The 61901-nt window shown below is 44.9% G+C and overlaps 5 protein-coding genes and 1 pseudogene across 5 annotated transcripts; 1 reads left to right on the forward strand and 5 right to left on the reverse strand.

Moving 5' to 3' along the window:
• The first annotated feature begins 14866 nt into the window (after positions 1-14866).
• Positions 14867-15801, forward strand: LOC101549853 (olfactory receptor 7G2-like). The gene is given in 2 exon segments (XM_004619542.2): positions 14867-14891; positions 14894-15801. Coding segments are annotated over 2 exon segments (933 nt in total).
• A 4095-nt stretch (positions 15802-19896) lies between these two features.
• Positions 19897-27326, reverse strand: LOC101549590 (olfactory receptor 7G2-like). Its single transcript, XM_012935207.2, has 2 exons — positions 27286-27326; positions 19897-20848 (listed from the first exon to the last, which is right to left on the reverse strand). The coding sequence occupies exons 1-2, from the start codon at positions 27324-27326 to the stop codon at positions 19897-19899; spliced, it is 993 nt and encodes a 330-aa protein (XP_012790661.2).
• Positions 27327-27382: 56 nt separating this feature from the next.
• On the reverse strand, positions 27383-28029 carry LOC129401782 (olfactory receptor 7G1-like; annotated as a pseudogene).
• Positions 28030-31603: 3574 nt separating this feature from the next.
• Positions 31604-37273, reverse strand: LOC101549057 (olfactory receptor 7G2-like). The gene is made up of 2 exons (XM_004619540.3): positions 37257-37273; positions 31604-32555 (listed from the first exon to the last, which is right to left on the reverse strand). The coding sequence occupies exons 1-2, from the start codon at positions 37271-37273 to the stop codon at positions 31604-31606; spliced, it is 969 nt and encodes a 322-aa protein (XP_004619597.3).
• Positions 37274-40832: 3559 nt separating this feature from the next.
• On the reverse strand, positions 40833-41879 carry LOC101548796 (olfactory receptor 7G2-like). Its single transcript, XM_004619539.3, has one exon. It carries the CDS (start codon positions 41877-41879, stop codon positions 40833-40835), a length of 1047 nt encoding a protein of 348 aa, XP_004619596.3.
• Positions 41880-51122: 9243 nt separating this feature from the next.
• On the reverse strand, positions 51123-58756 carry LOC101548534 (olfactory receptor 7G1-like). Its single transcript, XM_055124638.1, has 3 exons — positions 58740-58756; positions 56119-56121; positions 51123-52074 (listed from the first exon to the last, which is right to left on the reverse strand). Exons 1-3 carry the CDS (start codon positions 58754-58756, stop codon positions 51123-51125), a joined length of 972 nt encoding a protein of 323 aa, XP_054980613.1.
• Positions 58757-61901: the final 3145 nt, after the last annotated feature.

The following is a 61901-nucleotide window of genomic DNA, read 5'->3' on the forward strand; positions in this document are numbered from 1 at the left end:
GAGATGGACTTAGCCAACTTTGGGAGAATAATGTTGGATCTTAAAGGGAACAATGAGGGCAGTTGGCTCCAAAGGGCTTAGGCACATGTGGGAGACCCAGATCTGACCCCCAGCACTACTGACAGTGGTCCTTGGACACTAAGGGGGTGCTGCCCCCCCCAAAATAAACCCCAAACAAAAACATCAAGCAAACTGCAAATCTGCCCAAATCCAAAGCCCAGAGTGTGGGTGCCGGCTCCTGCTGCCTCGCCCACATTCCCTGCCCTTCCTGGACTCTCTGAGTCTGCATCCCCCCAACCCCAACCAAATCTCACCGCTACAGACCCCCAACCACCAAGGCACTTCTTTCCTGCACATTTCCACACCAGTGGAGAAGGCGGAGCACCTTTCACTTTATGCCATCATGTGTGGAGGAAAGATGAAGTTTTGTTCTGTTTTGTTTTCAGTTCAACTCCTGACCCTCTTGTCCATCCCAGGCATCCCTGAATCTGTGATTCATCTCTCGAACCCCACATCCCTCCACTACTACCTGTCTCACTCCTGGTTCTTGTGGGAAAAGAGATGCGTGGGGAACAGGCACATCCGGGTGTTCCCTTAACCAACTCGGGGGTGAGACTTTCCCCCAGGATCTCCCGGGAAGCCCCAGGGATGGGGGCGCGCAGGGTGCAAACATCTTGCACGGGCTTACAGAGGCTTACAAGGCCTGGTGGTGACAGACGTCTTCTGGCAGAGACTACGTTGGGTCAGACCAGTTGGCTGATTTGCTCCAGATCACTCGAGTGGTTCACGCTGACAATAGCTGGCTTTGCAAAGGATGCAGGAGCATCCCAGAGGCTCGGCGAGGTTGAGCCAGAGGGCTGAGAAGTCCGCTGAATTGGGGTCTGGGAACAAGAATGAGAGATAGAGCGGGAGAGATGTTCCTAGGGGCTCGAGAAGACAGAGAATAGAGGTTGTTTGTTCTCTGCGTCTGCCTGTACGTTTTCGCCTGCTTGACCTCTCTCTCTCTCTCTCTCTCTCTCTCTCTCTCTCTCTCTCTCCCTCCATGTTTCTCTGTCTCTCCTTATCTTTCCTTTTTTTGTGTGGGGTGGCTGTTTTACTTTTGAAGCACACCCAGCAGCATTCAGATGTTACTCCCGTCTCTGCACTCAGAAATTACTCCTGGGGGTGCTCGGGCGACCATGTGGGATGTCAGGAATCAAATTCAGGTTGGCCGCATGCAAGGCAAACATGCTCCCTCGCTATATGATCACTCCAGCCCATCTCCGAATGCTCTTTCTGCCAGTTTCTCCCTGTCTCATCCTCTACCCTTCCCCTCTCTCCCCCTCACTCTTTCCCTCTCTCCCACTCCTTCTGTGTCCCTCCCTCTCCCCCTCTACCTTCCCCTCTTTCCTTTCCTCCTTCTCCTCCTCCTTCTCCTCCTCCTTCTCATTCTTCTTCTTCTTCTTCTTCTTCTTCTTCTTCTTCTTCTTCTTCTTCTTCTTCTTCTTCTTCTTCTTCTTCTTCTTCTTCTTCTTCTTCTTCTTCTTCTTCTTCTTCTTCTTCTTCTTCTTCTCCTTTTCCTTCTCCTTTTCCTTCTCCTTTTCCTTCTCCTTCTTCATCTCCTTCTTCTTCTCCTTCTAATCTCTCCATATCCCCTTCTCCCTTCCTCTCTCCCTTTCTCTCTCCCACTTTCCATCTCCCCCTCCTTCCCTGCTAGTCCACTTACTGGGCTGTCTTTCCTCTTCCCAAAGTCATCTCTGAAGCCTGGGCTCAGCTTGGCTCACGCTGATCCCCGACTAAACAGCCACTTCCTCCAGGAAAGGGAGAAGAGGGAGCTTAGCGCTTAGGACATGGGAAGTATCGCAGACACACAGTGGGCATCGGGACCTAAGGAAGAAATGCAGAGCTGGGAGATAAACGGGAAGGGGGAAGGACCAAGGGAATATTTACTAGCTCTGGGCCAATCAGAAGCCAATCCCCAAAGCTCCTTGTTAAACAAATGGGGCCCAAGTCACTTCTATTCCCTGAATGATTCCGTTGCCTCTGAGGGCTGGGACAGGGCGGTGGGGGTATGGAACATCAGGGTGGATAATTACACATCTTTATTCAGAAGGAAACTTGGGACATTTTGTTTTTATTTCCCAACTTGCTTGGTGCCTGTGTCTCTGGGTCCCCTGGCAAGATGCTTTGCCTCTTTTCTCAGCTCCTTTTGAGAACAAGCTGCCCCACCCTTCCCGACAAGTCTTGATCAGATGGGCTAGTGGGTCAGTGCTGGAATCCAATGGTGATCAGATCCAGAGGTGACTGAGACACTACCTGTGAGGCCCCAAATCGGGCTCCTCAGAAGCCAGGACAGGCTGCAGTTAACATGAACTCTCCCCTAGGCCTCAGTTTCTGTTTCCCTGGAGCAGGACTTGCAGTTTCTGGCAAACTCCCAGTTGAGTAATTCACCTAGATAAGACACTGGGCAGTTGGATCTGGCCAACATGAGGGATCCCCGCACCCTTCTTGGAGAGAACCCCAAACCGTTACTGGTACCTGCTGTCTAATTGCTTACCACTGTTGTAATAGGGCAATGCTAAAAATAGATCATATATAAACCTCCTCTTGACTGAACCCTATATAAACTGCCTGTGATTCGGAGTCGGGGTCCTTGTCAAGACTCCACTGTGTTGGATGAGACTCGTACCCGAGCTCGAGCTAGCACTGGCTCGGGCTAGTAATAAAGTTCCTCAGGGCTGGAGCAATAATACAGCAGGTAGGGCATTTACCTTGCACACAGCTGACCCGGGTTCAATTTCCAGCATCCCACATGGTCCTCTGAGCACTGCTAGGGGTGATTCCTGAGTGCAGAGCCAGGAGTAACCCCTGTGCATTGACGGGTGTGACCCAAAAAGAAAAGAAAAGGGAACGAAACACTTGAGAAGCCATCATCAGTAATATTATCAATCAAAAGAAAAGTTTAAAAATAATTTTTTTGGTGGCACAGGGAGGAAAGCGTTTGCCTTGCACGTGGCGAGTGGTGAGCTTAGGTCCCATCCCTGGCATTCCATACGACCCCCTGAAGCACTGCCAGGAGTAACCCTTGAGCACAGAGCCAGGAGTCAGTCTTGAGTACCATTAGGTATGGACCAATGCCCTCCAAATTTTGTTATTTGCAGTAATGTGGGAAGGGGTCCCCAGGGGGAACAGCCAGGAGGGAATGTATCGCTTCTACCAGCATCCACCAGTCTAAAGCCCCCTAACCAAAACTGCGCCCCTTTTTGCTTTTCCTATAATAACTTCTGGTTGTCAGTGCTGGCCCTGAGGACATGCATCCACCATCTTCCTCTCTGCAGGTCCGTCTCCCTAAAAGCTTTTCCTTGTCCCGTCCCTGTGTCTCTCCCTCGATTGGCAGGAGTGGACATGGACTCTCGTGGGGTCCAGTTGATTGTCTCTGAGACACACAACAGTTTGCTCTCAGGGAAAAGAAGAAGTCATTCCATTCTTGTCGAGGGAAGCTTCCCCCCATTCTCATCATCATCATCATTTTGGTTTTGGGGCCGCACATGGCAGAGCTCAGGGGTTACTCCTAGCCCCGCCCTGCACTCAGGAGTTGCTCCTTTTCTTTTCCTTTTTTTCCCTCTTCTTTTGCTTTTTGGGTCACACCCAGCTATGCACAGGGGTTATTCCTGGCTTATGCACTCAGGAATTACTCCTGGCGGTGCTTGGGGCACCATATGGGATGCTGGGAATTGAACCCAGGTTGGCCGTGTGCAAGGCAAACGCCCTACCCACTGTGCTATCGCTCCAGCCCTAGTCCTTGCCCCTTTTCCCCTGCTTGATGCTCTAGGTCCCGCGGCATGGAATGTACATTCCTAGCTCAGTTCATTTAAATAAATCATTTGAAACCCCATATAATATTTATTTGCTGTGGGGGCTGACACCCCAGCAGTGCTCAGGGATGGCTCTTGGCTCTGTGTCTCAGGAATCACTCCTGGTGGGGCTTGGGGAACCCTGGGAGCTTCTGGGGATTGAACCTAGGTTGGCTGCAAGCAGGGTAAGTGCCCTTCCCGCTCTCCTCTCACTCTGTCTCCCAAGCCTTGTGATTTATAATATGGTTCATTATGGGCATCCAGGGGTGCAATGTCCCAAGACCAGCACCCCCCACCAGGATGGCCCCTGCCCTCAGCCATGTCCCAGGGGCCCCTCCACCCTCGTTCTCACACTTCATCTTGCCCTTGGTAAGTTCATTTCTGTAGACCCGTTCTCCATTCCTGTTGCCTTTGGCCATCTGTTATTCTCTTACTATATTTCTTTTTTTTTTCTTTTTGGGTCACACTCGGTCATGCACAGAGGATACTCCTGGCTCTGTACTCAGGAATTACTCCTGGTGGTGCTCGGGGGACCGTGTGGGATGCTGGGAATGGAACTATGGTCGGTTGTATGCAAGGCAAATGCCCTACCCACTGTGCTATTGCTCCAGCCCCTCCTTACTATGTTTCTTTATGACCCACAGATGAGCGATCCCCCTCTGTCTGTTCCCCTCCTGATGTCACTCAGCCTGACACTCTTCGAGTCCACATCGGGGTGACTGGCACCATCTCATTTCTCAGAGCTGAGTCAGATTCCACGACGAATATAGACCATGATTTCTTCTTGCACCCCTCTGTTCTCGGACACCCGGCTTGCTTCCAGGTTTGGGTACTGTGAGGTGTTCCCATGAACACAGGAGCACAAAATTCATCTGGAGGTCATGTTTAGGGGCCCTCGTTCAGAATATAAACCATCCTCGTTTGCACGCTGTAGATGACCAACTTCATCCTTCTTTTGCTGGCCCATAGGTCACAGACTTGATTATTACACCAGTGAGTTGCTTGCCCCTGTGCCCAGGCTCCTTCCGACCTACCCCTTCTGTCTTGGATTCAGTCATACAATGAAAGATTGAATTTATTGTCTGACTAATTCAGTCATTCAGGACGCTTGGTCCTGGCTGTGTTTAAAGAATTTCCTGTTTACGTGAGGAACAAGAGCCAGGAGGATTGGTCCATGGTTGGAAGCTGCCTCGGGTGCTGGGGGAGAGGGCAGCTGGGATAGAGAAGGGACCACTATGACAATGTATGTAGTTGGAAATGATCACTCTGGATGAGAACTGTGTGCTGAAAGTAGGTAAAGGAACAAACATGATAACCTACCATAATGCCCAAAAGAGTGTGTGTGGGGGAGAATAAAAGTGAAAAGTGTCTGCCATAGAGGCAGGTGGGTGGGGAGGGTGGTGACAGGAGGGAAACTGGGAACTTCGGTACATTGATGTACATTGATGTACATTGATGTAGGGACATGTGTTGGAACATTGTACGACTAAAGCCTGATCATGAACAGCTTTGTAACTGTGTTCATGGCCATTCAATATATAAAAGAAAGGAGAGAAAGAAAGAAAGGAAGGAAGAAAGAAAAATGGGAAGGAAGGAAGGAAGGAAGGAAAAAAGAAAGAAAAAAAGAAAGAAGAAAAAAGAGAGAAAGAAAGAGAGAGAGAAAGAAAGAAAGAAAGAAAGAAAGAAAGAAAGAAAGAAAGAAAGAAAGAAGGAAAGAAAGAAGGAAGAAAGAAAGAAAGAAAGAAAGAAAGAAAGAAAGAAAGAAAGAAAGAAAGAAAGAAAGAAAGAAAGAAAGAAAGAAAGAAAGGAAGGAAGGAAGGAAGGAAGGAAGGAAGGGAGAAAGAAAGAAAGAAAGAAAGAAGGAAGGAAGGAAGGAAGGAAGGAAAGAAGGAAAGAAAGAAAGAAAGAAAGGAAGGAAGGAAGGAAGAAAGAAAGAAAGAGAGAGAAAGAAAGAAAGAAAGAAAGAAAGAAAGAAAGAAAGAAAGAAAGAGAGAAAGAAAGACAGAAAGAAGAGAGAAAGAAAGAAAAGAAAGAAAAAGGAAGAAAAGGAAGGAAGAAAGAGAGAGAAAGAAAGAAAGAAAGAAAGAAAGAAGGAAAGAAAGAAAGAAAGAAAGAAGGAAAGAAAGAAAGAAAGAACTTCCTGTTTTGCCTTGGAAGATCCCAGTGCAGGAAACTCCTACCAGACCAATTAAGCTAAATCTCCAGTGACTTGATCAGGTAGAAGCATTTTTTTTCTAAATTCCCCGAGGATCCTATCTCAACCAACATCCAACATGGAGAATCATTGCTATCACAGCTTCTGGAATTAAATACACACACACACACACACACACATATATATATACTCAATGGCTGTGATTCCCAATGTAACAAGTTTCCACAGGAGACAGACCTTCCATGGTGCCAAGTTTCAGCTGCAGGTGGGTTTTAATTGATATATCTCAAAACAGCTGCTTCCAGCCCTCCAGATTCTCTTTCTATCAAAGAGAAGACAGAACACAAAGGAAAAAGTGGGCCCTGGGCTGGAGCAATTGCACAATGGGGAAGGCACTTGTCTTGTATGCTATTGATCCGGGTTTGATCCCAGGCATCCATTGGGTTCCTCGAGCACCCCCAAGAGTAATTCCTGAGTACAGAACCAGGAGGAAGCCCTGAGCATTGCCAGGTGTTGCCCCAAACAAAACATAGCAGAGGGGCGGGAGGGATGATATAGTGGGTAGGGCATTTGCCTGCACACAGTCAACCTGGGTTCAATTCCCAGCATTCCATAGGGTCCCCTGAGCACTGCTGGGAGTAATTCCTGAGTGCAGAGCCAGAAGTAATCCCCGAGTCCCAACCCCACCTTTCCCTAAATCACACAAGTGTGTATAGTACTTGAAGTTCACCACATAAGGTGCAGTTTAAAAAACTGTAAGTGGGGCTGGAACCATAGCACAGAAAGGAGGGCGTTTTCCTTGCATGTGGCCAACCTGGGTTTGATCCCTGGCATGCCATAGCATCCCCTGAGCACCGCTATGAGTAATTTCTTAGTGTAGAGCCAGGAGTAACCTCTGAGCACCAGCAGGTGTGACCGAAAAAGAAAAAAAATGTAGCTTTTTATAACCCCAGTAAGAAGCATATTGAGAATTGAATGAAGCCCTTGAAAACTGGGTGTAGATTCCAAACACAGGCCCATAGAATATGAGACCAACAAGAGATGAGAAAGAATCAAAAATAGAGAAATGCAGTTTCTGCCAGGTGAGGTGACGTTCAGGATGGAGAGCGTTTGGACATCAGAGAAAATGCCCTCAAAGGGCAGAGGAACCCCAGACCCTGAACACGTCACTTTCCCTGCCAGCCCGCTAGGCTTCTCCTGGCCTGACCCCAGGACGGTATCAATGAATCAGTTCAAGCATCCCGGGAGCTCAGCAAGGCCACTGAGGGGGAATTTTCAGGGACCTGCAGGATGTCAGAACAGAGAAGGGCCTCCAAACGCTAACTGCCGTGAAAGCTAGAAGTGGCAGGCCACAGAGCTTGGGGTCCACGATGACCCTGGACGTAAGGGGACTGCAGGGAGCCTCGTACTGGTCATAAGACACAGCTCCGATAAGAGCATTTGACAAGCCTGGGGGAAAAAAACAAAAAACAAAAAACGTGCCAGTGATGCAGAGCTGGTGAGGCAGCCTTTGAAGTGGATGGATTGGCTTCTCATTAGGATGTTCACAGCTGGAAGACGATCTAAAACGAGGCCATTGTAGACAGAGAGGAAAAGGGACAGGGGTCCCCATGGGAGTAAGTGTCAGAGCTGATAGCACCGTGGGGAGGACGTTTGCCTTGCACACAGCTGACCCAGGTTCAACCTCTAGCACCCCATAAGGTCCACCGGGTACTGCCAGGAGTAATTCCTGAGTACAGAGCCAGGAGTCACCCCTTAGCATTGCCAAGTGTGATCTTCTCCCCAGAAAAAAAAAAGAACAGAGCAGGGAAACCCAGGTACAATTCCTGGAACCATAAAGCACCCTGAGAACTCATGGAGGTTGCCCCCAAATTTATATATTTATTTTTAATTTATTAATTTTTTTGCTGTTTGGGTCACACCCAGCAATGCTCAGGGGTTATTCCTGGCTCGGCATTCAGGAATTACTCCTGGCGGTGCTTGGGGGAACCCTATGGGATGCCGGGGATCAAACCTAGGTTGGCCGCATGCAAGGCAAATGCCCTACCCACTGTACTATCACTCCGGCCTGCACACTTATTTTTTATTAAAAAATTCATTGAGGTGAAAAAATTGCACATGTTACTACTACTCTGAGTGTTTTTCTTTAAACACCCAATTAAAGAAAGAACTTGGGTTTCCACACTGAAAATTGGCTTCAGGCTCCATTTATCAATAATTCGAAGGTGATGGCTTTGAGGTTACTGGGTATCACTGGGACAGACATGGGGGTCGGGGTGGGGGTATGAGAGCAGGATGATGATGGGTGGAGGAGCATGGACGGGTGCAGAGAAATGGGGGTCACCCTGCTTAGTTGGGGTGTCATGAAGCGTCTCTCCCAGAGCATTTTGGTCCTTAAGGATTTGGAGCACTTGGGGCTTTTCGTCACTTAGAAGTTTTGTCTGTTGGGGATCTCTGAGTGTTGACCCAGTGGGAAACGGAAACGGGGCAATCAGCTTCTGATTGATCTGGTGGGAAATGGAGGCAGAAGCGCCAGCTGATGAGAGCCTCGCCAGCAGAACTTGGTCTCACCAGCCTAACGCTGCCTTATTCCTTCCAGAGATGCTCCCGCCCCAGCAGGGACCCTGGGCCACCTTGGCTCTGCCAGGCCTTTCTCTCTTCCATACTCAGGCGCCATGCCAAGCTTCTGTCCACAGTGATGTCCGCCAGGTAACGCCAGCCACTGGTTAGCGTTTGGGAAAGGAGGAAAGATGCGGGGTGGGGGGGTGAGGCGCAGAGATGAGACGGCGAGGAGGGGAGCATGTCCTGCATCTGAATCCTGTGGCTGCGGCCCTTGTTCATGTATGCAAGGGCAAAACTCATCTGGTTTTGGAGCAGAATTCCAAATTCTCAAACACAAGGCTCTGTCTGATATCTTGGAGAGGGGGTCATTGAAAGGGGGTCTGGACACTATTCTTGTTTTGGGTGGAGGGGATTGGACCACACCTGGAGGTGCTCAGGGCTTACTCCTGGCTCTGAGCTCAGGGATCATCCTGGCCATGCTCAGGGAGGACCCTAGGGGATGCCAGAGATGGAACCTGGGTTGGCTTCATGCAAAGTAGAAGCCTCACCCTCTGTACTGTCACTCCAGCCCGCAGGACACTTCATCTTTAATTTCCCTCAAGTTTGCTATGTACACTGCAGTATAGACGCGAATTTCTTTTCTTTTCTTTTCGTGGGGGTGGGTGGGTGGTTTGGTTCATACCTGGGGATGCCTAGAGATTGTTCCTGGTTCTGCACTCAGAAATTACTCCTGTCCGTGCCTAGGGGACCAGATGGAATATGGGGGATAAAACCCATTCTGGCCGTATTGAGGCAAGCACCCTCCACATTGTGCTATCACTCTGGGCCCTAGAAGTGATTTTCTATTATCTGTTTCTCTGGGCATTAGGACCCTGGGGAGGTGGTGGAGAGAGGGCAGCGGTTGCTTTTCTAGTAAGCCCATTGCTCTTCATAAAGTAACTGTAGCACTGTAGCATTGCCTCAGCACTGTCGTCCAGCTGTTCATTGATTTGCTCAAGTGGGCACCAGTAATGTCTCCATTGTGAGACTTCTTGTTACTGTTTTTGGCATATCGAATACGCCACGGGTAGCTTGCCAGGCTCTGCCATGTGGGTGAGATACTCTCAGTAGCTCGCCGGGCTCTCCGAGAGGGACAGAGGAATAGAACCCGGGTCGGCTGCTTGCAAGGCAAACACCCTACCCGTTATTCCCATAAAATAACTAGGGTTTGTTTGTGTGTGTGTGTGTGTGTGTGTATTGTTTTTACTTTTTGGGTCACACCCAGCAATGCTCAGGGGTTTTCCTAGCTCTGCACTCAGGAATTACTTCTGGAGGTGCTTGGGAGACCATTTGGGGTGCCCAGGATTGAACCCTACTTGGCCGTGTGCAAGGCAAACACCCTCCCCACTGTACTATTGCTCTGGCCCAAATGGTCAATTTTTTAAAAGTTTTTTTATTACTGAATCACTGTGGGGTACAGTTACAGATTTACATATTTTTGTGCTTGTGTTTCAGTCATATAATGCTCGAGTACCCACCTTCCAGGACTCCACACCAGGCTGTTTTCACTCGAGGCGCCCCAAAGGGGGGCGGGTGAGAACCCTCCCCCCACCCAAGGGACCCAGCACCGGCAGCTTACCTCCACTACCCACACTCCAGGCCGCTTTCTGGACACATTATAAGACACTTCCTACCCATTTTCCATAATTACCGCACCATATTTGATGGAGTTCAGACAGTAGGCAACAAATCATAGAGAGTAATATATAGCCTGGCAAGCTCACCATGGCGTATTCGATATGCCAAAAACAGTAACAATGGGTCTCATTCCCCTGATCCTGAAAGAGCCTCCAATCGCTGGGAAAGATGAGTAAGGAGAGGCTGCTAAAATCTCAGGGCTGGGAGGAATAGAGACATTACTGGTGCCCACTCGAGCAAATCGATGAACAATGGGATGACAGTGACAGTGATACAGTGATACCCACCCCTCCACCAGTGCCCATTCTCCACCACCGATGATCCCAGTATCCCTCCCACCCCCCCACCACACCCTGCCTCTGTGACAGGGTTTTCCCTTTTGTTCTCTCTCTCCTTTTGGGTGTTGTGGTTTGTGATAGAAGTATTGAGTGGCCATCGTGTTCAGTCTATGGTCTACTTTCAGCACACATCTCCCATCTCGAGCAGGTCCTCCAACCACACTTTACTTGGTGTTCCCTTCTCTGTCTGAGTTGCCTTTTCCACCAGCATGTGCCTTTTCCACCAGGCTTCCAAGCTGTGGAGCAAACCTCTTGGTACTTATCTCTACTATTCTTGGTGTTAGTCTCCCATTCTGTTACTTTATATTCTACAGATGAGTGCAATCTTTCTATGTCTGTCTCTCTCTTTCTGACTCATTTCACTTAGCATGATACTTTCCATGTTGATCCACTTATATGCCAAGTTCATGACTTCATCTTTTCTAACAGCTGCATAGTACTCCATTGTGTAGATATACAATTTTTTTTAAACCAGTCACCTGTTCTTAGGCACTTGGATTTTTTCCAGATTCTGGCTATTGTAAACAGTGCTGCAATGAACATACAAGTGCAGATGTTATTTCTACTATACTTTTTTGCTTCTTGAGGATATATTCCCAAAAGTGGTATTGCTGGGTCAAATGGGAGTTCAATTTCTAATTTTTTGAGAAGCATCCATATTGTATTCCAAAAGGGCTGAACCAGTCTGCATTCCCACAAGCAGTGTAGGAGGGTTCCTTTCTCCCCACATCCATGCCAAGAGTGGTTGCTTTTGTTCTTTTGGATGTGTGCCAAATGGCCAGGTTGATAACAGACATGAAGAAAAAAATAAGGAAAAGACTCAAGCTCTCCCTTTCACCCATTCCAGAATTAGGAAATACTGACATTCATTCCTCTGGATCTGTTTTAAGTTTCCTTGGTAACCCAACAGGATGAAATGCCTCTAAAGAATCCTCTTTTAAAAAAATATATATTTTTTGGCTTTTTATTTTTTTAATTTATTTTTTTTATTTTATTGAATCACCATGTGGAGGGTTACATAGTTCTCAGGATTATGTCAATTATACAATACTCAAACACCCTTCCCTTCACCAGTGCCCCTATTCCATCACCAACCACCCCAGTATATCTCCCGCCCCTTCCCGCCCCCCCGTCCCCGCCCTTATAATTGATAAGTTTCACTTCATTTACGCTTTATCTTGGTTACATTCTATGTTTCAACATATAACTCGCTATTGTTGCTGGGATTTCCCGCCAAAAGGAAAAAGACAGTCCTATTGTCAAGGAATCACTTAATAGTTCTCCATTGCTGAGAATGTAAAGATATTAAGTCCCGTTGTTTGTTACATAACTTTTCTATTTTTTTCCCCCCTCGTCCCGCGCCACCGAGTTCACGCCTGTTTAGTATTCACCACGCTGCCTGACAAAGGAAAAAAAAAAGGAAAAGATGGTTATTTCCCGTCATCAGCCGGCGTGGGGCTCTGGCTTAGTTGATAGTCTGGTAGAAAGTCTGCAGTTTCTGGAACCAAAAGTAGTGTGCTGGTATCGGCCCCGACTTGAGATTCCACCAGCGTCCCGCTGTTCCATGTACATAATACTTTATTCCCTTGTATCCCATTCCCATGCCACCAGGTCCGTGTCAACTTAATGGACATCATACTATGGTTAACGCCACGCCGCGTTTCTTCCCGAGAAAGAAGGATGTTTCTTCTCAGCTGGCGTGGGGATATGGCTTAGTTCAATCTAGAGAGATGGCTACCATTTTGGTTGCCTTCAATATTTCAACAAAAAACTTACTATTCTTGTTAGGGTTTCCCACCAAAGTCCGACCCGTTAAAAAGGAACCATTTCATATTGCTGATGATTAGATGACATTAGGTTGTGCGGCCTCGGCCGCGGCCACGCGGTTTTGGGTTTCTGTATAAAGTCCAGGGAAAATTCTGCCTGAAATTCTATCGCTACAATCTTTTACCCTTTTATGGTGCTCATAAGATGGGAAAACCTAGAGAAATACCGGGCCCCCGCACGGGCGGCCTGGCGGAAATGCTCAATTCACATACTGCAGGTTGTTCAGTGGGCTGCTGGTGTCCAAAGCAGCTCCCTTGTCCTCCTCGGTCATACTGGAGCGGCGGGCGCGGTGAAGTGGGCTATTTTTTGGCTTTTTAGGTTCACCTGTCGATGCTTGGGAGTTACTCCTGACTTTGCATTCAAGAATTACTCCTGGAAGTGCTTGGGGGGCCCTATGGGATGCTGGGGATCAAACTCAAGTCGGCTGCATGCAAGGCAAACATTATACCTGCTGTGCTATCCCTCTGGCCCCTGTGTCTTTATTTCTTAAACTTTTTTTTTTACTTTGCCTTCCTCCTGAATCTCACTTAAACAGTATGTACCCATATAAGGCTCCAGGATGATCAGGGAGGCAGAGAGAGGCACCATCTGCTCCTTGACTGAACATTGAGCTTCGAGTAGTAAAATATCCTCTACCTAGTCCCACAGGGTTTGGGGAGCATCCAGGTTGGGGGCCAAGAAATGCAAACCAACCAGCCAACCCTGTTATTTCCATTTCTGTCCTTCCCATCCTCTTTGTACCTCTTCTGTCTCTGTTTATAGCTTGAATGACCAATGCTTTAAAGAAACCTTCCTGTTTGCAATCCTGATGGCCAATGCCATATAAATTCAAGCTGTCTCTTCCCCCTCTCCATGGAAAAGCAATGCCTTTACCTTAGAAACTGCAAAGAAGAAAAGAATTCAAGTGACTCACACTCCTCTAATGTTTCAGAGATTTGCTGAGAGCTTTTTTCTCTCTTCTAAACATTGATTTCTCATTGGTTTCCAATGCTATAGAATTTCAGGGGTTGACCTTGTCACCTCCCATCCCAATCCCACGCACAAAAAAATTTCCAGTGCCAACCAACCCTGAACTTGCACTGTCTTCGGAATCACTGTCACATAAGGAACAACTAGAACCACATTTCACTCTGTCATCTAAAAACCTGTGGGATTTCTTATTTTTCTTACTTTAGTGCTGGAAAAAATTCAGTAGCATGCCAAGTCTCTTCAGTAACATGCTGAATCTCTCTCTCTCTCTCTCTCTCTCTCTCTCTCTCTCTCTGGAGGTAGAAATCCACTTAGGCTGATGATGATGAGGCAGAGAATTTTATCCTTGTAGTTGCTTTGTTTCGCTTAACCTTAGTCGTTAATGAAAAGACTTCCCCTGGGGAGCCTCTGAAGTTTCAACTCCCAGACGACATCCTCTGCATTTTGCCCAGAACTGCATCTACTTGGTACTATGGCCCGCAGCACCTTCATGGGTAAAGGTGGACCTAATGGTCAGGGAAGGAAAATGGTCTCAGGCATTGCTCAAGATAAAGAGGGAAATTCTGAACCAATGTGATGGGATCTGGGCGATGCTTTGGGAATGTTAATTATGTTCTTGTGTGTGGGTGGTCCAAGGAGGCAGCTCAGCCATCATCTGAGATGAGACTTACCCTGGTCTGCAGGGAGGTTTTGCACCCAAGCATGCTCTCGCCTTCCTTTAAGTATTTCCAGGGGTAAACAGAGCGATGGTATAATCTCACCCTTTGGAAAATGGCTGAGTTGTTCAGATGAGTCGGAGGCATGCAAGCAGTTGGGAATCATACTTCATCCTGGTGATTTCAGAAGGAAATGAACCTCTTCTTTTTTGTTCTCATCTCAGTACTTGGCATGAGATGCCAAAGTGAGGGAGCAATAAAAATGTGTGTCCGAGGGGCAGAGCAATAGCACAGGGGGAAGGGTGTTTGCCTTGTACATGGCTGACCCAGGTTTGATCCCTGGCATCCCATAGGGTTCCCTGAGCCCCACAGGAGTAATTCCTGAGTGCAGAGCCAGGAGCAAGCCCTGAGCATCACTGGGCATGCCCCTCCCCACCATGGAGTTTGAACTTTGCTTTCTGGCAGACCCAAATCCAATTACTGGCACCATGTGGTCCTGTCTCCTGAACCCCACTAGATGTAATTTACCCCACCCCCACCCCTACAATCAAGAGACAGTTAGGTACATAGATAAAAGGTCTGGAGATTCCTTTACTTTCACAGTACATGTGAAGAAGATAAACTTTCTCTTTCTTCTCGAAGCTCTGGCTTTCTGGTTGCGGCACTGGTCAGATTTCCCAGGAAAGTGTTTACTAAATCAAGGACCATCACTTTTCATTCTCAGCGTTCATATGCTGGGCTGTCTAACCACGACCGAGTTCTTATTCCTAGGATGCTGTTATTGTACCCCCAGGGGGCGCTTATTTTGATTCTTTTCACCCTGTCTTTCCCAGCAGGCATGTTGGCAACATGGAAGCCAGGAATCAAACAGACGTTTGGGGTTCATTCTACTGGGCTTGTCAGATGACCCAGACCTTCAGCCCGTCCTCTTCTGCCTCTTCCTATCTATGTACCTGGTCACCATCATGGGGAACCTGCTCATCCTCCTGGCAGTGGTCTTGGACCCTCACCTGCACACCCCCATGTACTTCTTCCTCTCCCACCTCTCTTTCACCGACATCTGCATCAGCACATGCACCATCCCCAAGATGCTGGCGAACATCCGCGCCCAGACGCAGAGCATTTCGTATCTGAGCTGTCTCACCCAGATTGGCTCAGTATTCACTTTAGGTGCATTTGAGAACTTTCTCCTAGCCGCCATGGCCTATGACCGCTATGTGGCCATCTGCCACCCACTGAGGTACTCGGCCATCATGAACCCCCGATTCTGCGGCCTGCTGGTTGGGGTCTCTCTGCTCCTGAGCATCGGGGATGCCTTGCTCCACACCCTGCTGGTGTTGCCCCTCTCCTTCTGCTCAGATCTGGAGATCCCCCACTTCTTCTGCGAATTCTCTCAGGTCATCAAGCTGGCGTGTTCCGACACCCTCACCAACAACGTCCTGTTCTATTTCATGACTTGCCTATTCGGTGGGGTCCCTGTGTCTGGCATAATTTTCTCCTACACTCAGATCATCTCCTCTGTGTGGAAGATCCCATCGGTGGGGGGCAAGTTTAAGGTGTTTTCCACGTGTGGGCCTCACCTCGCAGTGGTCTCCCTGTTCTATGGGACGGCGTTTGGGGTGTACATCACCTCCGCTGTCCTGGAGTCTTCTACAAAGACAGCTGTGGCTTCGGTGATGTACATTATAGTCCCACAAATGATGAACCCCTTTATTTACAGCCTGAGAAACAAGGACATGAAGGGAGCCTTGAGGAAGCTCACCAGAAGGAGGACTTTCTCGTGAGATCTTTGAGGATTTGAGTTTCAGAATCAGGGAAAGCAAAGCATTAAAAACAGGGGTGGAACCAAGGAGTTTCATTTATTTATCACCCATTCTCCTTCTTCCTCTCCTCCTCCTCCTTCCTCTCCTCCTCATCCTCTTTCTTCTTCCTCTCCTCCTCCTCCTCCTTCTTCTTCCTCTCATCTTCCTCCTCCTCCTTCTCCTCCCATTCCTCTTCCTGCTTCTTCTAAAATGACTAAATACTTTGAACACAATGACAAGTTACTTTTTTGTTTGTTTGTTTTTGGGTCACACCCAGCGATGCTCAGGGATTACTCTTGGATCTGCACTCAGGAAGTACTCCTGGCAGTGCTTGGAGGACATATGGGATGCTAGGGATTGAAGTCAGGTCAGCCGAATGCAAGGCAGATGCCCTACCCGCTATACTATTGTTCCAGCCCCTACAAGTCACTTTTAACATGAAATTGGAACCATGAATTTACTTTTGTTGAATTATATGATCTTGGATGTATGAATTCAAAGGTCAAATGCAGATTCCCTAGCTCAGGAGCCATAGAAGTAGCACCTAAATCAGGGATTATTCTTTTAGTGATTTTATTTTGTTAATACGCTCAGAAGATAAGACAGAGGCTTGTTGACATAAACTCTTGTTAGACATTTCTAGAGTCTACTTCCAGCTACCATGGGAAAGGCAATACCAATGGTTCTCTGAAGATTGATATGTAGTGTTATAAGACAGCTCATTTTTTATACTTCTAATAATTAGATCATTCAGCAGTGAGCTAAATCCTTCTAAGGAATATTGACATCCACCATAACCAGTTTATTACATGTAAACTTTGTATGCTTCGATGATTTCACAGGACAGCCAAAGATAGAAAACCAACTCTCTCTGATTCATATGCTCTTTGATGATATCTCTGTGTGGGTTGACTGTATCAGCTCTGAAAATCACATGACCTATCAATGAATAAATTAATCACATCCTATTTCTCCTTATGTACTCATATTCCATGACCAAAAAGGGTGGGTGTTAATTATTTGAAATTAGGATCTTTGTGGGGAATGAACCTATCTAAAATTACTGGCGGGGGGGAGGGCAGAAGCAATATGTTGGGGATTGTACCTGACTTAGGTTCAGTCCCCAGTGTCCCGTATGATCCCCTGAGCACTGCCAGGAGTATTCCTGAGTGCAGAGCCAGAAGTGATGCCTGACCATCACTAGGTGTGACCAAAAAGCTAAAAAAACTACTTGGAGGAGGGGTCTGAATACAATCACTTGGGTCCTTCTGAGATACAAGATACATTGATCTCTACAGGGTCAACAGCAGCCAGAAAAGAAGGCAGAGCTTAACTAGGACACCTGGAGTTGCATTTATATAGATCTCAAGATTTTGTGGCAGTATTTTATTATTCTTTTAAATCTGTTGAAGTATATATGTCTGCATATGACTTTGAGGTTAGAACATACTCGTTAAATCCTCTTAAATGGCACAAATGTTTACCATGCTGGGATCGCCAACACCATATTGCCACTTAATTATAATTGGCTATTGTGCTGAAAGCATTTAAGATAGGTTTACTTCTCAATAGCTAATATAGAAAATATCTTTTATAATCATGCCATTCATTAGCTCCACTAAACTTGACCACTGCATATGTCAAAGTTGTATCTTTTGGCAACAGCCTCCAGTGATTTTCCTGGAAACCACCATTCTGTTTTCTGTCCCTCTGAGTTGGCTGTTTCACACATTACCTATATAAATCACACACCATGGAATTTGTCTTTTTCTAAATCATTTCACGTTATATAATACCTTTAAGTTTCATCAGGATTGTCAAAATAACAGGATTTTAGACCTTTTGTGTCTGAATCATAGCCCACAACATACCATAGTTTAGTTTGGTTGGTGCCACACCTGGCAGTGCTCAGGGCTTACTCATGCCTCTGTGCTTAGGGATCACACCTGGCTGGGTCTAGAGAATCCTTTGGGGTCCAGGGATTGAAACTGGGTTGGCTGCATGTAAGGCAAGTCCTATTTCTCCATCCCACGGATTTTCATTTGAATGGAAATAGATTGATAGGAATTGGTTTTATAGTTGTTGCTTCTCTTCAGTAACTCAATAATATGGTTGCTAGCATAAAATCAGAACTACTATATGATCCAGAAATCCCAATGCTCTCAGTGGTGTCTTTCAAGAACACAGAGACACTACATGAAAAATGGCCATGCCTGTGCTTATAGTGGTGTGTGAAGAAAAGTGTGATCTCCATGTACAATGGAATGTAAATTCTGTAAGAAGTAATGAAAAATGCATTTTTCTGGGTAAACCTTTCTTTTTTCTTTTCTTTTTTCTCTCCTTTCTTTCTTTCTTTCTTTCTTTCTTTCTTTCTTTCTTTCTTTCTTTCTTTCTTTCTTTCTTTCTTTCTTTCTTTCTTTCTTTCTTTCTTTCTTTCTTTCTCTCTCTCTTTCTTCTTTCTTTCTTTCTTTCTTTCTTTCTTTCTTTCTTTCTTTCTTTCTTTCTTTCTTTCTTTCTTTCTTTCTTTCTTTCTTTCTTTCTTTCTTCTTTATTCTTCTTATTATTTGAGTGTGTGTTTGTGTGTGTATGTATGTTGGAAGGGGATGCTCAGGGCTTCCTCCTGGATCTGCACTCAGGAAGCACTCCTGATGGTGCCCAGGGGTCCCTGTGGGATGCTGGAGATTGAAGCCAGGTTGGCCACATGCAAGGCAAACGCATACCCGCTGAACTATCACTTTAGCCTTCTTAAAGTTTCCCCACTCATCACTATTTCTCCCCCAAGAAACTTTTTATGAACCAGGGTAATTAAATATTTAAAATGGCAAACAAGGCAAACATATGCTAATAAATCACAAAGAGATTTATTTTTTGGGGGGGCCACACCCGACATGCTCAGGGATTACTCCTGGCTCTGTGCTCAGGGATCACTCCTGGTGGAGCTCTGAGGACCATCTGGGTACTGCAGATCAAACTCAGGTCAGCCTTACAAGGCAAGAGCCTTACCCATTAAACTATTTCTCCAGCCCCATGGCCCCCAATAAGGTTAAAAACATCCCTCCAGAGTCTCAAACTGTTAAGACAATTGAATCACACCTACTTGAGGAATTATGAAGCTGGGATAGTTGCTAAAGTTTCTCAGGATGGTATAGATCATGAGTGACACATTAGCTCATGAATTAAGAGGCCAGAAAAAGGCCAGAACCCTCACTGCACATCAGAATTAATGCAGCTTTGCAACTGATGGTTCTACCAGGGAATCAAGATGTTTGTCTCGAGCTGTGACACAGCCTTTCTCTGGACATGCCCTCTGCCAGCAAACTCAGTAGCTGCCTTCTTGAGGGCTGATGCACAACATAAAATCACTAACACTAGACGCTGCCTGAGAGGTTGTGTTGCTGGACACTGAGCTAAGGAAGTAGACAGCTGAAGGGGCTGGGGCAGTAGCGCCATGGGCAGAGGCGGGGGCTTTGCCATGCATGTAGTAGACATGGGTTTGAGCCCCAGCATCCCACATGGTTCCACAAGCCCACCAGGAATGATCCTTGACCACAGAGCCAGGAGTAACCCCTGAGCTCTGTGCTGGGTGTGAGGGACAAGAAAGGAAGGAAGGAAGGAAGGAAGGAAGGAAGGAAGGAAGGAAGGAAGGAAGGAAGGAAGGAAGGAAGGAAGGAAGGAAGGAAGGAAGGAAGGAAGAACAAAGAAAGAGAGGGAGGAACTGAGGGAGGGAGGAAAGGAGGAAGGGAGGGAGGGGAGAGAGAGGAAGGGAGAGAGAGAGGAAGGGAGGGAGAAAGGAAGAGGAAAGGGAAGGAAGACGGAAAGGGAAAGGATCAGAGCAGGAGAGGGGGAAGTAAGAGAAAGAGAAAGAAAGAAAAAGAGAAAGAAAGAGAGAAAGGAAAAAGAGATCAATTGAAATCATGTTAAACATCTCAGAGACAAGGTAAAAACAGTTGATATTTCACCCTGTCAGTAACTACTTGGCCACTCTGTTGAGAAATTTTTCTAGAAACTTGGTGATACAGAACAATTCTTACTGCTTTACCTCATCGTGGGAACTCAAGCCCAGGGCAGGCGTCACCATCAGAGCACAGAGCGTTTCCCGCTCAGGAGCCCCCTCACAGCCCCCTTCATGTCCTTGTTCCTCAGGCTGTAGATAAAGGGGTTCATCAGCGGTGGCACCACAATGTACAGCACTGAAGTGATGGCAGATGTTCTGGAAGATTCCGAGGCTGCAGAGCTAATGTACACCCAAAATGTCGTCCCATAGAACACAGCAACCACAGAGACATGAGAGCCGCAGGTGGAAAAAGCTTTCTGCTTCCCCTTGGCCGAGGGCATCCTCAGAACCGAGGAGACAATTCGAGTGTAGGAGAAAATGATTCCCGAGACGGGGATGCCCCCGAATATGGCAGCCACCAGGTAGATCAGCAGGTTGTTGATTGAGGTGTCAGAGCACGAGAGCTTGAGCAGCTGGGCGAGTTCACAGAAGAAGGTGGGGACGAGCACTTGGGAAGTGAAGGAGAGTCGCAGCGCCATCAGCGTGTGGATCAGAGCGTTGGTAACGGCAATAGACAACGAGAAGACGATGAGCAGCGTGCAGAGCAGCTGGTTCATGATGACCGTGTACCTCAGCGGGTGGCAGATGGCCACGTAGCGGTCATAGGCCATGGCAGCCAGGAGACAGTTTTCTAAACTCGTAAAAACTATAACAAAGAAGGTCTGGGCCATGCAGCCGACATAAGTGATGCTCTGTGTCTGGGTGCGGATGTTCTCCAGCATCTTGGGGATGGTGCAGGTGCTGATGCAGATGTCAGTGAAGGAGAGGTGGGAGAGGAAGAAGTACATGGGGGTGTGCAGGTGGGGGTCTGAGACCACGGCCAGGACAATGAGCAGGTTCCCCAGGAGGGTGACCAGGTACATGGACAGGAAGAGGCAGAAGAGGACAGGCTGAAGGTCCCGGTCATCAGTTAATCCTAACAGGAGGAATACAGGCGCTCCCGTCTGGTTGCTGGTGGCCCCACTCCTGATGACTCTGATGAAAAATCAGGAGAAAGGGGAGAAACCAGTGAGCTCCAGGGGAGCTTCCAATTGAACCTTGTTAGAAGGCACCACCTAAGGGGGGGCGGAGCGATGGGACAGCTGGGAGGGCACTTGCCCTGCACACAGATGACCCGGGTTTGACCCTGACATTGAACAGGGAATCCCTAGCGCTGCCAGGAGCAATTTCTAAGTGCAGAGCCAGGAGGAACCCCGGAGCATCTCTGGGTGTGACCTGAGAAGCCAAAAGGAAAAAAAAAAAAGCAAAATCTCAGTATTCCCCTCAGTCAGCAAGATCAAATCAAGGCACTTCTCTGTTCTCCTTGTATGTGGTTTTGCTTCTTTAATGTGTTTTGGGGCATTGGTTTATGTGCGGGATATACCCAGCAGTGCTGAGAGGTGACTCTTGGCTATGTGCTCATGAGCACTCCTGGCAGTGGTCTGTGGACCCCATGGGGTGATGGGGATTGAACATAGTTGGTTGTGTGCAAGATAAATGCCCTACCACTGTATGATCTTTCTGGCCTCATTGTAGGTATTTTCAATGCACCAAATAATTCCTTATCTGTGGACTCCCCCTCTCATATTCTTACATCATCTCAGTTCTTTCATTCACAGAATAAAACACCTTTATTTTATTTTATTTTATTTTTTTATAGTCCCTCAATTTATTTTCACACAGTATGAACAGAACTAGATTTATTACTTTGTTCTTGTTTGTATATTTAATAAATATCTTTTTTTCCTCAGTGATGCTATCAGGAACCCAAATGATTCAACAGCAAGAAATATTTCATAGCTAAGAATAAGAACAAGCCATAAAGAATTGAGCTTAATTGTCTTCACAAATCTAATCTGACTGTTCTCATAATGCTTTCTTTTTTTTTTAATTTATTTATTTTTAATTAGAGAATCACCGTGAGGGTACAGTTACAGATTTATACACTTTTGTGCTTATACTTCCCTCATACAAAGTTTGGGAACCCATCCCTTCACCAGTGCCCATTCTCCACCACCCGTAAACCCAGTGTCCCTCCCACCCTCCCCAATCCCATCTCCCCCCCACCCCACCCTGCCACTGTGGCAAGGCATTCCCTTCTGTTTTCTCTCTCTAATTAGCTGTTGTGGTTTGCAATAAAGGAAAACACCTTTATTTTAACTTGGAAAATTGCTTTGGATCTCTGCCAGCACCATGATTGCTTTGTCAGCAAGTTCATCATTTTGCACTTCTCTAAACGGAACTATAATTACAAGTCCTATACCATTAGAATTCTTTTTTGTTACTTAAAAAAATGAATCTAGACAGAGCACTTGTCTTGCATGCAGCTGACCTGGACTTGATCCCCAGAATCCCACACGGGCCCCCAAACACTGCCAGAAATAATTCCTGAATTCAGAGCCAGGAGTAACCCCTGATTATCTGAGCATCACTGGGTGTGATGAGAGAGAGAGAGAGAGAGAGAGAGAGAGAGAGAGTCTTGATAGATTTCTTTGCAACTTATTAGTTTACCTTAACAAAGAATTAGCACTATATCATCACACCAAATTCCCTTATATATATTAGAAGGAGAGCTTTTTGTCTTTAAGTATTTATGCATGCATACTCAACATAAAATCATAAAGAGACCAGAATCAAAATCAAGGTGATCTTCACCCCGGGATGACCAGAAAAGGAAGGGAATAAAATCCGGTACCTTTGACAGGCATAATATCTTGTTAGTTTCATTGGTGGAGGGATGGGTGTTTGATCATTGTGCGACTGTAACCCAAACATGAAAGCTTATAACTATCTCATGGTGATTCAATAAAATTTTAAAAAATATATTTTGTTAGTTTATAAAAAAGAAAGTAAGGCTTGAAGTTGATCCAGAAATTGTCAACCTGTTTTTATTTTGGAATATATTAAAATGCAAACATGAGGAGCTGGAGTGACAGGACAGTGAAGAGGGTGTTCGTCCTGCATGTAGCTCTGGGTTCAATCCCCGCCACCTCATGTGGCCCACTGGGCCATGCCAGGGCTGGAACCTGAGCACAGAACCAGGAGGAAGCCCTGAGCACCATCAGGTGTGGTCCAGAAACAAAAAAATAACAACATCAATTTGTTGTTGTGTAGTGTGTGTGTATACATACATGTATATATATATACATATATATGCATGTGCATATATGTCGGCCAATCGGTTTTTTCTTTCTAATTTTTTCTTTTTCTTTCTCAATTCAATTTTTATTTAATCACCTGAGATATAAAATTACAGAGTTGTTCATGATTGGTTTCAGTCACACAATGTTGCAACACTCTTCACCATGTATATTTGCCAACACCAATGCCCCCAGTTTCCCTCATGCACCCTCCCTTGCCTCCTCTATGGCAGGTACTTTTCTCCCCCCTCACACACACATACATTCTCTCTCTCCTTTTAAGCATTATGGTTTCAATACAGATACTGAAAGGTTATCATGTTTATTGCTTTACCTACTTTCAACACTCAGCTCTTGTCCAGAGTGAACACTTCCAATTGTTATTGTCATATCTCTGTCATTCTAATAGGGAATACTTAAAATTCAAATCAGAGGGCTGGGGCTTTGAACCAGAGTTTGAATAGGGGACAGCTAGTTCCACATCTTCACCTCTTCTTCACTGGGCCCAGGGCCCTCAGCATCCCCTCCAAAGAGGAAGCCAGGATCACATCTGTTCAAGGCTCTATCAAAAAGCAGGAATGTGAAGGAAGGAGTAAATGAGACAAGCCACCACAAGAATTCAAGTAACAGGGGACTGAAGAAATAGTACAGCCAATAGGATGTTTGCCTCGCATGCAGCCAACCCCAGTTTGATCCTTGGCATATGGTCTCCTGAGCACCACACCAGGAGTGATTCCTGAGTGCAGATCCAGGAGTAACCTCTGAACATCACTGGGTGTGACCCAAAAATCCAAAAAAATAAAAAGGCATTCAAGTCACTGTCAACATGACTTACAGCATCATCATAATTTGAGATGATGTGGGCAAATCTGTGAAAAGAAATGAACAGATTCTGCCACATGCCAAGCCTTGGGGCCCAGGCTGAGAACCAGCTGAGCATTTATAGGATGGTGCTTGGGAACTTGTGAACAAGAGAATGGAGCTGGCATCCCTGCCACCCTTTCCTGCCTCTCATCTCCTCCTGGCTTTCCCTGCGTGGACTGGGAGTGAGACACCTGTCCTGTCACCAGGGAATTGAAGTTACCTGGCTGGCATCCTTTTGGAAGGACGGTGTTTGATGCCACACCTGGATTTGAGGGAGAGAATCTCTATTTTCAGCAAGGCAGAGACCCAGTGAGGCCAAGGGATGCTGGTCAGGAAGTGTGTCTCTGCATGGAGCCTGAGGTGTATTTCGTCTCAGTAAGCAGGAACTGGTAAATAAACTTACTGAAGGGAAAGGCTTGGCAGCCTCTAGCTTCCTAGGGACTCAATATCCCCAGGACCTCATTAGATAGGGATGCTAATGAGAGTCTGTTCCCTGAGATACGCAAATCCTCAAAGACCCAAATGGTCCCCTTGAGTAATGATAGTGGGTCTCTGCCTGTGTTGGACCAGGTGGACGTCCATCACTCTCCTCACCTGCGCACACTCCATTTCCTCTTGAATTCAGCTACGCATTCACCCTTTCTCACTAATTCCAGATTTTTACAATGTTCTCAGCAAAGGTATCTTGTTTTTTTTTCACTCATCATCTTAGGAACATCAGTTAAAATAGCAAGTGTGTGGAGCTGGAGCATTAAGGCAGGGAGGGCGTTTGCCTTGCAATGTAGCAGATCTGGGTTTGATCCCCGGCATCCTATAGGGTCTGCCAAGCACCACTAGGAGTCATTCCTGAGTTTGAAATCAGGAGGAATCCCTGAGAATCGCTGGGTATGACCAAAAAAGCCAAAAAAAAAAAAAGAATAGAATAAGACAGCAAGTGTTCGAAGCAATGTTTGTAGTGGAATAATAGGAGACATTTATATGGATGCATCTCCTTGTTCGACAAGACAGATGTCATGGACTTGACAGATGCAGTGCAGTGATTTGAAACTGGGGAGAATTAGATCTATTGAAAACCCACACATTTCTTCATTTATTGGAAAGAGAAATATCAGAGTGGTTTGTCACTATGTGGCATGGAAGGAGAAGGGTGTGGCATGAACCAAGCAGGCTGGAAATATTGTTCATCCTCTGGAAAAAAGTTAAATTAAGCATCACAGTTTCAGAGAGACTATAGTATACCGAGAGCCACAACAAGTGATCACACGTTTACAAAAAGAAGATAGAAAATTATCTTTTGGCCATTGCAGACTTAAGGTTTTACGTGGGAGATACAACCATTTTCTTTTTTTAAAAAATTATTCTTTTATTGAATCACCAAGTGGAAAGTTACAAAGCTTTCAGGTTTAAGTCTCAGTTATACAATGCTCAAACACCCATCCCTTCACCAGTGCACATATTCCACCACCAAGAATCACAGTATACCTCCCCCCCACCCACCACCTGCCCAGCCTCCCACCCCCCGCCTGTGTGACTATAAATTTCACTTTACTTTCACTTTACTTTGATTACATTCAATATTTCAACATAAAACTCACTATTATTGTTTGGAGTTTCTCCCCCCCTAAGGTCAGACCTGCTGAAAAGGAAGCATTTGATAATTTGTTTTCCATTGTTGAGAATGAAGAGATATGAGGTCCAGTGGCCACACTAGTGGCTGCACGGTTTTGGATTTCTGTATTTTAGTATTTTAATAACTAAGTCCAGAGAAATATCTGCCAGAAATTGCATCATTGCAAGCTTGTACCCCTCAGCTACTTTATATTCCACATATGAGTGTAATCTGTCTGTGTCTGTCTCTTTCTTTCTGACTTGTTTCACTCAACATGATACTTTCCATGTTGATCCACTTATATGCAAATTTCATGACTTCGTGTTTTCTGACAGCTACATAGCATTTCACTGTGTAGATGTACCAGAGTTTCTTTAACCAGTCATCTGTTTTTGGGCACTCTGGTTTTTTCCATATTGTGGCTATGGTAAACAGTGCTGCAATGAACACAGAAATGCAGATGTCATCTCTACTATACCTTTTTGCCTCTCCAGGATATATTCCCAGGAGTGGTATTGCTGGGTCAAATGGAAGCTCAATTTCTAATTTTTTGAGAATCGTCCATATTGTTTTCCAAAAGGGCTGAACCAGTCGGCATTCTCACCAGCAGTGAAGGAGAGTCCCTTTCTCCCCACATCCACACCAACACTGGTTGCTTTTGTTTTTGGGATGTGGGCCAGTCTCTGTGGTGTGAGATGATATCTCATGGTTGTTTTGATCTGCATCTCCCTGATGATTAGTAATGTTGAATATTTTCTCATGTGCCTCTCAGCCATTCGGATTTCTTCTTTGGAAAAGTTTCTGTTCATTTCATCACCCCATTTTTTGATCGGGTTGGCAGTTTTCTTCTTGTGGAGTTCAACCAGTGCATTGTATATCCTTGATATCAACTCTTTATCGGATAGGTACTGTGTAAATATCCCTTCCCATTCTGTAGATTGTCTTTGTATTTTGGTCACTGTTTCTTTTGAGGTGCAGAAGCTTCTTAGGATACAACCATTTTCATCCAAACCAAAATTAAAAAAAAAGAATTTGGATAAAGGAAACAGCTTCAAGACTTAGCCAGAAAACAAGAGACTCACCATGAAATCCATCTATCATTATTAAATAATAAAAAAGCAGGAAAAGTGATTTCCCAAAATCTATTTCCCCATAAGATTGGTGTGCCCATGTGTATTAATATGACATTAATGTATCACTTATTTTTCCAGGAAAGATGCCAATCCTACACATGGATACTCTACTGCCTTCCTATGTCATGACCAGTCTACACAGACGCCACCCCAGCACCTCATAGGGTAACCCAAGCCTAGCCAGGAGTGGTGCCTGCGTATAGAACCAGGAGTCAACCCAGGTGTGACCCAAAATTACACGCACTCCAAAAGTAATAAATTAGAGAATTTAAAATTATCTTAAACACCAAAAACACGGGGTGTTTGCTTTAGGTGTCTGCTTTAGGCCCATGTCAAAATAAGCTTTAACCATTGTCTTTTTTCTTTTTTTACTTTTTGGGTCACATCCAGTGATGCTCAGGGGTTACTCCTGGTTACTCTGCACTCAGGAATTAATCCTGGTGGTGCTCAGGGACCCTATTGGATGCCAGGGATTGAATCCAGGTCAGTTGCATGCAAGGCAAATGCCCTCCCTGCTGTCCTATCGCTCTGGCCCCAACCATTGCCTTATCTATCCATTTTCTAAACAATTGTGCTGCATATTGGCTCTCCAGTTCTTCTGTTTCATTGTGGGACCTCGAATCCAGATGAGGGGAGTCACAGTGACAGAGAAAAATATCTCCCCTGACAAGCATGCCCAAGGCTCACTTCATGTCCATGTTTCTCATATTGTCAATAAAGGGGTTCATCGTTTGACAAATCACAATATAGATCACTGAAGCCACCTCACACTTTCCAGAAGATTCTAAAGCTGCAGTATACACACCCCAAACACCATTCCATAGAACAAGGTGACCACAGAGATGTGAGAGCCACAGGTGGAAAAAGCTTTCCACTTCCCTTGGGCCGAGGGCATCCTCGGAACCGAGCAGACAATCCAGGTATAGGAAAACATAATGCCAGAAATGATGCCGCAAGCCGACAAAGAGGCTACAGAAGGCAGATGAGCAAATTATTGATGAAGGTGTCAGAGCACGAGAGTTTGAGCAGCTGGGTGAGTTTGCAGAAGAAATGGGGGTGAACACACAAGAAGAGAAGCAGAGTCCAGAGCCATCAGCGCTCGGATCAGAGAATCTACGAAGCTAAAGAACAGCAAGAGGGCATGAGCAGTGCACAGAGAGACTAGTTCACCATGACTGTGAACCTCAGCAGGTGGCAGATGGCCACATATCGGTCATAAGCTATGGTGGCCAGGAGACAGTTTTCCAAGCCAGTGAAAGTCATGACAAAGAAGGTCTGGGCCAGGGAGCCCACATAGGCTGTGCTCTGCATCTGGGCGTGCATGTTCACCAACATCTTGGGCACGATGCAGGTGCTGATGCAGATGTCAGTGAAGGAGAGGTGTGAGAGGAAAAAGTACATGGGGGTGTGCAGGTGACAGTCAGAGAGCATGGCCAGGATGATGAGCAGATTCCTCAGGAGGGTGACCAAGTTACCTGGTCAGGAAGAGGCAGAAGAGGACAGGCAGCAGCTCTGGGTCATCTGTTGGTGCTAGCAGGAGGAAGATGGGAGCTCCTGCGAGGTTTCTTGCTGTGTGTTATTGATGAATCTGTTGGAAAAGGCACATTTGGGGGGATGAGAGAAATGAATGGTCCTGTGACAAGCATCTACTGGCATCTTGGTATACATATGCATAACCTTGAAATCCTCCACACTTATTTTTACAAACTGATTCAAGAGAGACCATCAATCTCTCATCCACCCTCAAGGAGAGGTAGATATATTTGGAGCTTTGAGGACCAGTGCTTAGACTAAAAAGAAAATAATTCAGGAGCCCGAGTAAGGCCAACAATAGGGAGGGCATTTTCCTTGCATGCAGATAACCTAGGTTTGATCCCCAGCATCCCCGATGGTCTCTCCAGAAGCGTTAGGAGTAATTCCTGAGTGCAGAGCCAGGAGGAACCCCGGTGCATCACCAAGTGTGACCCAAAAAGAAAAAAAATAAATTTATATGCCTTTTGTGGATTCATTTGTTTTCATTAACAAGGTATTATTACATCATTGTTTATTCCTCTATTTCCTGGTGTATATTATTAGAGTGACAGCTTTTTAATCTTCTAAGTCTTTACAGATCTACATTCAAAATAAAGCTCTGGATGATAAATTCCATCTTGCTCACAAAGGTGTCTTGTCTTCAGAAAAGGAAAACCAGGAGAAATTGGAATAAAATTCAGTGGTTTATACAGATTATTTTGCTTCTTGAAGGAAGGGAAAAAACCTTTATATATGAATATGCCAAGTTTGGAATGTATTGAATGATAGGTCTGAGTATTTGAATTATTTCCTTTTTAGGTGATACTGACTACTTTATATGTTATCTTTATCTATATTTTATATATATTTAAATTGAGATTTGGTGGTCTAATACTACTAATAATGGTGTCTCATGCACATAATTTCAACACCACACCCATTACCAGTGTATCCATCCTTCCTCAAGTCCCCACCCCCAAACCAACCCCCCCCAAGTTCAATTGAGTGGACCAGTTCTTTTTGGAGGGCACACCCTACATTGCTCAGGGGTTACTCCCAAATCTGCACTCAGGAATCACTCCTGGCAGTGCTCAGGGACCATATAGGATGCTGGGGATTGAACTCAGATTGGCTGCGTTCACTCCAGCCAAAGGACAGGCTAGTTCTTTTTTTTTTTTTTGCTTTTTTGGGTCACACCCAGCGATGCTCAGGGGTTACTCCTGGCTTTGCACTCAGGAATTACTCCTGGCAGTGCTTGGAGGACCATATGGGTGCCCAGGATTGAACCCGGGTCTGCCGCGTGCAAGGCAAATGCCCTATCCGCTGTGCTATCGCTCCGGCCCCAGATAGGCTAGTTCTTAATACTGTTTTCTCTCTTCCTTTCCACTAGAAAATATTTTGATTTGAATGTGAGCCCTGGGAAAACAGCCAGCTCTTCTTTCTCACTCTCTCTTCAATCTAACTATGAGGACGGAATCCATTTGACTCAATGGTCCTTCCAGGATCAGGTTTGGCAATAAAAGCAGGTGGGGGTAAAGCCAACCTTTGCCCCTTACCGCCACTCAGGAATTCCAAAGAAAATCTCTTGTGTTGGTCGTTCTATTTGAGGAAGGTCAGATAATTGCAGAAGGAAATGGGTTCTGCCATTTCACCAGACAAATTGAGACACCAGATTGAGGACCAGATTGAGACCAGATTGAGAACCTCCTGAGGATTTCTAAAGGGGTGCATGAGACCTCGTCAAGGAAAAAGTTGGGCTGGAGTCTCTGCAGCCCTTCCCCGACCATCATCCTCTCCTCGCTTCTGTTGGATGGAAGGAAAGCAAGACTCCCTCATGACTTCGTGTTAGCTAGGGGAACAAATTCACCTAACTGATATCCCTGCGCTGTGAGACATGTTCAGACATCTGGATATGGGAGATGGAAGATCGATCCTTGGGAAAGAGAAAGATGTGGTGAGGCCAAGACACACTGTCCAGAAAGAGCATCTCTGCATGGAGCCTGAGGTGTATTTCATCTCAGTAAGCAGGAACTGGTAAATAAACTTACTGCACGGAAAGTCTTGGCAGCCTCTAGCTTCCTAGGGACTCAATATCCCTAGGACCTCATTAGATGGGGATGCTAATGATTGTCTGTTTCTGAGATAAGCAAATCCTCAAAGACCCAAATGTTCCCTTGAGTAAAGGTGGTGAGTCCCTGCCCGGTTTGGACCAGGTGGGCATCCATCACTCTCCTCGCCTGCACACACTCCATTTCCTCTCCTTGAATTCAGATACACAGACACCATTTCTCAAAAATTCCAGATTTTTATTACATCATTAACCAAAAAATTTTTTCCCTTGGTTTTGGGGCCACACCTGTAGGTTCTCAGGGGTCCTGGCCCTGCACTCAGGATTTACTCCTGGTGGGGCTCAGAAGACCTGATGGGTTGACAGGGATGGAACCTAGGTTGACTGTGTGCAAGGCACATACTCTCCACATATTCCTATCACTCTGGCCCCCATTCACAAAATATTGTTTCCCAAAAACAGGTGAGTGGATAAAGAACCTGGGAACCATAAGCACCACAGAATACTATTCAGCTATAAGAAAAGATGCAAGATGGATGAAAGGGGGTGGTATCATGTGGAATGCAGTGAGTAAGAGGAAGAGGGACAAACTCAGAGTGATCCCAGATCAGGAAACTGAGTAAGAGAATAACAAGTGACCAATGACATCAGACCCTGGTGGCTGATGCTCAGAGCTGAGATGACTAAGACGGTGTGGTGAAGAGGAGGTCGAAGGGGACCTTCAGACATGGATGGAAGGATGTCGACACGCTGGGGCTGGGGTGCTGTTGGAACACTGCATGCCTGAAACTTTCTTATTAACAGTCTTGCAAATCACAGTGCCAAGAACGTGGAAGACCAAAGAATTGGACGAAAGGTGGAACAAGAGTGTTTGGAATCTGTCACCCAAGTAACAGGCATCAGCAAGCAGAGGAAGCGACTCTGGCTTAATAACACTTGTTCATGAAGTAAATGAACCCTTATCAGAGAAAGCATAGAATTATTAGTGAGACCTCATTGATTCTGGGATAACGAAGGGATCCTCTCTCACTGCGGGCATATTAGCTGCGTGTGCATCTGTAGTAGAATGAGGGGACAGAAAGAAGAAAACAGAAAGGACAATTGGGGACCCACCTAGTTAATCTGCGATAAACATCCACCTCAAAGCCCTGATTCTTAGCAAAACAAACCATCCTGCCTTCAGAGAATATCCAAGAATTCAGGTGAATTCAGTGAGGTGAATGCCAGATGCGATCCTCAGCACCCTATATGGTCCCCCAAGAACCGCTGTTGAATAATTTCTGAGCACAGAGCCAGGAGTAATCCTTAGCCTCACCAGGTGCAGCCCAAAACCTAAATAAATAAATAATAAGATGTGGTGGTGTATTAGGGTCTCTTACTGTTTTCCCTCAGTGCAGGAACTCAAGCCCAGAGCAGGCATCACCATCAGAGAATAGACCGTTTCCCGCTCAAGAGCCCCCTCACGGCCCCCTTCATGTCCTTGTTCCTCAGGCTGTAGATAAAGGGGTTCATCAGCTGTGGCACCACAATGTACATCACTGAAGTAACAGCAAATTTTCTGGAAGATTCTACAACAGCAGAACTAATGTACACCCCAAACGCCGTCCCATAGAACAAGAAAATCACAGACAAGTGAGAGCCACAGGTGGAAAAAGCTTTCTGCTTCCCCTGCGCTGAGGATATCCTCAGAACTGAGGAGACGATCTGAGTGTAGGAGAAAATGATACCTGAGACAGGGATGCCTCCAAATACGGCAGCCACCAGATAGATCAACAGGTCATTAATGAAGGCATTGGAGCATGAGAGTTTGAGCAGCTGGGCGAGTTCACAGAAGAAGTGGGGGACCAGCACTTTCGAAGGGAAGCAGAGTCGCAGCACCATCAGCGTGTGTAGCCCAGAGACTGCAACACTTGTCAACAGCGAGAGAGCAATGAGCAGCGTGCAGAGTGACTGGTTCATGATGACTGTGTACCTCAGTGGGTGGCAGATGGCCACGTAGCGATCATAAGCCATGGAAGCCAGGATATAGTTTTCCAAAGCAGTTAAGACAATGACGAAGAAGGTCTGGGCCATGCAGCCGACATAAGTGATGCTCTGTGTCTGGGTGCGAATGTTCTCCAGCATCTTGGGGATGGTGCAGGTGCTGATGCAGATGTCAGTGAAGGAGAGGTGGGAGAGGAAGAAGTACATGGGGGTGTGCAGGTGGGGCTCCAAGACCACGGCCAGGATGATGAGCAGATTGCCCACGATAGTGACCAGGTACATGGTCAGAAAGAGCCAGAAAAGAACGGGCTGTAGCTCTGGGTCATCTGTCAGTCCTAGTAGGAGGAAGATGGGAGCTTCTGTGAGGTTTCCGGGTGTAAGACTGCTGGTGAATCTGAGTCAGGGAAAGGGAGGGGGGAAGTGAGCATCTCTTTAGCATTAGAGCCCATGGTACCTGGTTAGAAATGTGTGCACCAGGCATTCTGCAGAGTTCCAACCATGCACTCTGACTTAAATACAGTATATTATAAAATTCTATCCCTCTGGTGAGAATTTTATAGAAGTTGATGGACTCTGCCTGAGATCCAGAGTCTCAATGAAAAGGATCTGACTGTGTCATTCGTGACTTTATATGAAGGTGCAAGTCTGTTCTGATCTTTGTTTTTTGAGTGGGAGGTCACACCCAGTGACGCCCTGGGTTTACTCCTGGCTCTGCACTAGGGTATCACTCCTGGTGATGCTCAGGGAGACCCTGTGGGATGCTGGAGAATGAAACTGGGTCAACTGCATGCAAGACAAGAGCCCTCTCGACAGGACTATCACTCCAGCCTCTGATCTTTCAATTCTATTCTAATATCATATGATTACTTGTCCTCAATTTTTTCTATTAGCTCAGATACTTATCACCTCTTTGGTTCTAGGCCTGGTGCCATGTGCTAAGACTGTAGGAATCAGAAATGTTAGTTTACTGGGATATATTTCCTATCTCAAATCAAAGAAAATGAAGCATTTTGCTTAATCCCTTTTGTAAACATGGTTCCCAAATTTGCCATGAACTCCAAACTATTTGAAGACCTTGTCCAAATTTCACAGATGTTATACCACTGTGGTACTTCTGTCACTCTGGTAACTGAAAGTGAATGCTTTCTCATGAGCTGTCTAGTTCTTCAAAGCAAATTCTAATTTAGGGATTTTTATTATTTGCTACTCAAGTGACATCAAAGTACAGGATGACAATAAAGAGATTAATCACTCCCGAGATGATGTTTAAAAATCCAGACATTTTGCTTTACTCATCATATCATTATGGCAAATAATCTGGTATTTATAAATCTCTTCTCTCTGATGTGTACACAGTCAAAGTTATTTACTTCCCAAGAGAATCAATGTGCTAAATAAAAATCTATGGCTGAAATCCCTCAATATCATAACTCTGCTCCATCAAAAAAGTAAAATTTTTGCATGTTGAAAGCTAATACAAACCAACCCATATGCAAAGCCTTTTACAGCTGGAATGATTTTGTTTCTGTGATTTAAGAATTAATGTTTGTATACTTGGTCCTGATTCATTCTTCTTTACAGAGTTGTGCATGATATCATTGCATAGCAGTTTCCCTCTCCATTCCATGATATATATTAAAAGTAGAAGATTGTCATCTTCTAAATCTTTATGGCTACACATTCTATTCAAAGCAAGTTTGCTTCAAGAATATGGAGGTAGGGGGAACAAATCAAAAAATAATAAAGGAAGCTTGCAAGATAACAGTAGGTTTAAGAGAGTTTGTCTGTGCAAGGGACAGACAAACAGAAAATCAAGGGAATAAAATCCAGTTCACCTGAGTTTTGCTTTGTTGTTGGTTTTTTTTGAGACAAAAAGGTTGGAGTTTATATAGAACCATGTCAACCTTTGTTGATGTTGGGATATATCAAAAGGAAGCATGAATTTTATTTATTTTTAGGCATGAACTTTAAAATATATTTTTCTATCTCTTATTCTACTAGGAAAAATCTGGAATTGAATAAGAATACTGGGAACTCAGCTAGCTTTCACTCTATCCCTCTCGCTTTTTCCTTCTCTTCCTGCCCTCCCCCTCGACACCCCCGACTCTCAGGAATCCAGCAAGGAACACACACTGGTATATAAAGAACCAGGAACAACATAAAAGGGGAAAATGAAAACAAGGCCTTCCTCCCAACCACCACAAGAAGACAAAATTAAAACATTAGCTTGTAGACACCCTGTGAAGAAAGAAAAGCCAAAAGGAAGTAAGTTCTGCCCTTTCCTAAGACATTTGTGGCCAGCCAACTGAGAACAATTCATAGATCATCCTTGTCAACAAGATGACATTTGACCCAAAATCCCTGCAACCCTTTTATGTCTATCATCTTCTGGCTTTCCTGGAATGGAAAAGAAGTAAGATACCTGAGTAAGAGAAAAATGTGGACTGCATGAAATGGGAGCAAGATACTGGAGTAATGGAGTAAGATACTCTAGTAAGGGAGTAAGATGGCATGGAAAGAATGGGTGCAATATACCCAAGTCAAAGACTAAGAGGGAATGGATGGAATGGGAGTAAAATACTCAAGGAAGGGAGTAAGAAACCTGGGTCAGGAAGTAAGATGAAATAATAGGATGGGAGTAAGATACCCAAGTCAGGGAGTAAGATGGCATGGCTGGAACAGGAGTATGACATCACTAAAGTGTTAGGGATTTATTAACTTGGAGATTTCATTTACCTGGTTGACATCACTGGGGAGGGATGCTGGATCAGACACCAGGATACGCAGGACAGGTGCGTCCTCAGCAAAGGCAGAGAAACAGCAGGGCCAAGGGATCCCGGCCAGGTGGCTCACCATTGAGTGAACTGTGAGCTGTGCTTCTTCTCGGGAGGCAGGAGCTATGAAGGAAGCCTCTGGCCAGCGAACGCTCTCCATCCTCCAAGTTCCTAGGGAATCAATGTCCACAGGACCTCATTAGAATGGTATGTTAATGAGGTCTGATCCCTGGGTTAGGCAACCCCGAAAGACCAAAACTTCAGATTCACAGAAGTAATGATGGTGAATCTCTGGCCCACATTAGACCAGGTGCACGCCCTCCACTCCCCTCACCTGCGAACATTCCTCTCCATTTCCCATGCCTTGCATTCATATACACATCTCTTACACCTCCTCACTAATTTTAGATAAAACAAATAATGATGGCAATAAATTTTTTTCCTAAGAATAGATGAGTGTATAAAGAACCTACTGTCTATATATACAGCAGAATACTGCTCAGATTTCAGAAAAGATAAAATCATGGGGACAGAGAGTGATAGGACAGCAGAGAGGACACTTTCCTTGCATGTGGCCTATCTGGTTTCGATCCCCAGCATCCCATAGGGTCCCTCGAGAACCACTAGGAGTAATTCCTGGGGGTATGTTGCCACCAGCAGGTCAACCTGTACCAGCAGGGTGAGTGCATCAGCAGCCTGATGGTGCCTTCAGACTTCCAGGTACCCCCAAATTGCCTGTTTGTTTGGTCAGACCCCAACCACCTGGGGCCAAGTTTACCAAGAAGTTAAATGACCAAAAGTTAGGTATGTGGGAGCCACACCCACAAACCACCTCCAGCTCAGCTATTCAAGTTTACTTATTGGCCTTTTTTCAGACACTCATAAATCTGGAAAGAGCTCAAAAGCCACAGTTAGGGCCGGTGCAATTGGGCAAAGGGGTGCACCCTGCAGGGCATGTGCCAAAAGTTTATATCTCTGGAAAAGATGGAGACAAGGGCCATGATCCAGAGACATACAAAGAATCTCTGAACTGAGCAGTTTGCTGCAGAGATGCCTCTGGATATTTAGCCAGGCCAACTTCACCTGGGTACCTCAGACAGGGGCAGGCATCTTCCCTCCGCCCGTCCTGTAAAACCCCAGCAGCCGCCAATTTCCACTACCCAATGAGAAGTGCAGGTACACGGGTTCATTGACAACGAATTCCAGGTCTCAAGGGGTAGGGGAGGGGCCAGTGCCTCTCATTCCCCCATCCCTATGGGACCCTGGAGGTCACGCCCACAAACTGCCTCCAGCTGCTACTTAAGTTCCATAATGGCCATGATCCAGAGACAGACAAAGGAATGTCCAAACTGAGCAGCTCGCAGCAGAGATTTCTCCAGACCCTCTCTGTCACTGTCACTGTCATGCCGTTGCTCATCGATTTGCTCGAGCGGGCACCAGTAATGTCTCCAGTTTTAGACTTAAAAATAATAATAATAATAAAAAAATTAACATTCTGAATAAAAAATAGTAACGTGGAATTCACGCCCAATTCAATCAGCTTAATCAGTGGCTGAAGAAATAGCAGTACTCCTACATTAAAAATAATAATAAGAGTAATTCCTGAGTGCAGAGAAAGGAGTCAGCCATGAGCATCACCAGGTGTGGGCCAAAAACTTTTTTAAAAAGAAAAATGGAAATATGAAATATATCTTTGCTGCAGTAGAGCTGGTTTCTATGTTTGTTGTATTGAGCTGAGTGAAATCAGTCAGAGAACACTAGCATCATCCCATGACGCCAAGGACCCCCCAAGTGCCCAGAGACTTCTTGGGGGACACCAGGGCTGGGGGGCCTGGAGTGATAGCACAGCGGGTAGGGTGTTTGCTGGGTTCGATTCCCAGCATCTCATATGGTCCCCCGAACACCGCCAGGAGTAATTCCTGAGTGCATGAGCCAGGAGTAACCCCTCTGCATCACCGGGTGTGACCCAAAAAGCAAAAAAACAAAAACAAAAAAACAGGGCTGGGAACATTGCCTGGTATCCTCTCCCGTTATGAAATCCTCAGTCCAGTTGCCTTTTTTTGGGTCGAGGGAGTGTTTGGGTCACACCTGGTCATACTCAGAAGTTACTCCTGGCTCTGCACTCAAAAATTATTCCTGGCGGCAGTGCTCAGGAGATAAAGGGGTTGCAGGGAATCTAATGCAGGTTGGGCAAAGCAAGGCAGATGCCCTGCAAACTCTCTACTCACTGTACTATACCTCTGGTTACCCACTGCTTTTTAAGAAATTCTACCTGAATATTACTGCAAGTATGTGTCTTTGGGATTTGGGAGACGTCTCACCTGTTGGCAGTAGGCATGATCTAGCAGAAAACACGCAAACCAGACCCAAACTCAGGGCCCTGAGCTGATGTTTCAAATCTTGAGGTAGAATGGGTATTCATTCCATGAGACATTGATTACTGTCAATGGCTCCGACATGAGAATACCATTTTTATTAGGTTACGAGTCATTTTCTGAACATGAGGAAGGGTATGAGAGATAAAATACATGTCACCCAAACAGAAGAGTAAAGCAACCACATGCTGGAGAATTCTAATCTGACTGATTGGGGTTTGGTGTTGATCTATCTCCAACTGTGCTTAGACTAAACCTTCTGGTGTTTTCTACCATTACAGGACCCCTTCTAAAAATAACCAACGGAAAACATCAGATTATCAAGGCCTATTTTTCACAGTAAACCTGGGACAGTACAAGGAGGCCCCAAGGAAAGAGAGAACTCGAAATCTTGAGGTTCTGCTTCTCTCTGGCTGGGGCGTTGAACTAGAGTGAGTATTCTTTACTGGTGAATCAAAAAACATGAAAGGGCATAACAAGTGCTTCAAAAGGTAATACAAAGTTCTCCCATGTTTTTACTTAAACCAACAGTTCTGGAAATTAGGGCTCATAGGGTAGGGGGGCGGATATGAAGATTGGTTTCGAACCTTGCCACTAGGCTACCGATGTATTTAAGATTTTTATTTGACCATCTCAACGTATGTCTCTAGGCAGCAAGTTCTGAGTAACATGAGTTTTTTTATATTATTATTTTTTCTTTTATTGAATCACCATGTGGAAAGTTACAAAGGTTTCAGGTTTAAGTCTCAGTTATAAAATGCTCGAACACCCATCCCTTCACCAGTGCACATAGTCCACCACCAAGAATTACAGTATAGCTCCACCCCACCCCCACACATCCCCAGCCCCCCACTCCGCTTGTAACATGAGTTTTGTATTATATCATGCTAAGATCAAGGGAGATAGAATGTGGACACATGGCTTTGCAGTCTGCTCTGAATCCCAGGACAGACACAGGCTCCAGTTGGCTCCATGAGGAATTCTATTGTCACTGATTGCAGGAAAGGCATCAGCCCATTGTCTCTGGGCTTGGTTTTTTACGCTGGCACCTCCCTCTGAGGAACCCCCTGACAACCTGCTCGGTGGACACGGAGCGGGGCAGGAGCAACTCCATCATGCCTGGTTCCTGCTTCACATCTTCTTTTACTTAAACCTTTTTGTTTTTATTAAAACCCAGCTCCCCCTGCCCCGCCCCTTTAGCCATCTATGAGGGAAAGACATCTGGGCTGAAAACTCAGCCTTGGCAAATAGTTTCATAACTGCATCCGCTATCTATAGAAGTCACCCAGACACAAGCAGGGTGAGCAGAATGTTTTGAAAACATGTCTAGATCACCTATCTGTAACTGCTTGTTTGTACTTGTATCACTTGTCATCCGTTTGATCCTCCATTTGCTCGAGGGGGCTCCATTTGTCCTGTCCAGTGCTAGTATAGACCAATGATATCTGCTCGCTCCAGGAACAGGAAGAACCTTAAGTCATTCATTCAGGGTTTTGATGAAGAAGTCTGATCATCTCATTGGCGGGCGACCACGTGGTCTTTTGATGTCCCATGGAATCCAGTAGGTAACAGCTCTAGTCCAGTGGTCATCTCTGAATCACATTTCGTGTCTGGCCCATCTGATTTTCGATGTCTTGGCGTCCCTGATTCTTGATCATTGATGGAGGTCGGAACTCCGGATTCCTTCTCTCACTTGAGTGAAACGTGATACTCCTAGCATAGGTCTTTCGATTCCTCTTTGGGAGACCCGAATAGCGTTCTTATCCTGTTTTCATACAGCCCAGGTTTCTGAGGTGTATATTAGTGCAGGAAGAACAGTGGAGTCGAAAAGCTGCGCCCAGAGCCAGAGGTTCTTCATCTCCTTAACCATTTCTTCGACACTCTTGAAGGCATTCCACGCTGCTCTCTTCCTCCTGCGCAGTTTGTACTACTTGAAATTATGTTTTCTTCTGAATCATGAAACTTGCATTTTCATTTATGTTTTTGTTAAAATTCATAAGTGCAGACTATGATGTAAGCAGATGTGAGCATTGACTCTAAAACTTGGGGCTTCTCCCTTGTTCGGGGTCTTGCTTGGGCCTGTGTGCCTAGAAGCTTGACCCTAGCTAGCTGGCTTAATAAACTCTGCTTGTGTGTTACATTACTGGCTGAACTCTTTGTGCAGGTTTGGAGAGGGGGAAATTATCATCACCGGACCCTAACACCTCCCTCCAACAGAATTAGTGATGGCAGATCAGCTCAGGCAGTCTGAAAGAGTTCCTGTTACCCTGTTACTAGGATGAACCCACTTCTGAAGCCCTTGGAACACACAGTAGCTCATCACTGGAGCCTATGAAACTCTCGATGATGCTCATTGATGAGACTCAATAGCTCACCATCTTCTTAAACCATGGTGATCGTTTCTGCACATCTCTTAAGCCCTAAGTGAAAGGTCCAGGGGGGTGGACGGCTCTTCACACATGACAGACCAAGAGCACAATCCAGGCAATTACTCACTGGGGACATCAAACCAGCCCCTTTATCCATTCTAGGCAAACTCTAGTGTGTCATTGGCACAGGACAGGAGAGACAGTAAAGTACAGTTGGGGGCACAGGGGGAAATCAGACACACAGATTTCAACTCATTGATGTTTTACCAATTGAATGTGAATGTTAAATATCGATTGACATATTGACTAGCCATTTTATAAAACGCTATTGTGGAAAAGCAAGGGAATGGGTAGTACTGAATGATAACAAACCTTGAACTATGGTTACAATATTGAGGTTATCAATGAGACCATCGAGAAAGCACAGTGGGAGGGCTCTTGCCTTGCACATCACACAGATTTGACCCTGTACATCCCATATGGTCCCCAAGTCTGACAGGAGCAAGCCCTAAAAACTGCCAACTGTGGCCCCAAGAACAAAAATACAAAATGAAATATTTGAAGATTACTGGGGTGAAAATGAGCACAGGTAAGAGAAAGCATAGAATTGTTAGTGTGTTCTCATCTGAATTATAGGACGATGAGGGCACAGGCTCTCACTGGAGCACACTGTTGGCATATCTGTGGTAGAATGGGGGGCCTGGAAAGAGGAAATCAGAGAGGACAATTGGGGACCCACCCAGATCATCTGCAAAAAAACATCCACCTCAAAGGACTGATTCTTTGCAAAATAATTTATCTTCCTTCAGAGAATATCCAAGAGTTCAGGTGAATTAGGAGGTGGATGCATGCCAATGAGAGTCATTATACCAGATATTCAATGGAAAATTTGCCTCAGCTGTCTAGACTAGAAGCCAATGGGGCCGGAGCTATAGTAGAGCTGTAGGGAACTTCTCTTGCACCCGGATTCGATCCCCAGCATCCTACGTGATCCCTGGAGCACTGGCAGGAATAATTCCTCAGCATGGAGCTAGGATTAAACCCTGAGCATCATCAGGTGCAACCCCAAACCTAAATAAATAAATAATAATGAAAACTAGGAGCTACTGTTTTACTTCAATGTGGGAACTCAATCCCGGAGCAGGTGTCGCCTTCAGAGACTTGACCACTTCCCGCTTAGGAGCCCCCTCACGGCCCCCTTCATGTCCTTGTTCCTCAGGCTGTAGATAAAGGGGTTTATCAACTGTGGTACCACAAGGTACATCACTGAGGGGATGGCAGATGTTCTGGAAGATTCCATGACTGTAGAATTAATGTAAATCCCCAACGTTGTCCCATAGAACAAGAGAACCACAGACAAGTGAGAGCCACAGGTGGAAAAGGCTTTCTGCTTCCCCTGGGCCGAGCGCATCCTCAGAACCGAGGAGAAGATTTGAGTGTAGGAGAAAATGATGCCTGAGAATGGAATCCCAGCAAAAGTGGCAGCCACCAGGTAGATCAGCAGGGTATTGATGAAGGTGTCAGAGCACGTGAGTTTGAGCAGCTGGGCAAGTTCGCAGAAGAAGTGGGAGATGAGCACTTTCGGAGGGTAGTAGAGTCGCAGCACCATCAGCGTGTGGATTAGGGAGACTGCAACACTTCCCAACAGCGAGAGAGCAATGAGCAGCGTGCAGAGGGATTGATTCATGATGACCGTGTACCTCAACGGGTGGCAGATGGCCACGTAGCGGTCATAAGCCATGACGCCCAGGAGACAGTTTTCTAAACTCGTAAAAACTATAACAAAGAAGGTCTGGGCCAGGCAGCATGCGTAGGTGATGCTCTGTGTCTGGGTGCGGATGTTCACCAGCATCTTGGGGATGGTGCAGGAGCTGATGCAGATATCGGTGAAGGAGAGGTGGGAGAGGAAGAAGTACATGGGGGTGTGCAGGTGGGGATCTGAGACCACAGCCAGTACAATGAGCAGATTGCCCAGGAGGGTGGCAATGTACATGGTCAGGAAGAGCCAGAAGAGGATGGGCTGCAGCTCCGGATCATCTGTTAATCCTAGCAGAAGGAAGATGGGAGTTCCTGTGAGGTTTCCGGGTGCAAGGTTGCTGGTGAATCTGGTGGAAGAGTCAGGGGAAAGGGAGGGAGGAAGTGAGTGTCTCCTTGGCATTAGAGCCCTTGGTGTCTTATTAGGAAAGTATGCTCCAGGCATTCTGCAGAGTTCCAACTGTGAACTCTGATTAAAATACAGCAATACTCAAACCTCCTTCAAGTGAGAATTTGATAGTCTCTGCCTGAGATCCAGGGTCTCAATGAAAAGGATCTAATCATGTAATTAGTGACTTTATAAGAGGACTCAAGTCTGTTCTGATATTTTATTTTTCTCCGTGGGATAGGAGGGCATATCCATGATACTCTGAGTTTACTCCTGCCTCTACATTCCTGGTGATGCTTGGGTGGGGGTGTTGGGAGGGGACCCTATGGATGCTGGTGATTGAACCAAACCAGGGTCAGCCACATGCAAGGCAAGCATCCCCAAGGATTATCGCTCCAGCTCCTGATCTTTTACCTCTATTATAATGTCACATGACTCCTGTGAGTTCACCGAGTACTATGGGTGCTGTGAAACTCTTGCCTTAGGTGGCTGAGAGCTGCCTCCAGTCCTCCCCAGTCCTCCCCAGCAGAGAAACAGAGATAGGCAGGGACCACTGACTGATGGTGAAAATGGCCTGTTTAATGCAGAGATGTTAGCATACTTATAGAACAGCTGAGGGGGTGGAGGTACCTAGGTGTGATTAATCATTTACATCTGGAAATTTATATAGATCATTCACATGGGAAGACATTAGCATAGGAAATTCTCTTGGGAAACACTGTCTCCCAAGGACGTCTACATTGCTTTTATCTTTCCCTCTAGTTGTATATGTTATCGATACTTGCAGTTGTTTGGATGAACACAGTACGAGACAAAGATCCCAACACTTAGTTCTCTGGGCTCTGAGAGCAAGCAAGGCTTTTACAGTAAATCCCAGACTAAGTCCTCAGGCCAGTTCAGCTTGTCATTTCCCATGGGGGGGGCCTGTCTCTTAAGTCATAACAGCTTGCATCAAGACCATGCATTTATGCTTTCTAGACTTTGCCACTCGCCTGGGGTCCATCCTAATCCCACAGTGGGACCTCCCTTTTGGAGTGTTAGGAACTACAGCAGCTGAAGCCTGAGTCAAGTAATTATGATGCAATGCCTAGGACTAGATGGACTGGAGTGATAGTACAGCAGATAGAGTGTTTTCCTTGCATGTGGCCAACCCGGGTTGAGTCCTCCTTCCCTCTCAGAGAGCCCGGCAAGCTACCGAGAGTATCCCGCCCACACAACAGAGCCTGGCAAGCTACCTGTGGGTATTTAATATGCCAAAGACAGTAACAATAAGTCTTACAATGGAGATGTTACTGGTGCCTGCTCGAGCAAATGGATGAACAGCGGGACGACAGTGCTACAGTGCTACAGTGCCTAGGAGTAGATATATTTCAGAGTTGTCAACTCCCAAATATTAGGAGCATAGCATTCATGGTCTTTCTGTGTTTGATCAAAGAACATTGCTCTATAGTGAAATATAAAAAGGGGAAATAGAGAAGATGATACAAATACACAGCACTTCAAATACAAAGCATTACAAATACAAAGTTTAGAATTACCAGAAAGTTTTGGCTTATAAGTAATCAAGACTGACTTGGGGAACTGGGACAATGAGATGTAAAATACAAAGGGAAGGTTAAGTATAAACTTTAACTAAATTAGGGATGCTAGCAAGAGCACCATAAGCTTCTCTGGGAGGAGGAAAAGAGGCAATTCATGGATGGAGCCTAAAACACTATGGTTAATACCCAATAATCCCTGGTTCTCAACTCTTTCTATTGAGTCAAATGTTTATTTAGCACTTGTTTGGTTCAATGCCCAGTGCCATGGGCTAAGACCACAGGAATCGGCAACTTACAGTTTACTTAGATATCGTTCACGTTTCAGATAGAAGGAAATGAAGGAGTTTGTTCAATCACTCTTGTAGAGCATGGTTGCCAAATTTGGCGTGAACTCAGAACTCTCTGAACATCTTGTCCAAATTTCACAGGTGTTATATCCCTGTGGCACTTCTGTTGTTACTCGGGAAACTAAAAGTGACACTTCGTCATGAACTGTCGGTCTCTTCAGCAAACGCTAATTGAGATTTTTACTATTTGTTACTCAAACTACAGAAAAGAACGGCATGGAGATAACGAGATTAGTACTCCCGAGATGACATCATAAAATCCAGACATTTTACCATTCACATCATTTATATTTTTCATTGCAGCAAATAATCTGGAATTTGTCTATTTCTTCTCTCTTGCATTTACACAATCTCACTTCTTTTCTTCCCAGGGGAATCAATGTGCTAATTTAGAAAAGGTGTGTATCATCTCCCTCAATTTCATAACACTGCTCCATCAAAAAAGTAAAATTTTTGCATGTTGAGAACTTAATACAAACTAACCCATATGCAAAGCCTTTCACAACTGGAATGATTTTGTGATTTAGCAATTAATGTTTGTATACTTGGTCCTGATTACAGAGTTGTGTGTGATATCACCGCATCATAGTTTCCCTCTCCATTCTATGATGTATATTAAAAGTAGAATATTGTCACCTTCTAAATCTTTATGGCTACATATGCTATTTAAAGCAAGCTTGCATCAGGAATGCAGGGAGAAGGGAAAATAAAAAAATAATAAAACAAGCTTGCAAGATAACCATAGGTTCAAGAGAGTTTGTCTTTGCGAAGAAAGAAAAGCAAGAAAATAAAATCCAGATCCTTCTCTAAGTTTTGCTTGTTTTTTTTTTTTTGGACAAAAAAAAGGTTGGAGTTCCCTCACCCTGCCTCTATGGCAGACAATTTCTCCTATACTCTCTCTCTACTTTAGGGCATTATGGTTTGCAATATAGATACTGAGAGGCTTTCACGTTTGGTCCTTTATCTACTTTCAGCACACAAATTTTGGGAGAGTTTTAACATGAGAATTTTTTTTCCTATCGAGGGAAATACATTTTTTCTAATGTGAAAAAATTTCTTTGTAAGATTTACACTTTTAGATAACAAAATATTTTCACAATAATATTTACAGATCTTAATAATTTATCTTACTTTCTAAGTGTATTTGAACGAAAATTTGATGTATTTTTTATAAAAAAAAGTTTGAAGCTGATATATTAACAAGTCAACATTTGTTGATGTTGGAATATATCAAGAAGCCATGAGATTTGTTTTTATTTTTAGATGTGAACTTTTAAATATATTTTTGTATCTTTTTAAATTTTTTATTCTATTAGGAAATACTTGAAATTGAATGGGAGTACTGGGAGTGGCATATAACTCCTCATTCTCTTTCTCTGTCTCTCTCTATCTCTGTCTCTGTCTCTATCTTTCTTAGAACCCAACACAAGAATACACACTGTTACATCAAGAATCAGGAACAGCAATAAAAGGGAATGATGAAAACAAACTTTGCCCCCAAACCACCACACGAAGTCAGAATCAAAATGTTTGCTCAGATTCGACTATGGAGAAAGGACAGCCAGAAGGAAGTAGGCTCTGCCATCTCCTAGGACATTTGATGGCCAGCAGACTGAGAACCATTTAGAGATAACTCCTTGTCAACAAGATGACAATCTGTCCCAAGTTCCTCCGATTCTTTATGCCTGTCATATCCTTCTAGTTTACCCCGGATGGAATGGGAGTAGGACACTCAAGTAAAGGAGCAAGATACCCGAGTATGGGTGTAATATGGAATGATTGGAACAGGAGTAAGATACCCAAGCAAGGGAGTAAAATGAAATAGATTGAATGGGCTTGAGATATTCTAGCAAGGGAGTAAGATGGCATGCTGGATTGGGAGTGAGATACTCAGGCAAAAGAGTAAGATACCCAGTAAGGGAGTAAGATGGAATGGATGAAATGAAAGTAAAATACCTAAGCAAGAGATTAAGATACTCGAGTCAGGGATTAAGCTGGAATGAATGCAATGGGGGTAAGATATTCAAGGAAAAGAGTCATATATCTGAGTAAGGGAGTAAGGTGGCATGGATGGAAAGGGAGTAAGATATCACTACAATGTTAAGAATTTTTTTACCCACCCCTTCAGTGTTAGGAATTTATTAACTTGGAAATTTCATTTACCTGGTTGACATCACTGGGGAGTGAGGCTGGATCAGACATCAGGATACGCAGGACAGGTGTGTCCTCAGCAAGGGCACAGAAGCAGTGAGGCCAAGGGATCCTGGCCAGGTGGCTCATCATTGAGTGGACTGTGAGCTGTGCTTCTTCTCAGGAGGCAGGAGCTATGAAGGAAGCCTCTGGCAGGCAAACGCCCTCCACCTTCTGTGTACCTAGGGAATCAATGTCCACAGGACCTCATTAGAATGGTATGTTAATGAGGTCTGATCCCTGGGTTAGCCTGAAAGACCTAAACTGCAGATTCACAGAACTAATGATGGTGGATCCCTGGCCCCAAGTTAGACCAGGTGCATGCCATCCATTCCCAAACCTGTGAACACTCTAATCTATTTTCTATACTTTGCATTCATGTATACAGATACCTTCTCCCCCCCCATCCCACAAATGACAGATTTTCTTTCAAAAATTGAGTTTTAGCAATAAAATATTTTTTTTCTAATGTATGAGTGGATAAAGAACCTGCTGTCTCTGTGCCCAGAGGAACACAGCTTTAAGAAAAGATGAAATCATGGGTCTGGAGAGATGATAGAACAGAGGGAAGGTGCTTGCCTTGCATGTGGACAATCTGGGTTCGATCCCTGGCACTATAGGTTCCCAAGCACAGGGAGGAGTGATTTCTGAGTGCAGAGCCAGGAGTAGCCCTGAGCACTTCCAGTTGTGGGCCAAAAACTTTTTGGAAGGAAAGAAAGAAGAAAAGAGAGAGAGAAAGATAGAAAGACAGAGAAAAAAAGAGAGAACAAGATAAAGAAAAAAAAAGATGAAATCATACTCTTTGCTTCAATTGAGATGATTTCTAAGTTTCCTGTACTGAACTGAGAGAAATCAATCAGAGACCACAGGGTCACTCCTATGATGCCAAGGAACCCCGAAACTACCCAGAGACTACCTGGAGAACTCCAGGGGCCATGGCCAGTGATACTCAGGACGTCTTCTGGTTCTAGGAATCAAACCAGATCTGGGAGCATTCTGGTACCCTTTCCCTTTACTAAATCTTCAGTCCCATTGTCCTTCTTTTTTTTCTTTTTGGGTTACACCCAACAATGCTTAGCAGTTACTCCTGGCTCTGCACTCAGAAAATACTTCTCGAAGTGCTTAGAGGACCATATGGGATGCCAGAGTGCCAGGGATCTAATGCATTTCAGGCATGGCAAGGCAAATACCCTGCAAATAGTACAGCCCTGCTCACTGTACTATCCCTCCGGACTCCCCATTGCCTTTTAAGAAATTCCAAATGTCTAATGCTACACATGTATGTTTTTTGGAATTTGGGAGACATTCTCACCTGTGGGCAATAGGTATGATCTAGCAGATAACTGCAAACTAGGCCCAAACTCAGGACCCTGAACTGATGTTTCAAATCTCATGGTTGAATGGGTACTCGTTCCATGAGAAGTTGATTTCCACTAATCGCTCCAATATGTACTGTAGCACTGTCATCGATTTGTTCAAGCAGGCACTAGTAACATCTCCACTGTGAGACTTGTTGTTACTGTTTTTGGCATATTGAATATGCCACGGATAGCTTGCCAGGCTTTGCCATGTGGGCGGGATACTCTCAGTAGATTGCCGGGTTCTCGAAGAGGGATGGAGGAATCAAACCCGGTTGGCCCCATGCAAGGCAAATGCCCTACCCGCTGTGCTATCACTCCAGTCCTTGCTCCGACATGAGAGTAGCATTATTATTAGGTTATGTGTCATTTTCTGAACACGAGGAAGGGTATGAGAGATGAAATACACGGCACACAAACAGAAGAATAAAGCAACCACATGGTGGAGAATTCTAAGCTGTTTGGGGTTTTGTGGATCTGTCTCCAGCCTTGCTTAGATTAGACCTTCTGGTGTTTTCTCTCATTACAGGAAGCCGTCTAGAAATAACCAACAGAAAATTTCAGATGATCAAGGCCTTATCCTTTACAGGTCTTGGAAGTTTTGCACAGCAAACCCGGGGCAGCACAGGAAGGCCCCAGGGGGAGAGAGAACACGAAGGCTTTGAGGTTCTTTTTTCTCTGGGTGAAGCACAGGCGTCTAGCGTCATGTGATTCATCACTCTTTACTGATGAATTAAAAACACAAAAGGGGATTGCCATGTCGCCAGACCCCCACACTAGGCTGTTTCATTCAGGGTACCCTGGAGGAGGGCAGGTGAGGCCTCTCCCCAACCCAAGGGACCCAGCCCTGGCAGCCGAAAACCTCCAAAACTCAACCACTACCATGCTCACAGTTGCTCTCCACACACTCAGGCAGAGCCTCACCCACAAGTGAACTTTCTTCTGGACTGTGAGACAACATTTACAGCCGCACATGTCATAACTCACACAATTTATATTCCAAGAATCAAAGTCACTGTCACTGTCATCCCGTTGTTCATCGATTTGTTCGAGCGGGCACAGTAATGTCTCTCAATGTGAGGCTTGTTGTTACTGTTTTTGGCATATCCAATACACCACGGGTAGCTTGCCAGGCTCTGCGGTGCAGGCTAGAGACTCTCGGTAGCTTGCCGGGCTCTCCGAGAAGGGTGGAGGAATCGAACGCGGGTCAGCTGTGTGAAAGGCGAATGCCCAACCGCTGTGCTATCACTCCAACCCATATTCCAAGAATAGCATACCATATTTAGTGGGGCTTAAAGTAGAACCAATTTTAGAGGGAAATGTATTTTTACATACATATATATATATAGAGAGAGAGAGAGTGAGAGAGAGAGAAGCATACAAGGTTCAATCTCCAACAACATATTAGTAATGTCTTATAGAAGGATTTCGTGGCCCCTGGGTGAAATACAACCATCTTCACACAATTTCCTCTAAGGAAACTTTTTTGGATCACTTTCAGTGGTTTATTCATGACAAACAATACAAAATAAATTTTAGTTCTGCTTTGGGACAGGGCTTGGGGATCGGGCAGAAACATCCCAAATATGGTGGTGCGAAGGTGTTATGGTGCTGGGATTTGAATTTTAAATGTAATCAAATATTGTGAGCTACTTCATAAAAAATTAAAAAAAAACTCAAAAGGGCATAAAAGTGCCCCAAGAGGTAGTAGAAAGTTCTCCCACGTTGTAACTTAAATCGATAGTTCTAGAAATAAGGGATGAAAGGGGGTCGGGCTATAACAAGATTTTGAGCCTTGTCACTGAGCTATCGATGTGTACATTTGTATCTTTATTTGGCAGTCTTTGACTAGGTCCCTGGGGAGGGAGTTCTGAGTAATATTAATCTTTGCGTTATAGAATGTTAACAAGTCAGGGGAAATGGAATGCGGACACATGTCTTGGCAGTGCTCTGAATCCCAGGACAGACACAGGCTCCAGTTGGCTCCTTGAGGATTCTATTGTCATTGATTGCAGGAAGGGCATCAGGCCTCTGACTCTGGACTTGGTGTTTAACAGTTACTCTGGCACCGCCCCTCCCCAGGAACTCCCTGAGAACACTTCCTCCAACAAAATTAGTGATGGAGGACCAGCTCAAGCAGTCTGAAAGAGTTCCTCTTTCCCTGTTACTAGGATGAACCCACTCTGAAGCCCATAAAACACACACACAAAGTCATATGTTTGAGCATACGAGTTGCTTGATGATACTCAATGATGAAGTTCAATATCTCACCATCTTCTCAAACCATGGTGATCATTTCTTCACATGATCTAACATGATCTAAGACCTGAGTAGGGGTCCAGGGGGTTGGACGGCTCCTCACACATAATAGACCAAGAGTTGGTGTGATAGTACAGTGGGTAGTATATTTGCCTTGCACGTGGCCAACATGGGTTCAATCCCCTGAGCCCCGCCTGAAGTGATTCAATCTCCTGAATACAGAGCCAGGAGTAAGCCCTGAGTATTGCAGGGTGTGGCCCCCAAACAAAACCAAAGCAAAGAGAAAAACCCCAAACAGACCCACAGCACGAACCAGGGAATTACTCACTGGGGACATTGAGTCATGGTTATTGGTCCTTTCTAGGTGTCAAAACTCTGGGTGTCATTGGCACAACAGGAAAGACCGTGAGATAAGGCTTGGGGGCACAGGTAGAAATCAGTCGAACACACTGAAGATTTCGACTCTCTGATGCTTTACCAATTTAATGTGAGTAATAAATATCTGTCGACATATCAAGTAGCCGTTTTTTTTGAAACGCTGTGTGGATGAGCAATGGAATGAGTAGTACTCAATGATAACAAACCCTGGGGCTATAGTTACAATATTGAGGTTGCTGATGAGACTAGTGGGGATACATAGTGGGAGGATGCTTGCCTTGCACACCACACATTTGACCCAGGCATCCCATATGGTCCCCCCAAGCTCAGTAGGAGTAATCCCTGAGCACCGTCAGGTGTGGTTCCCAAACCAAAAATATATATGAAGATTTTGGGGGTGAAAAATGAACTTTTTTCTATATTCTGATTATTTTTAATTATTTTTATTTTTTAACGGATTCACCATGAGATACACTGTTTTTTTTTCTTTTTGGGTCACACTTGGCTCTGCACAGGGGTTACTCTTGGCTCTGCACTCAGGAATCACCCATGGCAGTGCTCAGGGGACCATATGGGATGCTGGGAATCGAACCCGGGTCGGCCGCATGCAAGGCAAACACCCTACCCTCTGTGCTATTGCTCCAGCTCCTGAAAAATGAACTTGTATAAGAGAAAGCATATAATTGCTACTGTGTCCTCATCAGAATTATAGGATGGCCAGGATACAAGCTCTCACTGTGGGCACACGAGCTGCTGGTATATCTGTGGTAGAATGGGGGACTCAGAAAGAGGAAACCAGAGAGGACAGTTGGTGGTCCACCCAGATCATCTGCAAACATACATCCACATTAAATGACTGATTCTTATGAAAACAATTCATCCTGCCTTCAGAGACTATCCAAGAGTTCAGGTGAATTAGGAGGTGGATGCATGCTAATGAGAGTCATGGGAAATTTACTCACTGTCTGTCTAGATGATACACCAATGGAGGTGGGGCATAGTAGACCTGGTATGGACTTCTCTTACATCCGGATTTGATCCCTGAAATTCTATATTCCCCAAGCACAGCCAGGAGTCATTCCTAAGCATTGCACCAAGAGTATCACCGCATCTGCCTCATCAAACCCAAAATAAATAACTGAATAAAAATTAAAACTTGGTGGTGTATTAGAGACTCTTAGGGTTTTGCCTCCATGAGGGAACTCAAGCCCAAAGCAGGGGTCACCATCAGAGAAAAGACCGCTTCCCGCTCAGGAGCCCCCTCACGGCCCCCTTCATGTCCTTGTTCCTCAGGCTGTAGATAAAGGGGTTCATCAGCTGTGGCACCACTATGTACATCACTGAGGGGGTGGCAGATGTTCTGGAAGATTCCATGACTGTAGAACTAATGTAAACCCCAAATGCTGTCCCATAGAACAAGGAAACTATGGACAAGTGAGAGCCGCAGGTGGAAAAGGCTTTCTGCTTCCCCTGGGCTGAGGGCATCCTCAGAACCGATGAGAAAATTTGAGTGTGGGAGAAAATGATGCCTGAGAATGGAATCACAGCAAAAGTGGCAGCCACCAGGTAGATCAGCAGAGTATTGATGAAAGTGTCGGAGCACGCAAGTTTGAGCAGCTGGGCGAGTTCGCAGAAGAAGTGGGGAACCAGCACTTTTGAAGGGAAGCAGAGTTGCAGCGCCATCAGCGCGTGTAGCCCGGAGTTCGCCAGGCTTGCCAACAGTGAGAGAGCAATGAGCAGCGCACAGCGGGACTGGTTCATGATGACCGTGTACCTCAGCGGGTGGCAGATGGCCACATAGCGGTCATAAGCCATGATGCCTAGGAGACAGTTTTCTAAACTAGTGAAAACCATGACAAAGAAGGTCTGGGCCATGCAGCCAACATAAGTGATGCTCTGTGTCTGGGTGCGGATGTTCTCCAGCATCTTGGGGATGGTGCAGGTGCTGAAGCAGATGTCGGTGAAGGAGAGCTGGGAGAGGAAGAAGTACATGGGGGTGTGCAGGTGGGAGTCTGAGACCACAGCCAGGATGATGAGCAGGTTCCCCAGGAGGGTGACCAGATACACGGTCAGGAAGAGGCAGAAGATGACAGGCTGTAGCTCTGGGTCATCTGTTAGTCCTAGTAGGAGGAAGATGGGAGTTCCTGTGAGGTTTCTGGATGCAAGGTTGCTGGTGTATCTGAGTCAGGGAAAGGGAGGGGGGAAGTGAGCATCCCCTTAGCATTAGAGCCCCTGGTACCGTCTTAGAAATGTATGCTCCAGAAATTCTGCAGAGTTCCAACTGTGCACTCTGATTAAAATACAGCATATTTGAATCTCCCTCTGGTGAGAATTTTATAGAACTTGATGGCCTCTGCCTGAGATCCTGGATCTCAAAGAAAGAGATCTAACTATGTTATTCGTGACTTCAAATGAAGGTGCAAGTCTGTTCTGATTTTCTTTTCTTAGTGAGAAGTCCCACCCAGTGATGCCCTGGCTTTTACTCCTGGCTCTGCGCTCAGGGATCACTCCTGGTGATGCTCAGGGGCACCTTGTCAGATCTGGGGAATGAAGCTGGGTTAGTGCATGCAACCAAGAGCCCTCCCCACAGGACTATCGCACCAATCCCTGATCTTTTACACATGACTCCTGGTAGTCAATTCTTTCTATTAGCTCTAGTATTTATCATCTCTTTGGTTTTAGGCCTGGTGCCATGTGATAAGACCATAAGAATCAGAAATGGTACAGTTTACTGAGATATTATCTCCCATCTAAATAAAAAAAAATGAAGCATTTTGTCAATCGCTTTTGTAGAGCACGGTTCCCAAATTTCTCATGAACTCCAAACTACTTGAAGACCTCGTTCAAAATTCACAGGTGCTATATCACCTTGGCACTTATGCTGTCACTCTGGCAGCTAAAATGATGCTTTATTATTGAACTGTCTATTTCTGCAAAGCAAATTCTAATTTGGGTTTTTTATTATTTTTATTATTTTTAAATTTTTATTATTTATTATTTGATATTTATTATTTGTCAAGTGACATAAAAGTACAGGATGACAATAAAGAGATTAATTATTCCCCAGATGACATTAAAAATTCAGACATTTTACTTTACTCAACATAGACATTTTGATTATGGCAATTTGGTATTTGTAAATTTCTTCCCTCTGATGTTTACACAGTCAAAGTTATTTACTTCCCAAGAGACTCAAAGTGCTAACTAAAAATATATGGCTGATTTTCCTCAAGATCATAGTACTGCTTCATCAAAAAAGTAAAATTTTGCATGTTGAAAGCTTAATACAAACATACCCATAAGTGAAGCCCTTTACAACTGAAATGATTTTGCGTTTGTGTTTTATCAATTAATGTCTGTGCGTGAACTGACAACTGGTTAGAGAAACTTTGGTACATCTACACAATGGAATACTATGCAGGTGTAAGGAAAGATGAAGTTATGAAATTTGCTTATAAGTGGATGGTCATGGAGAATATCGTGTTAAGTGAAATGAGTCAGAAAGAGAAGGGCAGACATATAATGACAGCACTCATTTGTGGAATATAACATAACATAATATGAGACTGACACCCAATGTCAGTAGACATAAGGGCTAGGATTATTGCTCCATGGGTGAAAGTCTGCCTCATGAGCTGGGGGAGAAGGCAGCTGGAATAGAGAGGGGATCACTAAATCAATGATGGCTGGAGGAATCGTTTGAGATGGGAGATGTGTGCTGAAAGAAGATAGAGGACTAAGTGTGGTAGCTTCCCAGTATCTATTTTGCAAACCATAATGCCCAAAAGTAGAGAGATAGTATGGGGGAAATTGTTTGCCATAGAGGCAGGGGGAGATCAAAGGGGGGTAAACTGGGGACATTGGCGGTGGAAAATGTAAACTGGTGGAGGGTTGGATTTTGATCATTGTATGACTGAAACTCAAACATGAAGCTTTTGTAACTTTATCTCACAATGATTTAATTTTAAGAAGAATTTTTCTCAATTGACTACTAATGTGAAAAAAGTCTGTATATTAATGTCTGTAAACTTGGTCCTAATTTATTCATCTTTACTTACAGAGTTGTACATGATATCATTGCATCATAGATTCTCTCTCCATTCTATGATATATATTAAAGTTAAAGATTGTTATCTTCTAAATCTTTATGACTGCACATTCCATTTAAAGCAAGCTTGTGTCAGAAATGCAGGAGGAGGAAAAAAAGCAAAATATAACAGAGCAAGTTTGCAAGATAACAGTAGTTTCAAGAGAGTTTGTTTTGTGAAGGAAAGAACAGAAAATCAAGGGAATAAAATCCAGTTCCTTCTCTGAGTTTTGCTTTTGTAATTTTTTTGAGACAAAAGGTTGGAGTTAATGTCAACATTTGTTGATGTTGGAATATATCAAAAGGCAGGCGTGAGATTTTTTTAGGCATATTTTAGGCATGAACTTTTAAATATTTTTTCTATCTTCTCTGTTCTATTAGGAAAAACTTGTAATTGAATAAGAGTACTGGGAAGTCAGCTAGCTTTCATTCTCTCTCTACCTCTACCTATCTCCTTTCCTCCCTCCCTCTCTGTCTGTCTGTCTGTTTGTCTCTCTCTCTGGAACCCAACTCAGGAACACACACTGGTAGATCAAGAACCAGGAACAACAATTAAAGGGAAAAATGAAAAAAAAAAAACCCTTCCCCCACACCAACACAAGAATTCAGAACCAAAATGTTTGCTCGAAGTCACCCTGTGGAGAAAGAGCAGCCAGAAGGAAGTAGGTTCTGCCATATCCTAAGATGTTTGTGGCCAGCAGACTGAGAGCCAGTTATAGAAAAGTCCTTGTCAACAAGATGACAGTTTGTTTGAAAACCCTTCCAATCCTTTAAGCCTTTCATCTCCTTCTCATTTACCAAGGATAGAATGGGAGTAAGATACTCAAGTAAAGGAGTAAGATGCCTGAGTAAGAGCGTAAGATGGAATGGATGGAATGTTATGGAATGGGAGTAAGATGCCCCAGTAAGGGAGCAAGATGGAATAGATTGAATGGACATAAGATACTCTAGTAAGGGAGTAAGATGGCATGCAGGAATGGGAGTCAGATACTCAGTAGAGGAGTTAAGATAGCCAGTCAGGGAGTAAGATGGAATGGATGGAATGGGATAAGATATCACTATAGTCTTAGGGATTGATTTTTACCCACTCCTTCAGTGCTAGGGATTTATTAACTTGAAATTTTCATGTACCTGGTCAACATCACTTGGGAGGGATGCTAGATCAGACACCAGGATACGCAGGACAGGTGCGTCCTCAGCAAAGGCAGAGAAGCAGCAGGGCCAAGGGATCCCGGCCAGGTGGCTCATCATTGTGTGGACTGTGAGCTGTGCTTCTTCTCGGGAGGCAAGAGCTATGAAGGAAGCCTCTGGCAGGTGAACGCCCTCAACCTTCTGTGTACCTAGGGAATCAATGTCCACAGGACCTCATTAGGATGGTATGTTAATGAGGTCTGATCCCTAGGTTAGGTCTGAAAAATCAAAACTGCAGATTCACAGAATTAATGATGGTGGATCCCTGGCCCCATGTTAGACCAGGTGTATGCCTTCCACTCCCCTCACCTGTGAACACTCCAATATATTTTCTATACCTGCATTCATGTGTATAAATACCTCCCCCCACCCTCGCAATGACAGATTTCCTCTTAAAAATTCCGTTTTAGCAATAAATTTTTTTTCTGTGAATGTATGAGTGGATAAAGAACCTGCTTTATCCACTGCTGTCTCTGTACCCAACGGAACACAGCTTTAAGAAAAGATGAGAAAAGATGCTGAAAAGGCACCCAGGGTAGTGTGCCAACGGCATACACAGAGCCACAACAAGCACAACCAGATGCAGACCTTCAGGGGGGTTGCATTTTTCACAAGACCAGGGATTAACGTGCCTCCTCTGCCTGCCAACGACGTTTGATGTGGTATTTTGTACACATGACATAGTTATCTGCCTGTTTTATCCATGAATTTCTTAGACTAACTAAACTTTGTCTTAAGAATATTTGTGCAAAGCTATTGATATACACATTTTGTAAAACAAAATAAAACACACATATCTATACCTATATATTTTGTACTAGTGACGGCAACAGGCCTTGGTTTTTCCTTGTTGTCAAATGAACATCTCTGAGGACAGGTTATTTTATAAGAGATCAGCTATGGTGTTCAGAATGTATAGTTTTTATGCTGTTTTATTTGACTTACGGGCTGGAAGAGAAAAAGAACAAAGTGAGTTCAGGCAAATTCACTGTATTGTAATTTATTTATGGTCTTTTCTTTCATTGAAGGAAAACACCGATTTGATGACGTGTCTTCAGACTGACTTTTGTCCTTCAGTATCTGTCATGCTGTGGAATGGGACTTGGAGGCCGGTGTTTGGTTCCGGACACCAGGAATGCAGGCACTGTGCTCCGTTGGCCATCCTTGTAGCTTCCCCCACATGCATGTGTCATATATGTCGTCCTCTTGCACATGTTTCATCTTCACTGAGGTGCCTGCAGCAGCACTTCAATGGCCAGGCCCCAGGTTGGCCTGCACCCCACCAGCCTCCTGCCTCTGGCTGTCATCCCCAAAGCAGCCCCTCGAGGCCCTGACCACAGTGGGGCCCACACTGCCAGATCGTGGGCGACACTGCCTTCAGGGTGTGGTGATCGAGAAGATGTCTCCTGTCACGAAGGCCAGGGAAAGAGGACACAATGAGCAGGTGACTCTGCCAGTGATACACAGCGACCCAGGGACTGGCAAATCTTTGAAGGAAGCACGTGGGTAACTCAGGGTACTCACATCCAAATGAGTCTTTGGTTCCCCGCAGTGGTTTTCGGCCTGATTCTCAGGTCTCTGTGGAAAGGCTGGAAGCCACTGGCCTGCCAGTGTTGGTCAAGAAAGCTTAGAAACAGGCACACATTCAAAAGAACAAAAGCAACCAGTGCTGGCGTGGATCTGGGGAAAAAGGGATGCTCTTTCACTGTTGGTGGGAATGCCGAATGGTCCAGCCTTTCTGGAAAACAATATGGACAGTCCTTCAAAAACTAGAAATTGAGCTTCCATATGACCCCACAATACCATTTATGAGAATATATCACTAGGGTCCAAAAAAGCACAGTAGAAATGACATCTGTACCTATATGTTCATTGAAGCACTGTTCACAATAGCTGAAACCTGGAAAACAACCCAAGTGCCCTAAATCAGATGACTGGTCAAAGAAACTTTGGTACATCTACACAATGGAATACTATGTAACTGATGAAGTCATGAAATTTGCTTATAAGTGGATGGACATGGAGAGTATCATGCTAAGTGAAATGAGTCAGAAAGAGAGGGACACACATAGAGGAACTGCACTCATTTGTGGAGTATAACATAATATAACATAACATAACATGAAGCTGACACCCAAGGACAGTAGATACAAGGGCCAGGAGGATTGCCCCATAGCTGGAAGACTGCTTCATGGGGGCAGGGGGCGGGGAAGAAGGCAGATGGAATAGAGAAGGGATCACTAAGAAAATGATGATGGCTGGAGGAATCAGTCGGGATGGGAGATGTGTGCCGAAGGTAGATAACGGACCAAACATGATGACCTCTCAGTGTCTGTGTTGCAAGCCATAATGCCCAAAAGTAGAGAGAGAGTATGTGGAATATTGTCTTCCATGGAGTCAGGGGGAGGGTGGGAAAGGGGGGGTATACTGGAGATATTGTTGGTGGGGGGAATGTGCACTTGTGGAGGGATGGGTGTTTGATCATTGTGTGATTGTAACCCAAACATGAAGGCTTGTAACTATCTTACAGTGATTCAATAAAATTTAGAAAGAAAGAAAGAAAGAAAGAAAGAAAGAAAGAAAGAAAGAAAGAAAGAAAGAAAGAAAGAAAGAAAGAAAGAAAGAAAGAAAAGAAGGAAGGAAGGAAGGAAGAAAGGAAGGAAGGAAGGAAGGAAGGAAGAAAGGAAGGAAGGAAGGAAGGAAGGAAGGAAGAAAGAAAGAAAGAAAGAAAGAAAGAAAGAAAGAAAGAAAGAAAGAAAGAAAGAAAGAAAGAAAGAAAGAAAGAAAGAAAGGAAGGAAGAGAAAGAAAGAAGGAAAGAAGGAAAGAAAAAAGGAAAGAAGGAAAGAAAGAAAGAAAGAAAGAAAGAAAGAAAGAAAGAAAGAAAGAAAGAAAGAAAGAAAGAAAGAAAGAAAGAAAGAAAGAAAGAAAGAAAGAAGGGAGGGAGGGAGGGAGGGAGGGAGGGAGGGAGGAAGGAAGGAAGGAAGGAAGGAAGGAAGGAAGGAAGGAAGGCAGAACAAAAGAGAGAATGAGAGAGAGCAAAAAAAAGATAAAATCATACTCTATGCTGCAATTGAGATTCTTTCTAAGTTTCCTATGCCGATCTGAGAGAAAATCAATCAGAGACCCCAGAATCACCCCTATGAAGTTCAAGACCCCTGAAACTACCAGGGACTACATGGGGTACTCCTGGGGTCATGGCTGTGATGTTCAGGAAGTCTTCTGGTTCCAGGGATCAAACCAGAGCTGGTTTGATTTCTTCCTTCCTTCCTTCCTTACCAAATCCTCAGTCCCATTGTCCTTTTTTTTTCTTTTTGGGTTACACCCGGCAATGCTCAGGGGTTACTCCTGGCTCTATACTCAAAAATTACTCCTGACAGTGCTTGGGGGACCACATGGGATGCCAGGGTGCCAGGGATGTAATGCAGTTCAGGCATGGCAAGGCAAATATCCTGCAAATGCCCTGCTCACCGTACTATCCCTCGGGACCACCCATTGCCTTTTAAGGAATCCCACCTGGATAATGCTGCACATGTATCTGTTTTTAGAATTTGGGAGACGCTCTCACCTGTGGGCAATAGGCATGATCTAGCAGATAACATGCAAAGTAGGCCCCAACTCAGGACCCTGAACTGATGTTTCAAATCTCGAGGTAGAATGGGTACTTGTTCCATGAAACATTGATTTTTGCCAATTGTTTTGACATGAGAGTAGCATTTTTACTAGGTTACGTGTCATTTTCTGAACATGAGGAAGGCTGGAGAGATGAAATACATGACACCCAAACAGAAGAATAGAGCAACCACATTTTGGAGAATCCCAAATGCTTGGGATTTGGTGTCTCCAGCCTTGCTTAGACTAGACCTTCTGGTATTGGCTCTCATTACAGGATGCCTTTTAGAAATAAGCATCGGAAAATTTCGATGATCAGGCCTATCCCTTATAGGGTCTTGGAAATATTGCACAGCAAATCTGGGGCGGCACAGGGAGGCCCCAGGGGGAGAAAGAACTCGAAGGCTTGAGGTGCTTTTCTCTCTGGGTGGAGCGCAGGAGTCAAGAGTCGTGTGATCCATCACTCTTTCCTGGTGAATTAAAAACACAGAAGGGGATAGCCATGCTGCCAGACTCCACGCCAAGCTGTCTCATTCGGGTACCCTGAAGGGGGGGTGATGAGGCCCCTCCCTGCCCCCAGGGACCCAGCCCCGGCAGCCGGAAACCTCAAAAGTCTACCACTACCATGCTTACCATCCCTCTCCACACACTCAGGCCGAGCCTCACCCACAAGTGAACTTTTTCCTGGACCTCGAAGCCACAGTTGCACTTGAACAACATATCCTACCTCACACAACTTATATCCCAAGAGTAACGCACCATATTTGGTGAGGCTTAAAGTAGGAGGCAACCAATCTTAGAAGGAAATATATATTTTACATATGTATAAATATATATGCATACAAGGCTCAATCTTCAACAAGATGTTTGTAATGTCTTAGAGAAGGGCTTAGTGGCCCCTGGGTGAAACACAACCATCTTCACACACTTTCCTCTAAGAAAACTTTTTGGGATCTATTTAAATGGTTTATTCATAACAAACAATACAAAATGAATTTTGGCTCTGCTTTTGGACAGGGGTTGGTGATCGGGATGGAAACATCCCAGATATGGGAGTGGGAAAGTGTTTGTGCTGGGATTGGTGTTTGAATTTTAAATGTAATCAAAGATTGTGAATTACTTTATAAAATTTAAAAATTTAAATTTTTTTAAAATACACAAAAGGGCATAAAAGTGCCCCAAGAGTTTACTTAATTGTATCACTTGTATCACTTGTCATGCCATTGACCTTCTATTTGCTCAAGCGGGTGCCAGTAATGTCTCCATTCATCCCTGTCACATGCTAGTGCAGTGCAATGATATCTGCTCGCTCCAGGAACAGGAAGAGCCTCAAACCATTTGTTCAGGGTTTTGACGAAGAAGTCTGACCACCTCATTTGACGGCCTGTGGAATCCAGTGAGTAACAGCTCTAGTCCAGCGGTCATCTCTGAATCGCATTACATGTCCAGCCCATCTTATTTTTGACGCCTTGGCAAACGAGACAGCTAACTGATTCTTGACCATTAACAGGTTGGAGCTCAGGATTCCTTCTCACTTGAGTGAAACATGATACTCCAAGCATAGCTCTTTGGATTCCTCTTTGGGATACCCGAATAGTGTTCTCATCCTGTTTTTGTAGGGCCCAGGTCTCTGAGGCATATGTTAGTGCAGGAAGAACGGTGGAGTGGAAAAGATGTGCCCGGAGCCAGAGGTTCTTTGTCCTCTTAACCACTTCTTCGACACTCTTGAAAGCGTTCTATGCTGCTCTCTTCCTCCTGTGCAGTTCTGGCACCGAGTCATTCCTCATGTAGAGTTCTCAACCCAGGTACACATAGCTGCTGCATTCGGAGATGTTCATCCCGTTGAGAGCAAATGGAATGTCAAGGACTTGTTCGTTTTTCATAAACATTGTTTTGGTGAGATTCAGCTGCAGACCGACCTTCCCACACTCGAGGTCCAAGTGGGCCAGTATTGGTGCCGCTTAGCTAATGTTTGGTGTTATGAGAGCGATGTCATCAGTGAAGCAGAGGTGGTGTAACTGCCTATCTTCACTCCCATTCCTTCCCATTCCAGTCGTCACATGATGTTCTCAGGGTTGGCACTGAAGAGTTTTGGTGAAATGGTATCGCCCTGCCAAACCCCTTTCTTTTCGTCAATGATCACTTCCTTGTAGAATGGTAGAATTCTACTTAATTGACAGTTCTAAAAACAAGGGATTTGGGGGGGGGGGTTGACAATGTTTTGAACCTTGTCGCTGAGCTATCAATGTATATATTTCTTTATTTGACAGTCCTTTACATAGGTTCCAGGGGAGGGAGTTCTCAGTAACAGTAATCTTTGCATTATAGTATGTTAATAAGTCAGGGGAAACATAGAGCAGACACATGGCTTGCAATCTGCTCTGAATCCCAGGACTGATACAGGCTCCAGTTGGATCGACAAAGAATGCTTTTGTCATTGATTGCAAGAAGGGTATCATGCCTCTGTCTCTGGGCTTGATGTTTGACATTTACTCTGGCAGCCCCCCTCTGAGGAACTCCCTGAGAACCCTCCCTCCAACAGAATTAGTGATAGCAGATCATCAGATCATTTAAGGCAGTCTGAAAGAGTTTCTCTTTCCCTGTTACTGTGATTTACCAACCTCTGAAGCCATTAAAAACACATGAACTCCTCTGTTTGAGCATATGAAACTCTTGATGATACTCCCTGATGAAGTTCAATATCTCACCATCTTCTCAAACCATGGTGATCATTTTGTCACATGAACTAAGACCTGAGTAGGGGCCCAGGGGAGTGGATGACACCTCGTACATAATAAACCAAGAGATAGTGTGATAGTACAGCGGGTAGTGTATTTGCCTTTCATGTGGCCAACATAGGTTCAATCACCTGGAGTGATTCCAGAATACAGAGTAAGCCAGGAGTAAGCTTTGAATACTGCTGGGCGTGACTCCAAAACAAAACCAAACAAAAAAGAAAAGCCCATAAAAGACTCAGCGCACAATCCAAGGAATTACTCACTGGGGATATTGAGTCATGGTCTTTTCTAGGCAAAACTCTGGGTGTCATTGGCGCAATAGGAAAGACAGTGAGATAAGGCTCGGGGGCACAGGTAGAAATCAGACAGACACACAGAAG

Source organism: Sorex araneus, chromosome 2 (genome assembly GCF_027595985.1).
Source record: "Sorex araneus isolate mSorAra2 chromosome 2, mSorAra2.pri, whole genome shotgun sequence".
Taxonomy (NCBI): Eukaryota; Metazoa; Chordata; class Mammalia; order Eulipotyphla; family Soricidae; genus Sorex; species Sorex araneus.

Bases quoted from the DNA above. Each gene is read 5' to 3' on its own strand.
- LOC101549590 (XM_012935207.2), bottom strand. From the start codon at position 27,326: ATGAACCCCTTTATTGACAATATGAGAAACATGGACATGAA. The intron at 20,849-27,285 runs GTGAGCCTTGGG...ATTTTTCATCAG, and splicing joins ATGAGAAACATGGACATGAA to AGTCATCAGGAGTGGGGCCA.
- LOC101548796 (XM_004619539.3), bottom strand. From the start codon at position 41,879: ATGCCTGGAGCATACTTTCCTAATAAGACACCAAGGGCTCTAATGCCA.